Source organism: Babylonia areolata, chromosome 21, assembly GCF_041734735.1.
Source record: "Babylonia areolata isolate BAREFJ2019XMU chromosome 21, ASM4173473v1, whole genome shotgun sequence".
NCBI classification, from domain to species: Eukaryota; Metazoa; Mollusca; class Gastropoda; order Neogastropoda; family Buccinidae; genus Babylonia; species Babylonia areolata.
Genome location: NC_134896.1, coordinates 48,232,435 through 48,284,268, shown reverse-complemented (window position 1 = coordinate 48,284,268; position 51,834 = coordinate 48,232,435). Strand labels below are relative to the sequence as shown.

Genomic DNA, 51,834 nt, shown 5'->3' with positions numbered 1-51,834 from the left:
AACCTCCTTATCCCATTACTGTATTTCATTAAAACAATCTACAAGCAACCACAACCTATTTTCACTTTACAAGGTTAATGATCAATCTGTACATTGTTGTATATTTTCCTGGTCTGTGATATCCTCTGATAATTCCCAGCATCCCACCACTGGCAGTCACCAGCAGATCCACATGCTGGATAAAAATCTTTACAACAACCCAGCAGCATCATGCTGCTTCCAAACCGTGGCTCCAATCCTCACACCAGGCACGTCTGATGACGTTGGGTATCAATAACTCCAAACTGGCAGTCTTCGCAAGGTCCACACAAACCCACCACTGCAGTTCCGTCTCCCCACAAGTTAGCCCCCCATCCCCCACCCCTACACAACCTCAGGCACTCTCCTGGGAGGTGTGCCCCCCATTAGTTCACAGACAGGCACCGTCTTCCTACTCTACAGACCAGGCACAGGAAGTCACCAATGGACCCTGGACTGCTGGGAGCAGTTTCCAGAAGAGTGGGTGTCTTGCCACAGGCTGACTCTCAGCCAGACCAACAACCCCCGCACTCTAACAGCTTCAACAGTGTTGCCTTGTCCCACTCCACCAGTCTCTTGGTTCAGTGTGCACTCCAAAGGCTTGTATGAGCCAGCGTTGAGGCAGCCTTCAAGACATCAATGGCGAGGTTCATCTTCACAATCTCTTCATGCTAACTGTTCTCCACCTCCTGTGGCCATCCATCCGCCCCTCCTTCCCCATGCCACTGGCCCAAGTTGGTTTGAAAACAATTCATCCTGATTGTCCAGTGTTCAGTGAGCCAGTGCCTCGTTAGAACTGAACTCCCATCGTCACTACCACCCCGGCCCGCCTCATAACTGCACCTCAAACTGTTTGACCTGCTTGCCGAGAATGTGTTGGGTTTGTTGACGGCCTTAGCGGCCCAGGCCACGTCAAAGGGATCCACGCCTTGAGACCCCCCAGGGCCCCCTGCCGTGGCCGTGGAAGCGGACGTCTGGGGCCAGGCAGAGTTGGCGGCTCCGTTCTGCTGCTGGAAGCTGGCCCCGCCCTGTCTGGCCATGGACAGCAGTGTGGGTTTCTGTCCCCCCACCTGCTGCTGCTGCTGCTGCCCCCAGCTCCTGGCGCCCACGGACAGCTCCCCCGTGTCTATGGAATGGCTGCGGTTGTGCTGCATGGCTTGTATCCTCTGCTGGTGCTGGGGTGCCGTGAACCCTGCGGCAGGGGTTCCGTTGTGAGCGTCACCACCCACGAAGGGGTTGCTGGGGCTGGGCTGAGTGGAGTGGTGGTGGGCGTGGTGGTGGGGATGGTGGGAGGCAGGCGGGACGGAAGCCATGGTGGGGTCTGGAACGCGGCTGTCGGTGCTGGGGTTTGCCCAGGGGTTGGTGCCCGCCATCTGTGGACTGTTGTGGGAGGTGGGCATGATGGCTGAAAACACACACACACACAACATTTTATCTCTGGTTAACATATAGTTCTAGTCAGATACTACTGTCACCAAACAACTGAGCCAAAAATCACCAACAGACTGATTCTACAAAATGCTTTAAAAATATCCTGTCAATGCATTTCAATATAAAATAATTATAATGGGTAATAAAAGTGTGCATGTGTTCATTCAAAGTGTTTTTTCTTATATATGTCTTTTCAAAACTAGTATCTGACAGTTCCTATGTTGTATGCACACATTTAAAGCATTTGCTGAAGATACTAATCTGAACATAAGGAGCCAAGAGGGCTTCATGTTAGCTATAAGAAGCAGAAGCCTGTAACATGTCCACAGGACTGTCACAACCATCATCACTCTAACAAGGCTGTGAGAAGACGTATTATTAACACAGAACTGCCACAAGGCCTGACTAAGCGCGTTGGGTTACGCCGCTGATCAGGCATCTGCTTGGCAGATGTGGTGTAGCGTATATGGATTTGTCCGAACGCAGTGACGCCTCCTTGAGCTACTGAAACTGAAACTGAAAACTGCCACAAGTATCACCTCTCTAAAAGGCTTAAGAAGACGTGTCAAAATGTACATCACCACTGTACAAGGTTGTAAGGAGAAGACATGTATCATTGCCACAGGACTATCACAATAAGCATTACCTCTCTACAAGGCTCAAAAAAGATGTGTCAAAACAAGCACCACCACTCTACAAGGCTGTCAGATGAAGACGTGTCATTACCACAGACTGTCAAAACAAGCATCACCACTCTACAAGGCTGTCAGATGAAGACGTGTCATTACCACAGACTGTCAAAACAAGCATCACCACTCTACAAGGCTGTCAGATGAAGACGTGTCATTACCACAGACTGTCACAACAAACATCAACACTCTACAAGGCTGTAAGATGAAGACGCGTCATTGCCACAGAACTGTCACAACAAACATCACCACTCTACAAGGCTGTAAGAAAAAGACATGTATCCACAGGACTGTCAAAACAAGCATCACCACTCTACAGGGCTATAAGAAGAAGATATATATAATTACTGCAGAACTGTCACAATAAGTATCACCACTGTACAAGGCTGTAAGAAAAAGACCTGTAACATTTCCAAAGGACTGTCACAAGCATCACCACTCTACAAGGCTGTAAGAAGACATATTATTACCACAGGACTGCCACAATTATCAACTCTCTAAAAGGCTTAAGAAGACGTGTCAAAACATGCATCACCACTGTACAAGGTTGTGAGAAGACATGTATCATTTCCACAGGACTGTCACAGTAAGCATTACCTCTCTACAAGGCTAAAAAAAAGATGTGTCAAAACAAGCAGCACCACTCTACAAGGCTGAAGAAGAAGACGCATTACCACAGGACCGTCACAACAAACATCACCACTCTACAAGGCTGTAAGAAGAAGACATGTAAAATTACCACAGGACTGTCACAACAAACATCACCACTCTACAAGGCTGTAAGAAGAAGACATGTAAAATTACCACAGGACCGTCACAACAAACATCACCACTCTACAAGGCTGTAAGAAGAAGACACATTACCACAGGACCGTCACAACAAACATCATCACTCTACAAGGCTGTAAGAAGAAGACAGGTAACATTACCACAGGACCATCACAACAAACATCACCACTCTACAAGGCTGTAAGAAGAAGACAGGTAACATTACCACAGGACCGTCACAACAAACATCACCACTCTACAAGGCTGTAAGAAGACAGGTAACATTACCACAGGACCGTCACAACAAACATCACCACTCTACAAGGCTGTAAGAAGAAGACAGGTAACATTACCACAGGACCGTCACAACAAACATCACCACTCTACAAGGCTGTAAGAAGAAGACACATTACCACAGGACCGTCACAACAAACATCACCACTCTACAAGGCTGTAAGAAGAAGACAGGTAACATTACCACAGGACCGTCACAACAAACATCACCACTCTACAAGGCTGTAAGAAGAAGACAGGTAACATTACCACAGGACCGTCACAACAAACATCATCACTCTACAAGGCTGTAAGAAGAAGACAGGTAACATTACCACAGGACCGTCACAACAAACATCACCACTCTACAAGGCTGTAAGAAGAAGACAGGTAACATTACCACAGGACCGTCACAACAAACATCATCACTCTACAAGGCTGTAAGAAGAAGACAGGTAACATTACCACAGGACCGTCACAACAAACATCATCACTCTACAAGGCTGTAAGAAGAAGACAGGTAACATTACCACAGGACCGTCACAACAAACATCACCACTCTACAATGCTGTAAGAAGAAGACAGGTAACATTACCATAGGACCGTCACAACAAACATCACCACTCTACAAGGCTGTAAGAAGACAGGTAACATTACCACAGGACTGTCACAACAAACATCACCACTCTACAAGGCTGTAAGAAGACAGGTAACATTACCACAGGACTGTCACAACAAACATCACCACTCTACAAGGCTGTAAGAAGACAGGTAACATTACCACAGGACCGTAACAACAAACATCACCACTCTACAAGGCTGTAAGAAGAAGACAGGTAACATTACCACAGGACCGTCACAACAAACATCACCACTCTACAAGGCTGTAAGAAGACAGGTAACATTACCACAGGACCGTAACAACAAACATCACCACTCTACAAGGCTGTAAGAAGAAGACAGGTAACATTACCACAGGACCGTCACAACAAACATCACCACTCTACAAGGCTGTAAGAAGAAGACAGGTAACATTACCACAGGACCGTCACAACAAACATCACCACTCTACAAGGCTGTAAGAAGACAGGTAACATTACCACAGGACCGTCACAACAAACATCACCACTCTACAAGGCTGTAAGAAGAAGACAGGTAACATTACCACAGGACTGTCACAACAAACATCACCACTCTACAAGGCTGTAAGAAGAAGACAGGTAACATTACCACAGGACCGTCACAACAAACATCACCACTCTACAAGGCTGTAAGAAGAAGACAGGTAACATTACCACAGGACCGTAACAACAAACATCACCACTCTACAAGGCTGTAAGAAGAAGACATATTACCACAGGACCGTCACAACAAACATCACCACTCTACAAGGCTGTAAGAAGAAGACAGGTAACATTACCACAGGACTGTCACAACAAACATCACCACTCTACAAGGCTGTAAGAAGAAGACAGGTAACATTACCACAGGACCGTCACAACAAACATCACCATTCTACAAGGCTGTAAGAAGAAGACACACTACCACAGGACCGTCACAACAAACATCATCACTCTACAAGGCTGTAAGAAGAAGACAGGTAACATTACCACAGGACCGTCACAACAAACATCATCACTCTACAAGGCTGTAAGAAGAAGACAGGTAACATTACCACAGGACCGTCACAACAAACATCATCACTCTACAAGGCTGTAAGAAGAAGACAGGTAACATTACCACAGGACCGTCACAACAAACATCACCACTCTACAAGGCTGTAAGAAGAAGACACATTACCACAGGACCGTCACAACAAACATGATCACTCTACAAGGCTGTAAGAAGAAGACAGGTAACATTACCATAGGACCGTCACAACAAACATCAACATTCTACAAGGCTGTACGAAGAAGACACATTACCACAGGACCATCACAACAAACATCACCACTCTACAAGGCTGTAAGAAGAAGACAGGTAACATTACCACAGGACCGTCACAACAAACATCACCACTCTACAAGGCTGTAAGAAGAAGACAGGTAACATTACCACAGGACCGTCACAACAAACATCACCACTCTACAAGACTGTAAGAAGACAGGTAACATTACCACAGGACTGTCACAACAAACATCACCACTCTACAAGGCTGTAAGAAGGAGGTATGTATCCACGCCACCGTCAAAACAAGCATCACCACTTTAAAAGACCGCAAGAAGACTCACTCTGGGAGGCCGGGGAGGTGTGCTGGCGGGTGAGCACATGCTGCTGACTGATGGCGGCAGGCAGAGGCATGGACGCCTGGTGCATCAAGTGGGCACCCGTGGAGGAGCTGCTCACCTGGCCCTGGGTGGCCCCGCCCCGCCCAAACTGGGACGAGAAGGGGTCCTCCGAGGACATGGCGCTCAGCCCCTGGGTCAGCTGCTGGCACATCATGGTGATGGAGTCCTCGTGCTCCGGGGACACCTCCTGGATCGTCTCCCCTACTGCTGTCCAACCACAACACCAACACCAACATTCAGCAGTTATACTGGACCTTTATGGACAGGAAAATATCTGACTGCATTTAATCTGGCCAAGTGCAACCATTAAAGACAAAAACACAGCATTTAAAACATACACACATGTCGTGTGTGTGTGTGTGTGTGTGTGTGTGTGTGTGTGTGTGTGTGTGTGTGAGTGAGTGAGTGTGTGTGCGCGTGTGTGTATGTGTGCGTGTGAGTGAGTGAGTGAGAGAGAGAGAGAGAGTGTGTGTGTGTGTGTGTGTGTGTGTGTGTGTGTGTGTGTGTGTGTGTGTGTGTGTTCTATGAAATGCATTTTGTTTTAATCTAAGCCTTATTTACTTCATAGGTTTTATAATCTGATTCATCTCTAAAGTCATCTTCATATGAACACACTGGATGTTTTCCATTATCAGATAGCGGTTGATGTTTTTTTTTAAGGCATGTTTATAGTCAACTGGATGATGTAAGGCGCTTTGAGCAGCATTGGTGCTGGATATCGCGCCACAGAAAAACTATGTATTATTGTTATTATTATTTATGTAGAAAAATTATCAAAAGCCTGCACCAGCATTTTCACAAACAAATACATTTTACCCTTATGAACTTAACACAGTCACTCTCTATTTTTTTTTAAAGGATAAATGGCAACTTGTTCACAAGCAGAGGATAAAGACAAATACCCCCCCCCCCCCCTCCACCACATCTGGACAGCCCCTGTCTGATGACGCCCGCTCACCACCATTCCCGTTCTGCGACGGAGACTCCAGCACAGCATTCTGACGCTGAAGGGTTGAGGGCAGGTCATTCAGGCGTAACGAAAGAGTCCGCTTAAACGGCGACGAAACTTCCTGCAGTTTCTCAAACCCACGAAAGGACCCCTGGCGTTGCAGGGCGGTGGCTGAAGCGTGTGGTCGCTGGACCGCGAAAGGGTTTTCAATCTTCCTCACAGGGACTGGTTCAACTGCAACACCAACATAAGGGAAGGTGAAGTGTTACTGTATGTAATAAAACGGCACACGCACAAAAAGTTGAATGTAATAAATTATAAAGTAATATTGATGTCAGAGAAACTTTGTGAGGTCATTGTTGTTGTTTTTTAATGCTCAGAAACTCTGTGAGGTCATAGGTTTTTGGGTTTTTTTAACACAGAGAAACTAAACTATTTCATGGCTTTCTATTTGATTCCCTGTTTTTTTTATTTGCTGCTACACCTTATCTTCAGGGAAAAAAAACCCCAAAACATGACTGCAACATCTGCAAATGTTGACAAAATCCTTATCCACAAATACGCCCCTCCCCACCACCTCCTTGCACTCCCCTCCCCGCTTCTTTCTCTCTCCACTACCTCCCCACACACTTGCCACCCCCCCACCCACTCTGACCCCTCACCCCCTCTCCTTTCCCACTGACCAGCAACAATGGCGCTCTGTGGGTCCACGATGCGCTCCGTCAGGGTGGTCTGTCGGAAGGAGCCCGTGCGGGTGAAGCTGGTGCGATCCTGGCTGTAGGTCACCGTGACCCCGGTCTCCTTGTCCCGCTTCTGCTTCTTCTCCAGGCAGATGGCGAAGGCACAGCCCACTGCGTGGCTCAGTCGCTCACCCTGCACGGCCCCAGAGTGGCGCCGCCGACCGACCATTTCCCCGGGCAGGAGTTCCACATGCACACACGCAAGACATGGGCACCGTCTCCCCATATACACAACAGTCAACCAGGGTTGAGGGACGATAATAGTAGACCAGGGTTGAGGGATGATATACATATATACATACATCATATATATATATATATATATATATATATATATATATATATCTAAAAGCATGTTCTGTCAAAACAAGGTTGAAATATAAGGTTCAGAGATGTTTGACAGAATGATGCAGAGACAATTATAGTTGTGTCTTTATAAAATACAATTAAACAATAAGGTTCTGAAACATTTGTTCACGGAATGATGCAGGCACATCAATAGTTGTGGGTTTACAAAACAAGATAGAAAAGTGAGGTTTGGAAACATTTGTTCACAGAATGATAGAGGCATGTTAAGACATGTGTCTTTATTGTACCTGCTTCTGGTTGTGAAGTTGTGTTTAATAAGTGTCAGGGGGAAAAGCTAAAAGAGCCATGAGAGTGGGAGAAAGAGAACTGAGGAGTGGAGAGGATTGGAATGCAGAGAAAATAAGTCTGTGTGAAAGTGACTGTGCAATTCATTATTCCTATCACATTATCACAATATTCATATGTGGGTATGTTAACTGCTATTACTAATCAACCATCACCACTCATAAGTTGTCATAATCTGTACTCATATTTCAAAACAATTCAGCTGAAAATGACATGAAATTATTTGTAGCATTCTGCAATATCATGTTCAACTGAAAAAACAACAACCAACCAACCAAAACCAAAACCAACTTAATTAATGTCCACATAATCTGAATGTGCACATGTTCATGATTGTGTGTGTGTGTGTGTGTGTGTGTGTGTGTTGGGAATAAAGTAAAAGTGAGTGTTTGCACATGCATACATACCTACATGCATATATCTGAATGCATGCACATGCTAATTCATTTCCACGATATCTACATCTTGCACTGTACAAATATCACTTTGTGCAAAACCTGTTTTCAGTGGGTGTGAACTTTTCTTGTCACTGGTAATTGGCAAAAACAAAAAGAACTTTGTGAATATAGCTCAGACAGATAAAATAAAATGGTAAACCAACCAACAGGGTGTTACAAAAAAAAAAAAAAGAAAAAAAGGGAAGGCAGGAAAAATACAGGTCTGAAATGGGATGTGAGCTGAAATAAGCAAGGACAGGTCAAGGTGGAAGTGAGGAAGAAAAATAATATGTGCGATGTGACACAGCTCCTATGACGGCATGTCCCATCACACACCAGTTTTCTTCAGGCTTAATTTGCATCACACCATCAGTCACACAATATCATTGATATTTCGCAATACACAATGACAGACAAAAACGTCCAGACTTGCTACATGCATAAAGCAGGGCTGAGCACTGGTTCCGAAATAGTACCAAAATCAAAAACACTGGAACACCAAATTGTTCTTACAGAAAAAAAAAAAAAAATCTAAAATCTACAAACACCCAAATGCAAACTCAAAATACCACATCATTTAAAGACACACATAAAATAGTATCTATAAATACATTAATACAAATCCATTACATAGCGCTATGGGTAACACAGAAATACAGTGAGTTATAACTGACATAAACACACAAAATGGTACAAGATGATTCTGTGCAACTGCCAACATCAAGATAATGCACATCTAAATCTATAAATACATGATACAAATTCATTACAAAGCACTAAGGGGAGGGTAACATAAATACAGTATGTTACAACTGTCATAAACTAACCACACAAAATTGTACAAGATGATTTTGTGTGCAACTGCCAACATCAAGATAACTAAATTTTTGTCAGTCAGACTTGCCTACTCTATAATCTATGCAACAAAGCTTCAGCACTTCCACTAGTCAACAAAAAGTTTAAGAGAGAGGGGGGAAAAAAAAGTGTACTCCAAATACAACAAAAAAAATGGAACTTTTTGTTAAAATATAACCTGGATGTCATGCTTTCACTCCTGTTTGTGTCCTTTTCCACTGATCACTGTCACACCCCATTAAAAAGTACAGGGCCAATAGGTTTAAATACAACAACACACATCCACGTGCATGAGGCGTGTGTGTGTCGGTGTGTGTGTGTGTGTGTGTGTGTGTGTGTGTGTGTGTGTGTGTGATTTTTCATTCAATGTAGCCTATTGTCTTACTTATCAGACAAAACAAAATATGCAAAAATTGTACAGGCACGCAGGTCAGCAAAGTCCTCAGTATCAGCAGACTAATGGGCACCATCAATGGACAAACAAGGTGGCGGGTGGCACCGCAGGAGATGTCCGGTCAGTCAGGTGCTACAACTCCCAACAAACACCAGTGATTATAGCTCATTTGACTCCAGACCAGGTCCTCGTCAGGTGGGGTCTTCCCACAACAACGACGACGACAGCTCCCTGTGGACTGCTGGTGATGTGAATGGATGGAAAGTCCAGACAGGACTGTGAGAACTAACTGGCTGCCCAAATGCTGGGGGGTGGGATGGGGGGTTGGGGGAACAGATTCACTGACTGCGTAATATACATGCACGACTGTCACTTGCGTCCAACTATGACCAAAAGAGCAGCAGAGAAGGCAACTGCTGTCCCGACTGACTGGGCAAGAATTTGATTTGTTGTATTTGTATTTCTTTTTATCACAACAGATTTCTCTGTGTGAAATTCAGGCTGCTCTCCCAAGGGAGAGCGCGTTGCTATACTACAGCGCCACCCATTTTTTTTTGTATTTTTTCCTACGTGCATTTTTTGGGGGTTTTTTTTTGTGTTTTTTGTTTTTCCTACTGAAGTGGATTTTTCTACACAATTTTGCCAGGAACAACACTTTTGTTGCCGAGAGTTCTTTTACGTGCGCTAAGTGCATGCTGCACACGGGACCTCGGTTTATCGTCTCATCTGAATGACTAGCGTCCAGACCACCACTCTAGTCGAGGGGGAGAAAATCTCGGCGGCTGAGCCGTGATTTGAACCAGCGCGCTCAGATTCTCTTGCTTCCTAGGTGGACACGTTACCTCTAGGCCATCACTCCACATTTATAAAGAGTAAAGAGTGTCTTGCCCGAGTCACATCCTCTTCAGCCCAGATTAGTGGCGTAAAAAAAAAAAAAATAAAAAAATAAAAAAAAATTACGAAAGCCACCCACTCTAAGACAGGAGTGAATGTGGGAATTTCAGCCCACATAACTTAAAAAAACAACAACAACATCATCCTACGGCTGAACATTAACAAAGACATACCCACTCTAACTACCATGACTGTACCCCTTTCCCTCACACTCACCCACCTCTCCTCCGTCTCGTGTACATGAAACAATTTCCCCGTTTCATTGTGGCCAACTTCCAGCAAAAGGTCAGAGGAGCAGCAGCAGCCCCCAACCATAAAACTACCCAGACATTGAAACGACTGGATCATACAAAGGAAGGTGGCCTTTTCTTTTGTTGTGTGGGTCCCCCCCACTTCACCCCCCCCCCCCTGTTCCCCCCCCCCCCTCCGCCCCCCTTACGAGTCCATAATCTGAGAGGTGATGTAATCTTCAAAGAGACCATCAGCTTTCATCCTGTTCCCTGTAATTGGTCCACACAGCCAGAATATAACCTGGGCTTCACTCTGACATTATCATCAAACTTCATGTTGTACTGGGAGTGGACGTGGGTGGATGGGCATGTGGGTGTAGTATGGATGTGCCACAGAATGTCAGGAGACAGCCACAGCAAGTGAATGGAACACATTCACTGTGAGAAAGACCGAGACAGACAGTGAGAAAGAGAGAAGAGATAGAGTTTGTGGGTGTTTTCGTCACACATTATTTGCATCAATGCATGTATCATTGTATGACATGTGAAATCATGTGTGTAATCATACGTATGTGTTGATGATCATGCATATCTGAGAATTTTATGTCTGATTCAGCAGGAAATGCTGGGAGGGAGGGAGGGGGCAGGTGGAGGGGGTGATGTAGACATATGACCGGCTTGGGGATACTGTAAACTGAAAATATGAGATATGATGGACTGGGGATATTATGTAAGCTGGTGCATTTGTAGCAAAGTAAAGCCAGCAGACCTAAAAATAAAAATAATAAAAAAATATTTTTTAAAAAGCCACTAAGTTGCAGTACGCACCATCCAAAACCGGACTTCTTGCTGGCTGGCTGGGCAATATTTCATCATGTCTAAATTCCCCAACATGACCCCTGGGCTGAAGGGCATCAGACGAAACAGCCCCAGTAAATTCACTGTAAAAATATTCCTTAACTCAAACCTACAGCATCCCTGCAAGTACAATCAATAGAGACCAGCTTCCTATGTGTGTCTGTTTCCAATATCGGAAGTTTTTGCGAAAACATTGCTAGTGAGCAGGAAGAGGGATTGTGCATGTGAGGATAGGGGTGTAGGTAGGTGATGGGATGATGATGGTGAACAGCATGTCGAAGTGCGTGTTCATGTACCAAGCACATTTAAAGAGTTGGTGGCTTTAAGAGTTCTAATTCCTGTTTTTCATACCACTCAATAATAGACTGACTGAATTTAGGCCCTGAACATGTGAGAACAATACATTAAAAAAAGATAACAAGTTCTTCTAGCTGCTATCCACTGTTATTAAAAATAAAGTTGTCTGATAACAAGACAAAGCTTTATTGAATTTAAAGAAAACAGTATCTCTCAGACATAGTAATGACAGCAAACTTAAAATCCGAAATGTATGGACAATATGTTTGTTTGGCAAAAAAAAAGAACTAGGAACAATACCATTAACTCTTCAGCAACCCATCTTAACTGCATGATGACATTCAGCAGAACTTCCTGTTTTAAACCCATGTCCACTTTGTGTCTGAAATACTGACCAGAAATAATAAATAAAATGTCTGAAAAATTAATTCCATGAGGGAGATGAAACTTTCTGTTGCATTCAATGACTATGTGATAATGTTTCCTCTTTAAAACCACAAGGATAGCAACACTGATGGTTTGTTGTCCCCCCCACCCCCAACCCCCCTTTACTTGGGTTAAAAAATGCATGGGTTTGGGGATCTATGATTTTATGAAACTAGTACTCTCTGTCCAAGTGTGGTAGCTTTTCTTACTTATGTGGCCTTGATCATTAAATTTCAGTATCACAATTAATTCTGTCCTATATGTAGTTAGTGTAGAAATTCTGGTAAAATTCATTCTGATGTGTGTGTGTGTGTGTGTGTGTGTGTGTGTGTGTGTGTGTGTGTGTTTTCACTTCAGCATGGGAAAAAAGTCAATTTCAGGCAACACCATAAAGCTGCATGCACGCTCCCATAGGTTTCAAGACTGCACATGCAAATGTTGGAAAAAAGAAAAGAAAAAAAAACCCCGATGATTGTGCGGTCAGTTAAACCAAAACTGAAAGCCAAACCCAAGTATATCCATGATTGCCTTAAGTTACAGGGTAGGAATCAAGAAACTTGTTTTTGGTTTCTGAACACACACCGACAGCAGGTAAGTCCTTTCACAGTATACCAAAACACCGAGACACTAAGCTGTAATGTGACAGGGCAGTCTGAATCCATCTGACATCCCCCTAAAATGTACCCCCCCTCTCCCTTCTCCATTTTACACACCTATTACATCTTCCAGCCACCTTTTCATTTCAACAAATTTATTTTTAAAACAAGTGCGTGCGTGCGTGCGTGCGTGTGTGTGTGTGTGTGTGTGTGGTCACATTTTGGTGTGTGTATGTAACATAGATATAATGTTTTATGTTATCAAAAGCGTTTTTGTAAAGCACCTAGAGCAGATTTCTGGATAGTGTGCTATATAAGTATCCATTATTATTATTATTATTATTAAGTGCAAGTGAGGGACCCACAGTTCACAAAAAATATAAGAAATACTTCAACATGCCCATGTAATTTCTGTCATTAATAAACATTCATAACTTCCATGAAACATGTATTGCATTCCACTGACACAAATACAGGGTGAGTGGTGACGGTAAGCTTCAAGAAATATTTCATCACTACTGTACATTGTGAGGTAACATTCTGTTTTGCTTGGCCGATTAAAATGAATAAATATAACACAATTAATAAATAACTGAATAAAAAAAATTTAAAAAAAGACAACATAGGAGAAAGTGAGGCACAGACAAGAGAGTGAGACGGGTGGCGTGTGGGAGGAAAATTATAAATAATTTAAAAAAGGGACTGCAGCAAAAGCAGAAGGGGGTGGGGCGGGAAAACACACACACACACACACAAAAACGGTTTCTTTTCATGTGACTGACATAATGAAAACAATCTGAGTGAAATAAGATGGCACAGGGTCTGTCTGGGTATACAGGTGATCAGTGGAAAATAACACTACACCAGTGACGCCATGAACAGTGCACGCCATTGACAACAGCGATATTAAAGGGGCATTCAACTGAAAAATTGCCGCTCATTACTGCCTCTTCATTACATGTCTTCTAACACTGCACCCAATTCTCTTTCCTTTGTTCCTTTGTTGTTTTTCAATACTTTTCCAATATTAAAAAAAAAAAGAAGAAAAAAGAAAGAAAGAAAGAAAAGAAAAGAAAAAAAGAAACAGAATCTGTCCCAGCCTTCCGTCACTGTTTCCCATCCTTCTTTCTCCTCGATCTTTTTCTCTGTCTCTAAAATTTCTGTTTCAAACACTCTGACCTTCACAAACACAGTTTTGCTTATGTCTTCACTTCCAGTGTTTTATAAATGATTTTACACATCAGATCTTTGTGATTTTTCACCTAATACATCATATCAATGTCCTTTTTTTTGTGGAATGTCTTAATATTACTAACCACACTCTTTTTTTTTTCACCAAGTGTGTAAATACTGTTTCACACTTCTAAATCCTGCTGATGCGCTTATTTGAAAAAATTGTTTACAGGAATTTCATAAGCCTGACTGCAATATAGGCTGACAATAACTGTCTGTCCCAAAATGTGCTGTTTGTTTCAAACAAAAATACAGGGTTTTTTGTTGATGTTTTTTTAAAGCGGTTCAAAAATGTGAAGTATGCAGCCAAAATCAAAGCATGTTTAAAAAAGAATTAAAAGAAACAAAGGAAGGCAAGAATAACTGTCTTGGTTGACATCAGATGACAGATTAAAATAATAATAATAATATAATAATAATAATAATAATATAATTATTTCAAAAGTCCTTTCTTTACACCAATCGAATCAAAAGCCACATAAAAAATAACAGAACAAAAAACCCCAAAAATATTCCAACCATTATCATACTAGCCTTTAAAAGAAATCACAAGTAAAGATGAAAATATCCATTAAATCTCAGGGAAAAAAAGGACTGAATTTCATCAATTCATGACTTAGAGCATGAGAAGGGGCAAGAAGTAATCTCCTTTACACTTCAGTCTGCTCCAGTCACTCTTATCAGCTATCAAAACTCCGCCCCAAGGTCATTTCAGCCAACTCAAAGTTAGATAAAGTGAGAAAGATACTGTGAAAAGACACAGTTTGATTGGGAATAAAAACAAAGTTAACAAAGGCAGACAAGACAGCATGTAAAATAACTCCAGAGTGTCTTAACTTCTCTATTCCAAAGCAGATTTATTTGTGGTCATTCTGTCCTTCCGAGGTCACGTCAGGCTTACTATCCTGGTTGAGGCTGTTCTCCTTTCATTCTGCATTTGTGGACTGCCCCTCCTGCCTTCATTCATGTTATCAAGAAGCGGGCTTTTACATGTACAGCTGTTTGTATCCCACCATATAGGCAGCCATGCTCTGTTTTCAGGGTTGTGCATGCTGGCTCCAGTATTGGTGTCTCTATAACCTGTAAAACACTGATGTAGATGTGCGCTTGATATTTTTCGTATGAGCTTAGGTCAGGGTGACAGCAACCATCCTTTATTTGGACTACTTCATTTTGGAATTGCAATGTTTTTGATTAACAAAACTGATTACACCATTGATAAGCACCAAAAAAAAATGTTAACTGTACTCCAACCTCATGCTGTGTTTCACCATGGGGTTAATCTTCAGAATTCTGTCAAACCAGTTCTCTTCCTGGTTACACTAAAGGCTCTGAGACAGAAGTGACAGCAACTGAGAATGACTGGAACAGACAGTGCAGGAGACATGTTGGTTTTTGTTCCTGATAAGGGGACAGTAAGATCAGACTGTGCCTCACCTTTTCCTACCCTGCTATTAGAACCTCTTCTCCATCAACAATAATCAAAACATTAATCCTAAAAAAATAAAATAAACAATCAGGTGTTAATCATGTGATATTGTGACAGAAAGCAATACAGACAATGCCCCTTTAACAGGTAGCAAAAATAATATACAGACAGATATACCAAAAATATCCTCAAAATGAAATTACATACCGCATTCTCCTTGTTCGTCGTTTTAGTATTTGATGCACAAAGCAAATAAGTACATTACTGATCAAATATATATATACAGCACAATGCTTAGTACCACAGGCAACATAATTTCCAGGAGGTACTGTCATACACAAACAATCCTTCATAAAGGAAACCATATGATTTTTCACTAGAATCTAAAGGGCAGAGCCAATTTTTACTTCCAGCAAAGAAGATACAAAATGACCTTCAGCCTACTTATTAATCACAGTTGCTTAGAGCCCAGCTGACCACAGGGGACCTGTAGCCCAATCAAAGAAGTGGAAACAGAGCTAAAACCTTCTTGCCAAATTAATATCATTTCCAGTGGCCTCTTGCCCCCCCCGCACTGAAGGCGATCCACAGGCAGCATTATTAGTGCTCAGATGGTGCCAGCGGCAGAGTATCATCAGGCTCAGGCCTCCCCATCCCACCTTTCTCCCCATATTGACCTTCTATTTTCCTCCGGACAACCCGAGTATGTGTTCACTGACTCTCTCTCCACAATTACCTTCTCCTGCCCTCAGGACACGCTGTATACATTTTCAGTGAATCTCTCTCTCTCTCCTGACTCTGCACTTCTCTTTTTCTCATATATAACATCCTTATATACATCTATATATTATATATAATCACAATGTGAATAATCAGTTAAATTATGAACAACAACTGCACCAAGATCACAAATGGACAACTTATCAGCCAGAATCTCACTGACGAATAAAGTGTTGTGCTACATGACAATTCATTCCAGATAGGAACCCCCCTCCAACCCACACACACACCCTTTTTTTTCTCTCAGTGGTGTAGACCATCATTGCTGCTGTTCAAGCGATCAATAGGATCTTGATCCTGATCCAAATGACCCCCTCCCCCAAAAGCTCTCTCCCTGCCTTCACTCCATCCAGCCAGTACAGGCAATCAATGAAGATCAATGCAGTGGACACTGCTAAGCTACTACTGGAGCCTGTGCCGGTCTTGGCTTCAGTGGTTCACAGACATAACTCCTCAATCTAATCTCCTTCCTTTTTTCTGTCTGCTCTACAGTCTCCAGTACCATTACCCATCACAGCTAAACTACCGCCAGCAGTGTTCTTCTTCAGTTCAAATGTTTCAGTGAGGAACTTTCAATGCATACGTCCAGTTTTCTAAAATATACATATATATATGATAGTCAGTCGTGTCCGACTATGACCATCAGAACAGCAGAGGAGGCAACTGCTGTTCTGACTATTTGGGCTAGAATTTGATTATAGTGGAGATTGTCTTGCCCAAGTACATCCCCACTCTCTCAGGCCATGAGGGTTTTAGGACAGTCGGCGTTGGGATGGTTCCCAAAGGCCAACTAGCCCACAAGGCTGCAGCACTAAGAGCCAGTGCAATTTTGCCTCCTAGTTTGAGAGTCATATTCCTTCACAAAAGACTAAGCTGTAAATAGTTTCCCACTGACTGGAAAAACCATTGATAATACAGCTCTCACTTTGCTGTTGGCCCTAATATACACTGTCTACATAAAGAAGTTCTGTGCTGTGATGTATTTACTAAAGTTGAAACAAAAGCCAACTGTTAATGGACACATCTCTCTCTTTCCTCATCCACCACTACTCAGATGTCCTCTCTTCTTCATGACCTGATTACTTCAAATCTTGCCAACGAGACCGGGTAGAGTACTATCTTTTACCTTTCCAAAGAATGTATACAGGACACCAAGACACAGCCTACAGCTTGTATGGAAACTGAATTCTAAAATCATTCTGGAGTATCTAACCTAATTCATTTACAGTTTAAACAAACTCCAACTGTAACTTTTTTTAAAAACCAAACTTAAAACAAAAAATTGCAAAAATTAAGTGTACCTCTACCAAGTGCAGACACATCAATCATATACATAAAAGAATGAGACTGGTTGCCAGGGCTGTGACAGATTTAGTCACTGTACTGGCCAAAAGACAAAAATTCTAACACTGTAGCAGAAAGCCTGCAGGCACATGTACACACATCCTCTCTTTTCATGTCCCTGTGATCTGTCTAAAATCTAAGAATGAAAATTATTTCAACAACTATATAACCCAGTTTCTGAAACCAGCAAAAACATCAACTTCAGCACATCCTTCATTAATTTCAGCACAGAATGTTGCATTCAGATGTGAGAAAGTGTCAGTAAAAAGACCAAGTGGGGTCTGTGTAACCATTCTTCTATTATTCTATTCTCTTGTGTCTGTGTAAACATTCTTCTATCATTCTATTGTGTATTCTCTTGTCCTTTCAAAGTGTGCCAACTGGGCAGAGTTCTCCCTGCAGCAGTGAATATGCACAAGCTTCAAGTAAACCACAGTGAACACTGAATCAGTGTGTCCTGAAGGCACAATTCACCTACGATGGTCCACGACATGAAATGCTGACTAAGAATGCTGAGCTGATGATGGTGTGTGTACAATGACGAAACAACAGGCCACACAACCACCTATCTGACAGGCTACACCACAGGCATCCTGGCATAACTTTGGCATTCAAAAAATATCTTTATAAAAAGGAGCAAATAACTTAAATAAGACAGTTCTCCTTACTTCTGAGTGCAGTCATGACATGTTGTGACATCGATACAGTACATGTACAGACGAAAACAAAAAAGCTCTATCACACACACTGCGTGACACAACAAATATACTCGACATCTGGATTGAAACTGTATACAATATGTTCCATACTCACATCCCTAGAAAGAGAGAAAGAGGGAGAGATGGAGGCAGGAGACCAAACCATATCTACAGACAAAAAAGGACTCAATAAAAACAACAAAACAAAACAAACAAAAAAACAAAAGAAAGAAAGCAGGCCTCACAAGAAAAAACTTTTAAAAGGCAAATCAGCAGAGTACTTTCCCAGCACAGACACATGGGATGACCAGGTTAGCCCTTGTAAGGAAGTGTGCAATTTGGTGTAATGACATTCCTCCGGGCTAAAAAATCTCCACTGATTAGGAAAGAGGGGGGTGGGGAGTGGGGGGGAGAAGGTAGCCTCATGAGGACCCTTCCGCTCTACCGAAACACAGTTTCACAAAGTCAAATGACCTGTGCACTGGGAGAGAGGGAGTGAGAGGGAGGGGGTGGGGGGAGTGAGAGAGAGACAGAGTGAGTGAGTGAGAGAGAGAGAGAGAGACACAGAGAGAGAGAGGGAAACTGCCCATCTGACATTTCTGCTCCTCGCTTACGACAGAGACAGCCACCGCCAAGAGGAAGATGCTGTCTCCGCTACAGAACCAGGATGCCTGTCACTCCCCAGTTATAAAACTTTCATGATCTTGCATGCCTGGCACTACCCAGAATTCCTGGCGACTGCCGGTGTTTGTCATGGCTAACTTCCGGATGGTAAGAGAGGACAAGCTACTCTGCACTTCTGTCATTGTACAATGTTTTTTATCCTGGCAACAATATTAGTCAACAGCATCAAAATAGGTGGGGGTGTGGGGGTTGGAGTGAGGTGAGATGGGGGCTTGGAAAAAAACTAACAAAAACAACTGCTGGTCCTGCACATATGCATAAGCAATTTACATCCTGAAGCCAAAAAATGATATCACTCATTACCTACAGGATAATAATTCTTACAGTATTTAAGACAAAAAAAGGCTGTGTTTTACTGAATCAAAGAAGTAAACTGACAAATAAAATCAGCACTGGAAGCCAAAAGCCAAATCAATATCACTCATTACCAAAATCATTTTCGTATTTTCAGTATCTAAGACACCAGATGCTGCGCTTTTCTGATGCAAACAAACCTGACCAATGTGTATAACATTCCTGTTTAATAAATATCTCACATCCATTTTCTGGCTGTTCTATTCTATTTAAATTAAGCCTGGCAATAACGTTGTTCACACAATGCCAAGTCTGCCACCTGATGCTGACAAGCAATGTAATGACACCCCTGCTCTGCTGTCACTTCCTACAGTATTCCCCATCAAAGCGGAATTTAAGTCTTCATCAAAGTACTGAGTTCTATAGAAACTATATCTGAATACATACAAATCTTTAGAGTCACACCCCATATCCGCACAGTCAAATGAAAATCTTCAGCTATCAAATTACTCAGACATTATCTTTTTAGTCATCCCTCAAGATATGACCTTAGAATCCAGGAGACAGATCCTTCGAGACTGAAAGCGTAAAAAATGGGGTGGTGTGCGTCAGGAAAAACATCAATACCAGAATAGCAAAAAATAACTTGAGAACACGCTAGGACTATATGGCCATGACCCAAGAGAAAAGTTGACTGAACTGAGACTTCTCGTTTTTTTGTTTGTAGTTGCTGTTCTCTGAGCCAATCTCGCCATTTTATATTTGTAATCTTCTCTGACTCACCAATTTGTAATCTTCTTTTCACAGCTAGTAAACACAAGAACATGTCCTGATAAACAAAAACAATGAAAAAAAATAAATAAATAAAAAAAAGGTGTGGGTTTTGTTTGTTTGTTTGTTTTTGTTTTGTTTTGTTTTTTTTGCTTTTTGGGGGTGGGTTTTTCTTTCTTTCTTTTCTGGATTAAAGAAATACATAGTTTTAAAACAGAATGCCATCTACAATCATCCACCACCAGAACAAATCCACATAAAAACAAGATGAGCTCCTTACTCCATGGTTCTTTGTGTTTGTTTATTTGTTGTGTGAAAAGCTACAATGAAGTGTTCAGCATCTCTCACTCTCAACTGTGTGAACTTGTTCGTTAGGAGCAAACCTTGCTCTACGATTCTTTTCAAATGCAGTAACAGAGAAAAAAAAAAAAAAAAGAAAGAAAGAAAGAAAAAGAATACACTCAAACTGGTCAGTATGCCACATTTTAGCTTGACTGGGAAGATTTCCCAACTTCATTGCAGCAGATGACAGACATACACAAAAAAAGCAAATCTTATGCTCATCCCTAAATAGGGAATATGTATAAAAAAAAAATCAAAATCAAAATCAAAATCCTAAGATTGCCCAGTGAATAACAGCCAAAGAGAGCTCACAAAGCACAGAACTGGTCCCTGCCTTCACCTTTCACACAGAAGGAACAAGAATATTTTGCAACCTTTCACAAGAGCCCCCCTTTTCTGTACATCTATCCACACAAACATATGCCTGAAGAAGGCCTGTGTGAAGCGGATTAAAAGACCTCAGGACTGAACACAGAAACTTACACAAAATGAAATCCCTTTTCAGCGAATATCCCATCCTCTATATTGATGAAAAAGGCATGTAAAGCACAAGTGAAAAGTATACACACTGGACATTTGATTTAACAAGCTGCAACAAACACAAACAATGAATACTGATGATTGTAAACTGTCAGACATTATTAACTCCAGTGCAATCACTATACATCAACACCAAACATACACACACACACACACACACACACACATGTGCCCGTGCACATGCACACACACACTCACTCCTTCTCTCTTATTGCATAACATCATGCCCTATGGCCAGATTAAAAACAATGATCTGCACTGCATAACATCAGGTTCAATGACCAGACTGAAAATAATGACCTGTACCTCCCAACTGTCACTTAAACAGAACTTTTTAAATCTCGTCAAATTCATTATAGAAAATCTGAAAATTCTGTATTCCCAACAAATGAAAGATCTAAGTATTTTCAATCAACTGCCAAAGTTATTAAGAGACAATCACTGTGGAAAAGAAGTCCTCATCTCCTCAAACTACTACCACCCCTGAAAAACCAAGCAAGCAAAGCAAAGACAAGCAAATGTGACTGACATGACAGTGAAAGCAAACATGCGCAGTTTCAAAAAGCAAGCAAACAAGCATATATGCAATTTGTGACTGAAACTGGAGAAATCTAAATCAGCTTCCTTAACTCCACTGAAACTAACAACTGTTTTCATCTTCATCACACACACACACACACACACACACACAAGCACTATCGCCAATGCATCCAGGCAAACACACAACAAACAACACTGAAGAGAAATAAAAGAGATACTGACACTTACGGATTCTTTGACGGCCATAAAGCCGTGACACATCCATCGGCGTGTGGTCCCGTCACGGCAGATGTAGGCAAAGCCCTTCTCATGGTTGCGGTCAGGAGCACAGAAAGAGACCTTTTCAATCGTCTGGTCAACAATCATGCTCTGCAACAAAGAAATGCACTTGTTGCCAGTACATGGCAATAGTAATGTAACACTAACACACTGTAACAGTACTTCTGAGTTTTTTTCCATCTCCAATGTCATCGAAACTACTAACTGGCTGAGACCCTGCTTCTCCCTCTTTCAGAGAAATGTTTGTTCAACACTACTATGAAATATTAGAAAAATTAACATTCAACATTAAGTCTGTAAATGTTATCAGCAAATTTTCTCTCTTTCACACAACCTTTGGTGTTTCTATTCAGACACCATTTAAAAAAAAAACACAAATAACACCCTGATAGTACTAATTCCATCCAGGTATCAGATCATAAGTCAACTAAACGGGATAATTTAGGTTGCAATGAAACAACCCACAAAAGAAAACCCCATCCTGCTGAAGGCTTCATGCAGACGGCGTTTCTCATCCAGAAGCTGCCTGATTTCATCACAGTTTTCATCAAACCAGTTTTTGTGCTTTCTGGTCATGGGTCCCAGGGTCAGTCAGACTCCACATTCTGGTTGTCCAGAGAGGCAGATTCCAGACGATCTTCCAGCAGTTCCACAAAGGTCTGTTTGATGGTGATGTTTTTCAGCTTAGCGATGTTGAGCCGTTTTGGAGCCTTCTGGCCTCTTGGGTTGGATTCGAATATTCAGCTTCGAGACTACAAGGCGATGGTCTGTCCAACACTCGGCGCCGCACATGGTCTTTGTTACACATACATCTTGCCTATCCCTTTTCCTGACGATGACATAATCGATGAGATGCCAATGCTTTGAGCGAGGGTGCATCCATGACGTCCTGTTACGGGTAGGGAGGCAGAAAACTGTGTTGGTTATCAGCAGTTCGTGCTCTGCACAGGTCTGAAGCAAAAGCAATCCATTTGGGTTGCAGTGGCCCACGCCGTGCTTTCCAATCACTCCATCCCAGGAGATGTAGTCAGAGCCAACTCTAGCACTGAAGTCCCCAAGAATGATGAGCTTGTCTGCTTTCGGGACAGCAGCAATGACAGAGTGAAGGTCCTCGTAGAACTTCGCCTTCACTTCATCCGGGTTGGTCATGGTTGGGGCATAGGCACTGACAATGGTGAGGTGCTTCTGGCCAGATGCCAGTGGGAGTTTCATGGTCATACGCCTATCACTGACTCCCTTTGGGATTCCAGCTAGCTTGCTGAGAAGTGCTGTTTTTACTGCAAAACCAATGCCAGCCTCACGTCGCTCTTCGCTTCCTTGTCCACTCCAGAAGGTGTAACCAGATCCCCGTTCATTGAGCTCGACTTCGCCTGCAAGCCAAGGCTGCGATGTCGATGTTGTATCTGGCGAGTTCAGATGCAACTAGTGCCGTTCTCCTTTGGGGTCTGTCCGCATTATCTCTGTCCAGGAGAGTCCTTATGTTCCAAGCACTAATGGTGAGAGGAACGATCCTTGTTTTTTTCTTTTCTTTCTCTTTGTTTCGACCGCTGATGCAGGGTCAGGTCAGGTCATTAGATCTGCTACTGGTAACCTGTAATCCAGTACAACCTGTCCAGGGTCGGGGTGCCCACGACTAAACCGGCACTCCCACTGCTCCCTTGTGGGACTGGTGAGGCGGGTGGCTAGACACCCTTATGGAATTAAAAACGAGATCCATAAAAGGGCGTCGGCTCAGGACAGCCACCAACGGCCATCTAGCTCCACCATGCTGTGTGCATGCCACACACAGTTGGCCCCCGGGGTGTGTCTACCCATGCATGTGAAGTCTGGATCCGGCAGAATCTGCAGAAGAAACCTATCGGTTCAACGGCGAGGAAGGTGGTTACAGCAACGCACTGTGGAGTGCAGAGAGCAAGATGAGACACGGAAAGGATATCTTGGTCATCCACTGCATCCGTGCTCATCCTCCAGTCGTCTCAACTTAGTCTTGCCACTGGAAATTGGTGAACCCGGACGAGAGAGTGAGGTCGACGTTGCGCAACTCCTCTTCACTTTAAACAAACTCATCACGCAAGTCATCTGTCATCCTTAATGACCTTTCATCCTTCATCACCCCCAAGTCCTGTGGCAACAGGCGAGCAACGAAACGACAGGTGTGGGTATACTGGCAGTCGCAGCTGCAGACCTGCACGCAGGTGGCTCAGGCCATAGGGTCGTTCATCGACAGGAGCAGCGATGGAGCTCGGCAGCCATCTGAGCGTCTGAGCAGCTCTCTTTAGGAATGCACTGCTCACCTCCCTGGCATGAGGAAGGGGCTAGAAAAGGTGCCCTAAAAATTGCCTGCTCCATATATCAACACAATACAATCACCATGAATAACAATTAATGAACTGTGTAAACAACTCTAAGATGCAAAATGCAAAGTATAATTAATATGTGCTCTTTTTATGTGACCCTATTCCCCTAAACATTTCTCAGAATGCTCATAATAAAAAGTTACATTAAAACCACATTAAACAGTCTATCAAACAGTCTCAGAATATTATGAAAAAGCAATATGAAACTATCCTTTATGTCTACATGATCACTGAATGAAGTACTATGAAGCTGGATTGCTACTGTATCTTCAAAGTTATCTCTTTTTTTTTAATGACATGTGCCATCTTTATTTTGAAATTGAAAGGATAACCTCATTTCGAAGACATCCATTTACATAAGTTATAACACTACTTAGGATGAAAAAAAACCCCAAACACTGGGGGATAATTTCTTAGCATAATAATGCAGACATTCCAGAACAAAATGAAATTCACTTGTCGTTTTTTTCAGTACTGTATGTCATACAAATGACTGCTCTTTCAGATTTAACAGATCATACTGAACTCTCAGGCATAAGAGCAGAAAAAAAATGACTGTGGGACTGTCTCCCACACAGAGCCCGATTAATGCTCATATCTGGGTAAAAAGCTAGAATAAACTGTAAACTGTGGACATATATTTCTGAATTAAAAAAAAAAAAAAAAGAAGTCACAAAACCAGTATAACAGGTTGTGGAGAATGCATATAAAGATTCCATTCATATTTCAGCTAAACCAAGTCAGAGAAAAACTCACAACATTTAAGGGACAATGGAAGCGAAACTACCATGGGGGACAGAGAGCAGATCATGAAAACAATCCCACCCTGGTAACAACGTTCTGATTGTATTTTATTTTTTAATGCAAACATTATAACAATATCTACACAAAGGGCCTCACAAAAAGCTATACTGTTCATTGATCTGTCATGGATAATTTGTGTGTGTGTGTGTGTGTGTGCTGCAAAAAAAAACAAAAAAGCAAACGACAATGTATCCCTTATCGCATGCCTGACAGAAATTAGCCACACCAAGCTCTCAGAGCATAATCTCTCCCTCAGGACTGGCTCTGGGAAACAGTGTAGCAGCTTCTCCCATTATCGATCCACTGCTCAACAACACCCTGACAAAAGAACTTTTCTTACAAACTTCAAATCCCTGTGCAAACTATTTCTTCCCACTCCTCCCACTCTCAAACCCTCATACTCCCACTTTACGTCTTCTTTCGTTCATTTGCCCCCCTGCTCCTTTCTTGAAGACAGGGTTAATTTGCATAAGCCTACCATTTTCGCACTTTTCTTTCTTTCTCTCTTTTATGTCAGTGTGAAGCTGAGAATGCATAAATTTACAAGTATGTGTAAGGGCACTGGGCCACCTGTACGTTCGGTGAGAAAGAATGAGAGAGATCCAAGGACAGCAAGGAATGGAAGGGGATCAGGGAAAGAAAAAAAATAACAAGAACAGAAAGACGCAAGTTGTGGGTGTGTGTTGGTGTCAGGGGTGGTTGGAGGGGGACCAAGTCTTGCATTCTTTCAAAGCTCAGTAGATCTTTTTTTTCTTTCATAAAATCATGCAATGTTCAGTGAGATTTTACAACAGTGCAAACATCTGGTCAAATTATATTCAAGCTGAACATGTGTTCTTGTTTGACATGCATGTGTCACATTGTGTGCAGCATACAAACAAGCACATGCTCTGAAGAGCTTGAATTTGTTAAAAAAAAATAAATAAATAAATAAATAAAAGCCTTCTCAAGGTCAGGAATGTAGAAGAAAAAGGCAAAAATTGTGAACAGTTTGGGAAAGTATGGCATTCACAGCACATCACCAGAATTTCAGATCTTCAGAAACAATCATTACAAACAGGAGAAGAAAAAAGAGAAACCACACTAACTTGACAAAAACAATGTTCTGCAATGTTTCAAAACCAAATAAAATAACTTACCCAACAATCTCAACTTTGACAACTGTGATAAACAGGCTAACTTATTTTTGGAAAAAAACAACAACAAAAAAAAACCCAAATAAATTTCAGAAAACAATACAAAAATATACACACAAAAAATAAATAAAATTATAAACAGATAAAAAGGGAGGAGGTGGCAAATACATAACAGCACTGTTCAAACTGCTGTATTCAAGACACATGCGCATGTGTGCGTGCGTGCATGTGCAGATGAGTTGTTTATATTTGTTTATTGTTGTTGTTGTTATTTTTCAATAATTGTGTGTATGCATATGTGTGTGCATGCTTGTGCGCACGTGTGTATGTGTGAATGTGCATGCTCGCACGCATATGTGTGTGTGCGAGCATGCATGTTCTCGTGCGTTTGTGTGTGTGTGAATGTATTAGTTCGTATGTGTGAGTGTGTGCATGCATCTGTCTGCTTGCACATGTGAGTATGTACATGTGCCTGCTTGCCTGCATGTATGCATACTACACCAAAAATAACAAACTGCCTCATCTTACTATTCTCTCTCTCCCTAAATGAGAGGCGACTGAGCAATGATTTTTATTATTACCATCCGACGACAGACAGAACTAACATTCTCTCCTGAAGGTTATTCACACTCACCATCCTTACCACAAAACAGCTGCAAGCGAAAACACAAGCAGATGTCTGCTGACATTTAGCACTTTTGCAATCAATGATTCCTGTAACATTCTCGATAGTGCTCTCTCTCTCTCCCTCTTGCCTTTAACAGTAGTCGTCTCTCTCAGTGTCTCTTTGATGGTAAGTATTGAGGATGCATACAGGTAAGTTCTGTTTCAATAATGAAAGCTGTCAGTCTATGTGATCTATAGCTCGGAAAAATTTCCCTCTGTTCAATGTCACATGACTTTTTGCATAAACATTAAAAAAAAATTATACAAGGTGGAATTCATTGACTGAAAAAGAAGAGGGGAAAAAAACCTACCCAGTGTGAAGTAAAGAAAAATCTTAAAACACTTTTTATTAATCAATCAACCCTTCTTTCTTTCATTTTCCACTCACACAAACAAATGATCAAACAGGCTGTAAAAAAAAAATTAAAAAAAAAAATAAAAAAAAAAATGTTACGAAACAAAAAAAACAGACCCAAATGTCAGTCATTCATATTTTCTCACACCAAAAGCTGAAGGGGGAAAGAAGACAAGAAGAAAAGGAAAAGAAAAACAAAAACAGAGACAATTACCTTGCTAATTTCATCAACGACTCGTAAAGCATCCCCTGATACATACAGCACTGCTCGTTGGTACTTGCCTTTCCCCTGAAATTAAAGAAAAAAAAATTTGTTCGGTTAGAAACAATAAAAATCACAACAGAAAAAAAAAAAGACCCCCTCCCCCCCACACCTCCCCCCAAAAAACCCACACATAAACAACCCCTTTCCAACATCAACCTCCCACCCTCCAATTCCTCCCCCCCAAAAAACACAAACACACAAATATATACATATATGTGCACCCACAGGTTCTGCGTAACAGATAAGGGGAAGACTCAAGTGTCAGGAGCAACGGAGGGGGTAGGGGGTGGGGGGTGGGGGCGGGGGGGGAAGAGCAGAGTCTCCAGGTCAAACATCAAGATCACAGTCACAGAAGAAACCAACACATCCTCCATAAGAAAAAATCTGAGTTAAAAGCAGAGTTGACTTATTGATTACAATGTGTTTCCAACAAAGTCAGCTGCGTGGGCCATTCCACAGTGATGTTCATTATTCTAAGTCAGTTCAAGCAGCAGTGTAGAAAACAATATCCCTTTATCAAAAGGAATCGAACTGTTCTCAATTTTACCACCAATTTTACCAAACAACAACCAAAAAGTCTTATGTTGTCCAAGTACAGTAAACTTTATGATGATATATGACATCAAAAGAATTAAGACAGCCAAAAGTGAGACTGATAGCGCCAACAAAAATCACTTAGGCAACCCACAGTCTTAATAATAGAACGCTAGTTACATGATCACCCACGCACATATAATATACTGCAAAGAGAGTCACCACACATTCATCTATCCATACGCATGCACACGCGCACACACACACGACTGCACCCATTCACTCTTTCATCTCCTTGAGACATCTGTGTTACATGCCTATATAACCAAAGACCAGGCAGTGGGGGGTTGGGGAGGAGGGGGTCTGGGTGGTGGGGAGGGGATCAATATCCATGTCTATACCCATGTCAACCAGTTCAACAGTTTATCACACAGCTGTTGCAAGAGGTATGCAACCCCAGGTGATTCCCTGGTCAGAGTCGGTGTTACCAGTTTCAGCAAAGCGTTCATACACCCATATTCACTGTTCCCAAAATGGTAAAGTTTCTTTCTTCCAAGCAGAATTCTGACATTATAATTATTCATAGGCCCATGTCCAGTGTCTCCAACATGGTAACCATCTTCCTAGAAGTAGAACTAGAAGACAAATCCTGACAGAACTCTTTGAATTAATCCTTGACAGTACTACCATATCTGTTTTTATGTTTCATATTCTATACTAACCCCCCCACCCCCACCCCCACTGCACGCCACCCCCTGCATCCCCCTTCCTTCTTCCTTTTTTACCAACGTGGATTTAGCTCATGACATGTCAAACTGTCTGGGGCATACAGGACCACACTGCTAACCGTAAGACCATATGAATACATCAACATTATTTGCAGACCTGTCGACTCCCCTGTTTACATACATATATATATTTCACAAAAGATCCTGTCATCAATGTTTGAATTCTGATGGTTATGGAAGATTAAAAATACCCAGCAAGCACAGTGTTCTAAAAAATGCAATATGGCTGCCTAAAACAGCAGGTGAACAACTGGTATGTAAATAATAGCCCACATGCAGTTTCAGAAAAAAAGAGAGAGAGAAAAAAAAATCATTCAATAGAATGGAAATTTTGTCTTGTTTGTATGCAATAAAATATCCAGGTTATTCAGTAAACAAGGCAATGAAATGCAGCTATCCTTTTACTTAAATACACACACACACAAATAATTTAATTCAAGATATGAGTTGCCAAGGGCATTTTACTTTCCCACCTTTCTCTCATCTGCTTGTGTTTACTATCATGACCACAGCTGCAGAGCAATATCACTTCTGCCATACCATGTACCACTATGTCTTAGTCATTCAATTAACCCCTTGACTGCTGAATCTTCGTGAAATGAGGTCAGTGTAGCATGAATCTGCAGTGCAAGAACATCTTGTGTGTACTTTTAAATTCAAGTGGTGTCAATGAATTTTGCTCAACAAAATTAATGCAATCCAAAGAGGGAGAACCTCAAGAAGTCCAAATATTTAATGGTGACCAATATCCTGACCTTTAACCCAAATCTTAGCTTAGGCAACAGCCTTTCGGTGACAAGCGTACTCTTCAGCAACGAAGGGTCAACAACAAAAGAACTGCATAGTTCTCTCATCCTTTACATTTTCTTCTCCCCTCAATCCCTTTCTTGAGATTTGTAACATCTGTTACCCCTTTTTCTTTCAACGAGGACAGTGAGGGCGAAGCAGGCTTTTTAAAAATTCATATTCTATCTACCTCTCTTTTTGATGAGAACATATTTGTAACATGACTGGATACACACATGCACTCAAGCAAAGCTTGAAAAAACGAAAAGAAAAAAAGGAAACTGAAACTAGTGTGTGAGTGCATGACTCAAGAGTATGTTGGCATATGGTCATCAATGTATGCATGTGTGTGTGTGTGTGTGTGTAGAAAATTGGAGGGGGAGGGAATGGTGTATGGATGGGGATGAAGGAGGTCTGTATTTAGTGCTTTGTGTGTGTGTGTGTGCGCGTGCACGATTACATGAATGTGCATGCTCAAATGCATGTCGTGCATGTGCATGCACAGGTACATACATGCGTGTATGCATGGCCGCACAAGTCAGTGGGTGCAGCCATGTTTTTTCTCAGATGCAAAGCTCTTCGTGTGTAACCAAACCCTCTGATGAAATTTGTCACGCACATCCTTGGGGCTCCTGCATGGCTGTGCCTGCCCTGAGGCAACTATTGATTCAACATCATGAAACCTTGTCATTAATACACACACACACCCACCCTCCCTGATAGCGCCTCAGATTCTCCCTAATATGTCTCCCCTAAGGGATGCACACACAAAAAAAAAAAAAAAAAAAAAAAAAAGAAGAAAGGGGGCAAGAGCTCCCTGGCTGTGCAGGACCTCACAAAATTACGCTCCTGGGCTAGGCTTAAGGTCTCAGAGAACTGTCATTATTTCATCGTCTGGAATCAGTCCTCTGCCTCCCCTTCTGTGCCTGTCAAGAACAAAACACCACCACCACCATAGTAAAACACACTTGCCTTACACACTGTGTATGAAATGACAAGGTTGTCAAGACAAAAGCTTCCATGATGGCTGTCACATTCACACTCATCGCCAAATTCACCTTCTGAACTTACACAGTCAGTCAACTACCAATTTACTCTGCATGCATGCGTGCGTGTGTGTGTGTGTGTGTGTGTGTGTGTGTGTGTGCGTGTGTGAGTGTGTACGTGCATTCTTTCTTTCTTGTTATTAGCTTCAATCATCTGCCTTTTATGTATGTCATTTTTTTTTTATATCATATTTTAATGCATTTACTTATTTCTATTACTATTTTTTTTTTACTTGATTTCAATCTAAAGTTTTATACAAATATAGGGTAAGCTCTCAAGGGCTCAAAAGCACGTCAGGTTTATGCGCCTGCTCTTTTTCTCTTCTTTTTTTAAAATTTTCTTTCTTCATGTCAGATGTGGCTTTGTGCTTTCAGCCATCTCCAGATTCACTTTCATACAAGTAGGTTAAGTATTCAATACATTCTTAATAGTTAATAATGGGTTTTTCTATTACAAGTGAAACTGTATACCTCCAGAGTAGAAAGGTAGTTGGGGTTTGGGAGAGGGGCGGGAGGGGGGGGGGGGTGAGGGGCGGGGGAGAGAGAGAGAAGGAAAGAAACAGTTCAAAACCGTATGTGACACAGTAACATGGGTCCTGTGTATATCACACACACACACACACACACTGAAGACAGACACCATGGAATGCCACCAAAATTACTCTTAATTAAGTTCCCTGTGGACACAGCTGGTGACTGCATACATTATAGTAAATCTGGGGGAGAGTGACTGTGTAATTTAAAGCCAGGGGGATTTGGGGGGTAAGGGGAGGGGGGGGGCAAGCTAGAAATGCCTAAACAGGCTAAACAATTGTGGAGGAGCTGGGGGGAGGGAGGGGGGAATGAGTGAGGATGAGAAATAAACTGTTTCTGAAAAGGCTAAACATCACTGAACTGAAGGGGAGAAAGGAGTTGGTTCACAACCAGCTTCCAAACTTGCAAGATTGGTGAATGGGGGTGGGTGTGGGGTGTGTGGAGGGGGCGCAGGGGGCTGAGGAGGGGAAGGGGGTGGTGGAAAACTGTTCTGGTAGTGAACTTCAGCTGACCAATGGACAAAAGCCATTTTCAGGGCTGAAGGGGAATGGAAAACGATAAACTTACAATTTTACCGGGAGGTTGCTGGTAATCATGCAAGCACTGAAGTGATTGTTCAAACTAAAAAAAAAAAAAAAAAAAAAAAAAAAAAAAAAAAAGAAAAAAAAAAAACAATCTAATGAAAAAAAGTTATGTAGTTACATAATAATTTGTAACATTCTGCTAAGGTCACTTCAGAGATCTAGAACAGTTGGACTGCTAGGCGTTGGAAGCAGCATCCAGAAAGAACAAACCAGTCTGTCTTCATTTACCAACTGTACATACCAATTTCCACAGAATACAAAACCCAGAAGAAAGGACTTCCACTCATTTACAAATTCATTCTCATCCTCAGAACATGCACACGCACGCGCGTGCACACATACATGTGCAAACATGCATGCATGCATGTGTGACCGAAACCTGACTGAATGACACAGGAAACGAATGAGACCCCAATGGTAGCTTTCAGCTCGTTCTATTCCTGTAGGCTGCCTAATGTGCAAATGACTGTGTTTGTAAAGCACTTAGAACTTGGTCTCTGACTAAGGATAGGCGCTATAAATTATAAATATCCATGTCATCATCATTATCATCATATCTATTGAGTAAAATTGTAAATGTGTCTAGCAAAATAGCTGGTGTCAAACAAGAGCATTTGAATGAATTGTACAAATGACAGGTGAAACAAAAATCAACACAGATCATATGCGATGACAGCCATATACTATCAAAATATTGTGAACTTTTACCTTCAGAGAAACGCTACCAATTTCCCAGACTGAAAACCCTTAGAACCCGCAACAGTTTTATACCCCAGTCAATTCAGTTCTTAAATTGATCAATCTTAATGCACAACTATTGTTATAATAAGTCTGTGTATGTGAATGTGTGTGTGTGTGTGTGTGTGTGTGTGTGTGTGTGTGTGTGTGTGTGTGTACATATGTGTGTACTTTATATTTTGAATTATATTTTAAATACTGCTAAATAGCTTGGTTTTAACCTTGCATACATGTCTATGTTTTAGTTTTGTATCATAATTAATTATGCAAGTGTGTGACTGTGATTATTTTATGTGATGCTTGTATCAGCTTAGCAGTTAAGCATATTTCCTTTTATGCATGTATACATTTACATTGATACTGAATGTCTGTGATCAATGGATCATTGTGAGGTCCCACATTTAACCTGAGCATTTTATTCCTTTCATGTGTTCATACCGTGCACTGGTTGTGCAGCATACACCTCGCATGAGTTTCTCTTCTTGAGATAATCAAGTATTCTGTATCTGTATTTACAAATTCATCCTCGATCTTCAAATGATGCAAAAACTCTCTCTCCCTCTTTCTCTCACACTGACCCCCCACACCCCACATAACAGAGACAATAACACTGACCCACCATATCAGTAAGTGCAGATAACTGGTTTTCAATGGTCAACCAAGATCTTGGAAATGGATCTCATTTTGACACAACAGCTCAGCAGCTTATCTGTGACCAAGATCTGGCTGTCAATAGCTATCTAAGCATTCATAAACAAAACCTTTGTTGGACTCGGTTAAAAATGTTCCCAACATCAACAGAACAATTAAGGTAACATTTCACTGCAATTCCTCCTGATTCAAAGGTCTTCCCATAGCCTTTTATGGCATAAGGGCAGTGAGTTCATATCCAACGTGTCACAGGCTTGACACTGGAAGGTGGGGTGCAACTCTCTCCTGCTTTTTTTCTTTTTTTCTATTTTTTTCTAAACCTTCCCCATCTGAAGTCAGGTACCCGTTCACACCTGAGTGGAGTAAGGAAATACCTTTGCCAAAGACATAATGCTATGCTAAAATAGGGTCTTTAACACTGCATCAGAAGATCAATGCCTATCTGATTCTGCCACAATGTCTCCAGATTAACAAGGATAAGAATCAAAGCTTTCCTAAAACGGACAGATCTTTATCACTTTTGATAGTGCTTTATTATCTTTTTAGCTTGTGCATTGGTCTATTCCTTTATATACTTAATAAGCACAAATTTCAGCTTCAAATCCATCATTTTCTCGCACACAGAAGAGTTGGCTGGAAGAGGAACAGATGGACAAGGTTGGGGGAAGGGATGAATGCAGGACAAACTCACTCTTAGTATCTGCCTGATGCAATTTTTTTTTTTACTTACTTTTTTTCTACGCCACACAGTCTTATCTTCTTTTAGTGTGATATGAAAGTTTGTCTATTTTAATGTCAAAACTTTTCCTTTCTGATCTATACTCTGATGTAGACAGGAAAAGTGATGATCTGGGACCAAATCTATATATCTCTGTCTCAAGTGCTTCCCAGCCCCATCCCTAAGTCAACTACACACCCCGACCTCTACCTCTTTTTTTATTATCATCATAATCTATTTATCATAATGGCAAGTTATCAAAGTTGCGCTGTACTAACAAACCTCCCTCTCTCACTCTTTCACACACAGCAGAACAAGATATTTCTTGCTTTGTATTTCACCAGAACCCCCACTCTCTCTCCCTTTGACACACACACACACACACACACACACAAATACATGCGCCTCACACCACACACACACACACACAACCTACACACACAGACGCACACACACACACACAGTTGTGCTGAAATGTTTAATTCCAACATCGCATGCAAAGAATCCATTTTTAGCACCATCATTGTTCAGAGGAACATGATTTTTTCCCGTCCTCACCCCCTCCTTCCCAGACATAGTATTGATCTGCAAGACTTGCTCGCTTGTGTCTCAAAATGTCTCAGCCTTTCTGGCTTGAGCAAACTGCGCTCTGCAATGGGTCTTACGAGGTGCTTTAGCCTTGTACAACACAGTGGTATGTGTGTGAGTGTGTATGTGCATGCGTCTGCAGTGTGTGTGTGTGTGTGTGTGTGTGTGTGTGTGTGTGTGTGTGTGTTCTTTCCTCAATAACACAACTCTTGGTGTCTTTTCAGAGAGAGCAGAGTGGAACAGAAGAGAAGGGAGAAGGGAGGGTTGGTCAAAGGAGATGGCACATGAAAAATCTGATACAAAATATTCAGTTTTCCTCTGCAGAGTCACATTCTATCTTAAAATAACATAACATTCAAACTATGTTTCTGCCTCCATCTTTTATGTATAATAATTTTTTTTTTTTTTAAAGAACAAAAAAAAAAAAAAAAAGTCTCCATATCTTCAGAATATTGCCCCATTCTCCATCCACCACCTTTTTTTTTCTTTTCTTTCTTCCCTTTTTTGAATTTGTTTTAAATTCTTTGAAACAAAGAAAATTACTGTTGTACGGTTTTAAATTCAACCACATCAAAATCATATTCTATTTAAAAGTGAAACAGTTTGATTCTTCTTCCTTTTTTTTTCTTTTTTTTTTTTTTTTTAATAACATTTATTGTTCTTTGACAGTGTGTGAGAAAAAACAAGGGGCAGTCAAGATCAGTGTGATCTATGCACTCGCCTTTTCAAGGCTGCATATGCAGACCTCACGAAAAGTTAAGTACCACTTCACTGAAAGCAGGTACATTGTTTTGTTGTTGTTTTTATTAAACTATCAAAAAGATAGTTTTAGAGATTATTCAAATTATGCAGGCTGCCTCTGGTCCACCACTGGCCTTTCACAAAATGGCTGTTTCAGGCACACTACAAACGGCTTCAAAATTTCATTTGAAATATGGATGTTTTAGCCAACAATTTACGGTTATTCAGTGATTTATAGATTACGATGATTGTGAATTTTCATTGTAAAAAATATACAAGAAAGCGCATCTGCTTATGAGTGGTGCTCATTAGTTTGGTAGCCAACACCGCTGTTTGCTGAAAATTCAGTATCATTTCACCATGTCCCTAGAAAAAAAACAACAACAAAAAAACAACAAAAACCACACACACACACACAAAGCAAGTTCCCTGTGGTCAATAACAGTTTGTGAATCCTGTAAATATTAGCACAATGAAGTAAGCAGTGCACTGAAAGTGAAAAACTATGTATGTTCATGTCCTGTGGTGAGAAATGACAAATGAATGACTTGCGTCTCCATCTTGCCTCCTTCCTGCCCCAACCCCCCTCCTCTCTCACCCAGCTTCAAATTTTAAAAAATCTTTAAAAGGTTTCTTCTTCTTCCCACATTCACTCGTATGTACACAAGTGGGCTTTTATATGTATGACTGATTTTACCCCACCAGCCATACTCGGTTTTTGGTGTGTGTGTGTGTGTGTGTGTGCATGCTGGGTATGTTCTTGTTTCCGTAACCAACCAAATGCTGACATGGATCACAGGATCTTTAATGTGCGTATTTGACCTTCTGCTTTCATATGGTGATATACACATGAAGGGGGTTCAGACACAAGCAGGTCTGCACATATGTTGACCTGGGAGATCGGAAAAATCTCCCCCTTTACCCACCAGGTGCCACTGCCGAGATTTGAACCAGGGACCCTCAGATACTGGAAGTCCAACCCTTTAGCCACTCGACTATTATGCCCGTCTAAAAAGATATAAATCTGATAATGAAAGTGGATTTTACAACTATTATTCCTGCTCTTCACCCAGTCTAAAGAAAGACATTAATTCTCAGCAGGAATGTCTAGCACAAACTCTCCCGCAACCAGCCAGTGATCTCATTCAGCCAACACAAATCATGTATTTTTTGTTTGTTTTTTATGGAGGGGGGTGGAGAGGGTTGGGTGGGGAGAAGGAGGGGAGCAGCAACTCTGCCTTAGCCTTTTAGCTTCAGAACTTTATGGTCAGTTCATCATGTGTGGTCAAAAGTAGTAGTTTACACTCATGTTGACAGCAGAGCCTGCGTGAGAGCTAAAGGCAGGCTTTTAATTTTTTATCAAACAAAACTGTTCAGTCTATTTTATCCATGACAACCAGCTGAAGGCAATGAGCCTCACTCAAATTCAAATATCAGACCAAAAACATGAACTGTAACTCTTTTTCCTCCTCCTTTTCACACTTTGGATTTGTGCTGGCTGAAAAAAAAAAAACAAAACACCGAGACAGGCTCAATGGGTGGGTGATACATCATGCCATCGAACTTGCAAGAGAATGTTTCCCTGCTCTCCCATCTATCAGTGACAACCTCAGAAAGCATTTCCCTAGGTCCTGTTCTCCGGCTTCACAGACTGAGCAAGTCCTGCTCTTGACCTCATGTTTCCAAACAACATCCACACTGAGCCTGGACAAGTGGAGTTTCCATGGAGTGTGAAACCAACAACAGTGTCATGACAACACACACCTGCTGGGTCATGGATACCTGTTTTAGGTCATGCACATGGCTCATTTATGAACCTGGATTCATGCATGCATTCAATTTGCTGTGTTACACACACAAGAGCACACAATGCCATTAGCCATCGTCAAGATGCAAATACAGACAGTGCCATCAATGTTATTCGGAATGCGTATTTCACACATATTGGAGATAAAATCTACCTCTAATGACTTTTGTGATTAACTGATATAAGAATGATACATTTATTTAAATGATACATTATTCCAAGGCATGAACATTATCACAACAATTGCGTATAAATATCTATCAATATCACTGATCACCCGATACCGATCAAATATCAATTATGTGGAAGATCAATGTAAAAGAACACAGGGGTTTAACTTATAAACTGCTGCTGACATCTTTTGATTCACAGAAATTGTAAAGAAAACAAGAGGTTTTTATTCCTTTTAGCTTAAAATCGTGTGAGAACCAATGGCAGAAAAAAAAGGATGAAACTTCAGAACCACTCAACCTTCACCACTGCTTGGACTGTTGCTGACCAAAGCTTTTCACAGGCAGCTGCAGACTTTTCACAGGGCTCTGCATATTTCACCAGACCTCTGAGACTAAAGGACCTGTTTGAAGAGTCTCTCTTTGATGTGAGTTAAAGTTTGTTTGTACTGAAACACTACCTTTAATTCTTTCTTCCTCTTTTAAAACAGATTTTATCAGAATTTTTATTTTAAATTTTACTTCTAAATTATTATAAATAAAATAATAATAATAAAAAAAAATTGGGGTGTGTGGTAGGGGGTGGGAAATTGTTTCTCGGAACAAAAGCAAAAAGAAAAATAGTTCCAATCAAATAAGCTCCCTCTATACATAGTTCTCTCCAATCTTCTTACAGCTCAACTGCACTCCAAAAATACAGCACTCAGTCCCTTCCCAAGACCAGTACAAATCATGCCCTTTCCTCAGGCCTGAAGAGCTACATCTGCAGACAGATACACTGATAGCTGTCCCCAGTTTACACACACAGTCTGCGTCATCAAGTTAAAATAATCCCAGGTTTAAAAATATCTTCTTCCCATCCGCATCGAGTGTGGAAAATCTGCTGCTACCGGCTGTGAAGAGCATGTCATTTCTGTGTTCAGCTGATCCATTATCAAAGCCTGACACGCCCAGCCCTTGGAACCAGCGTGCTGGATCCTATCTTGTCAGGATAAAAATACACCCCACTGTTTTTTTTTTTCTTGGTGTAATAAGACCAGAAGCAAAGTCAACAACATTATTGTGTTCCACCATGACAAGGAATGTGAATGTTACTGCTGGACAACCAGACCCAATGCAATGTGATTCTTTTTTTTTTTTTTTTTTTTTTTGACCAAGAAAGAAAAGAAGAAAAAGGACAACCCGACCCAATGTAATTTTTTTTTTTTTTTTTTTTTGACCAAGAAAGAAAAAAAGAAAAAGAAAAAGAACATTAAAAAAAACAAAAACAGGAAAAGATTTTGCAGCAGAGTTAACTACTATAAAAATGTTTCTTTTTAAAGGACAATTAACCTGTTCATATGAATATTTACCTTATTCATACCAAAATACAATACAATGAAATCAATAGCTAACCAACACCTCCCCCCTCCCCGCCTCACTTACAGTTTACAGAGTTAGTGCTTTTATTTATTGCAAATACTTTCCGATTCTTGTGGAAATGAAATGCACTTGTAGGTCCCTTACAAAACACTCATTCTAAACTCCTCAACCCTGACCGCATTTTCTGCCTGTCTCTCTCAAACTCAAATCCAGTAATGAGTAACACACAACTTTATTTTACTTATCTTTAGTGCTTTCTATCAAGCCAGGGCATAATCAGTGCTGCTCAGCATGAAGCCTAATCTGGGAGCATGGAACAGTTTTTCTTCCCGTTTTACAGAAGACTAATCTGCACAGATCCCTGTAGTTGTCCCGTGTGTTGGGTATACATCTTTGTAACACTGGCAAGCTCACCACATTCAGAACTTGAGTTCACGAAACTGGTGATCTGTCAGCTTTGCATAGCCTCAAACGCTGGACTTTTCATTCTGTGTATTACACAATCCACAGTGGTAACTTTTAGAACATTAATCTGCTGTTAAGAGCGCAGCTTAATGTTACATAGCATAATGTATGTGCTCACGACTTATGCATACTCATACTCCGGCTTGACCTGAAGAGCCATTCCTGTGTGCACAGATAGCTGTATGCAGCCATGTCTTCCTTGAGTCCGAGGGACAACCATTATAAATCAGTTTTTTGAGGCAGTGGTAGTGTGGGGGTTTTTTGGTTTATATTTTGGGGGGGGTGGGGGTCGGGTGGGGGGGATGCTTCCCCATCACCTGTACTGTTTCAGTGGCTTTACCCCATGTTGCTTATCCCAAGTCCCCGATACCCAGCCACACCCAATACTCAATTCGGTACAATCATACCACCATACGTCAAGGAACCCGGAGTATACACCCAAACCAGTTTCTGTTTGAATACACAAGCTGGAGATCCATTCAGTTTCTAGCGTTCTTCCCCTCCTTCCTTTCTTCCTTTCATTTTTATCTCTGTCTTCTCACACACACACACACACAAAAAGAAAAGCAAAAAAAGCAAAAAAAAGACAAACACAGAATGAAAATAAAATTGTAAAGCTGTACGATCACTGAAGTTTCCCTCTAACAAAAAGAACAATAATAAAAAATATCATCCGCTAGCCAGTAAATTCAGTGTAATGCTTCTGCAGTACATTCACCCTGACCATGCAGACTGTGTGTTTTCAATTCCATTCCACGCAGAAGCTTGGTGATTGTTTACAAACAACACATTCCCCAGTTTCTGGTGTTTACAAGATTTACCTTGTCACTGGTTCAACATGATATTAAGGCAGACTTGACACCAGATGAGGGGTACACATGTTGTTTGTTTGTTTTTTATTTGCAGAAATGCTGACTGCTATCACAGTTTGTTGCTAAGCAACCTGGCAGGGTGGCCTCAGACTCTTTATCGGGATTATCTCACTAGATTCAGGCCACAAATATACTACTTTCTGGCCAGGAGTCAGATGTATACAGACTCAGCCTTCCAGTGACGACGTTCACTGAAGAGGCACGGCAGAGGGAGACAGATGATGCAACAGCCATGATCATAGTTTTTATTTCTCTCCATTTGTTTCAGTTCTTCCCTCTTTCTCCGCCCCTCTCACCTTCACTTCCCCCTGCCCACTCTCCTCAACACTGTCATCTTTTCTGTCCCTGTCAGTCGATATTCACTTTTTCATCTTTTGTCTTTCTTAACCGGGTTTTGCATGTCCCATAAATATTCAACTCTTTCACCTTCCTGTTGTGTCTGGATTTCTGCGTGTCTGTTTTAGATTTACTTGTTTCCCTACCATCCCAGCATCATGCATGCATGTGTGCCACTGTGAAAATGTGTGTGTGTGTGTGTGTGTGTGTGTGTGTGTGTGTGTGTGAAGCATAAATATGTGTACTACTAACAGTGAAAGAGAGACTGAGTTGGTGAGTGAGTGAGTGAGAGAGAGAGAGAGAGAGAGAGAGAGAGAGAGAGAGAGAGAGAGAGAGAGAGAATGTGTGTGTGTGAGCGTGTGCATGTGTGTGAGAGAGAGACAGACAGACAGAGACACAGAGAGAGAGAAATGCCACCATTTTTCCTGATATGTTGTTTGAGAAGATTATATTTTATCAACAGTCCAGGATATTGTAGCAAAGTGAAGCACCATTTCAAACATAATGCCATGAACAAATCTGTGCTCTCTATAAAAACCAAACGAATGAAAAAGAAAAAAGAAAACAAAAAACAAACAAGCATGTGGACTGAAACAGTTTATGAAACTAAAGCCATGTCCTCTGAAAAGTGTAATGATGCACACTTTACTGTGACCTTTACTCGAAATACTAACGGCATACAGGTGTAACAGTTTGAAGTACACATCCTATCAAAGTGCTTGAACTGTACACATCCAATCAAATGCTTGAACGATGTGATATACACACCACACCACTGGTTTTACCAGTCACACACACAGTCCAAAGTCACTGTTCTAATCAAACCGGACCAGTCACCATCCTGTGTGCATGCTGCTTTGGGGAGTAGGAGTCTTATCACCCTGCAGTGACTGGGCTCTACGTTATCTAGCATGCCAATGGCTGTTGAGTAATTATGATAGCCCACCACCACACTGCATGTTTGAGAGACCAGATCCTCACATGACTCAGGGCAAGTAAACGAGATGATAAGGAGAGAGTGTTTGGATATAAACACCTTTACAGCAAGACTGTATACATCACAGAGCTCTCCCAGTGAGGAACAGACTGACTGAACATTCACCAACAATATGTTCTCAGCTTTGCCCCTGCAATTTAAAAAATTAAAAGATTCACTTTAAACACATGACTGCAAATAAGAAATGTACAGGTATTCATGTTTTTTGTACGGATCAAAAAGGATATTAAAAAAAAAAAAAAAAAAAAAAAAAAAAAAGTGGAGAGGGAGACCTTGTTGGAGGGGAATCCAACCACTGCACAAGGAAACAAAATGATGCAAGTAATTTAAAACAAAGATGTAACAGAGACTTACGGCTTTGAGCGCTTTGACGGCGTCCTCACAGACTTGCATGCCCCGAGAATCAAACACCTCGGTACATCCCAAGTACTGAAACCCACAAACAATAATTATGTCACTATTGTTCTAATGTGATTTCTGTTCTGTTTTGGTTGTCTGAACTGTGTATGTATACCCACAATTAATCCTTCGTTTCTATTACTTCATGAGCTCCAGGCAAATCAGTACCTTTTTTGCGCTTTGTATAGATCTATTAGTATTACTATTAGAACTGTTTTGTCATCACATTTGCACACACTTTCAAATGCACACATATGCATGCATGAACATGTTTCCCCACCCACATACTCTCTCCTACTCCCCATTTCGTGTGTGAGTGTGCTGCATTGAATGAATACATGTATGTGGAGACAATAAATCCATAAGAAGCACAAACACATGTACACTCTCTCTCTCTCTATCTCACACACACACACACACACACACACACACACACACACACACCTCACACAGGACAACCTGGAGAGCATCACAACATTCTTATCTCATACATGGTTTGAAAGAAAATAATCAATCGAACAACTTTACAAAGACGCACAACTGTTCCTGCTTACCCTGACTTGGAAGCTGCAGGTACCTTCTCGAACCTTCTTCTCATCTTCTTGCCACTGGTGAGGCTTTGAACACTCCGGAAGATGGTCCTTCTTCTTCCGGAAGCTCAGCCGACGCTTCAGGCTTTGCATGATATTCCGGTAGCGGTGAAATCTTTTACTTCTGAAAACAAGACATTCAACAATGGAAACTTTAGCCAGAATGCATCAAAGGTATCTTAAAAACAAGAGGAGGAGGGTGTGGGATCTGCCACTGTGCCCCAATCAAATACATGTACACACACGTAAAACTGCTCACAAACAGCAAATTACAAACCGACTGAGAAGAAAAAGGTGGTGAGGTAAATTATTCTCAAAATTACTTGACAGGAGATATTTTTTTCTTAAAGATAGCACTCAGCATGCGATACCTATTTCTCTGCATCTGAACTACCAACAAAATGTCAGTGGAGTCTGAAAAGATCAGTCCCCTGTCCCTTCAAGCTCTTCTCCCCCTCTAAAAAGGACAGGCCAGAACAAAGAATATCCACACACACACACACAATAAAAATTTTTTTTAAATTTTGAAAGACCAAGCAAAAGAAAAAGGAAAAATGAATATTGGCACAGGCACAAAAAAGAGTATTCATGACCTTTATCTTTGTTTTGTTTTCCTCAACTCCTCCCCTCCCTCCTCCACCCCAATCACCCTTTCCCCACCCCCAAGAAATAGTTAAAAACTGCAAACATCCTCTCTCAGTCTCACTCCAAGGCCTGTTTTATGCATTTCATTTGTCTGGGTGTTTTTTTCCTGTTTATATAGAACTGTCTATTCCTTGTTAATTCTTTTACCATTAGATCAGTATTATCACTGGACTAACACTTGGCTGTTACCTAGCTGACGAACAACAGTGCTATCAAGATAAGCCTCTTTGGCATTCTCTCCAAGCAGTCAGACACCCAAAGGGGGCATACCACAAGGCAGATGGGCTCATTCATGGTCCCTATGCAGTACTGCTATGTGGAACTGTGCCATGCGGAACTGCACACGCAAGTGTCTATGGATTCGAGTCCATATAAACCGACCATGATTTTTACTCCCCCCTCCACAAGACCTGGTGGTCTGTGTGCTGTCATTTAGATGAAATGATAAAACTGAGGTTCCATGTGCTGCATGCTCGTAGCACACGTAAATGAACCCACAGCAACAAAAAGGGTTATCCCTGGCCAAGTTCTGCAGAAAAATACACTTGCAGACAGCAAAACAAACATCATTTGGTTGGCGCTGCACCGTGACAACACGCCCTCCCTGGGGAGAGAGCAGCCCAAATTTCACACAGAGAAATCTACTGTGACAAAACATAATACAACACAACACAAATGCTGGCACTGCTGCTGCTTCTAGTTTCTCTAATGACAGTGATCATCATACAGCAACAGGTCTGTCAAACCTCCCTTTCCTAAGAACAGCAGAGAATTCGGGTCATGTTTGTTGTTTGTTTTACCTTACAAATGCTGATCAGTCTGATTGGAAAGAAATAGTTTTACTGAAAGCTTTAAGTCTCAGGAAACTGTCCAAACAGGGGAAAAAGAGAAGAAATCCAAACCAAAGGTCAACAAGCATGAAAGTAAGTTGAGTAACACACACACTTGCTCTTTCCATTATCGGCTGAAATTTATGTCTGCCCTTTACCAAATAAAAGTACAACAACAAAAAACATCACTTTTCACTTTAAATGAAAATTTATGTAACAAGTATAAGAAGAATCGCCTCACCATTATTGTTGAAAATGTGTGCATGCACATAATTAGTTGTGCGCTTGCATACTGTCTGTAGGCCAGTGAGCCAATCTACATCATGCATGATTATCAGTTTTTATCCTCTTCATTCCAATGTATTTGCATGCGGGCATGACAGGAAAATACAGAGAGGTGGTGAGGTGGATCAGAGGGATAAGGAAGGGAGAGGAAGAGGCAAAACTGGCGCCACATCCTGGATTTCCCAAAGTTTCTAATGCGCAATGCAGGCAGGCATTGTATGCAGAATGATAACACATCCGAACAAAAACAGCCAAGAGGAGCAAGAGCAAAATAAAACAAAAGAAAAACAAACAGGTTTCCTGTTGTGTCAGTGCCAGATGCTGTTCCACTCCCAGAACTTGTAGATCAATGTATTCAGGCCTTGACATTTCTGTTCTCAAAAATAAGCTTTTCTTGGTTTGTTCAATTTTTCAACTCGGTCTGGGAAGAATTTTCTATTTAGAGTTCTCCCCCCCTGACAAAAGACAGTGAACCAAAAAGTGGACCATTTTATCAAGAAATAAAAATTCTGGCTTCAATATGGTTTTTGGTCTAACGAAACTCAAATCAATTAACAGACAAGTTTTACTTTGTAAAGAAAAAAACCCCACCTTTCTAAAAAAATTTTTTCATACTAATGGCATACCATTCAAATATTCTGCAAAACAGAAAGTGGGAAACACACACACTTAACACTCTACAAAAGGTGTCCAATTTCCACACAGAAAAAAAAGTGAAAAAGAACTAAAAGTAAAACGTGAAAACATAAGTAGTTTAAGCAGACTCCCCCCACCCACCCCCAAACTTATGGGGAGAATTTTTAGAGAAAAAATAAGACAGAAATGGGAGATATATGGTGGAATATGACTAAAAAATAATAATTGAAAAACTGAGTGAGAGAGAGAAATCAACAAGAAAATAATCAGTACAACACTTCCTGGAGGAAAGATTTATATCATGCATTATAAATGTGGCATCCTTACTTGAAATAATGAAAATCAATGAAAAAAACAACAACAACAACAAGAAACCAATCAAGATTAGTGTACTACTGCCTTATATGTATCTCCATCCATCCCAGTTCAGCATTCACAAGGAGAAGTGTTTTTTTTTGTTTTTTGTTTTTTTAAAAGATGATGTCAGAACAAAAAAATGTCACCATGTAACATTACACCTTATTAATCATTCCCATTGCAGTACACATCAACCACAGTTCACCAAATGGCCCTGGCAACCAGACAAGAACCTCAAAACAACTGTGACCATTTTCCACATCAGAAGCAGACAACTAGACTACGTTATACAAATACTGAAACAGTGACAGTATGTCCAATCAATCAATATTTACTGACTGGTAAAACATTTTTGTGACAATACCTCCAGTCTGACGGAAGCTACTTTTGTTCTGATTTCAAAAGAACTCTGTGTGTATGTGTAGGGGGGTGGGCAGGTGTGTGTGTGTGTGTGTGTGTGTGTGTGTGTGTGTGTGTGTGTGTGTTTCTATGGCATCTTGACAACTTCCCTTCCACCTGTTGTCACACTGTGCTACTGAAACGAAGTAATGATATGTATGCATGTAATTTTGAGTCAACTTGCCTCAGATTACAGTTTCACACAATGGACATTCAGATCCAATCCGAACAAACTGGTCTGTCCTGACTGCAGTCACATAAGCTGCAAACCACAGTACGATCCAAGCACACAGAACCTTGACGAAATCGGTATACTACAGGCAAAAGTCTCAATCAATAAGCTGGTTCCCACTATATTTTTCTAACAATATTAACAGTTAAGGCAAGTCGCAATCTGGAAATCAGACCATTACACACAAATGTTCCAGTCAATAACTTCCACAACACTCCCATACAGTTGAGAAAAGATGCAATGTGTACCCAACCTCGCGTTCTGGCCCACGGTGAATATCTAATCACTCTTCACAAGGCCAGCATGAGGATCCATACTCATCAACCACCCTTCATCTTCCCAATGATCAGCAGCTTCTTCCTTCATCAGCAATTATCATCTCATCTCAGCCCAATACAAAAAAAGTGCCACAGGCAGGGTATCACCAGAGGGCCAGCTATTGAGAAATTGAACCAGCTCCCTTGAGAGACTGGAGCTCAAAATGCCAGCACTGTTGGGCGGACTAATCATCCAAGGAGAGAAGGAAAATGAGAGAGGCAGGAAAATGAGACTGGGCGATTTTCTTCCTTCACAATGTACCTTGACCAGCTACACACAATCAAAGTCCTTGTATTGTTCTTTCCCTAGAAAAGCATTGTCACTCAAAATGAACGGAGGAAATTGTGTTCCTCGAGACCTGAAAGTTGTGCATACTTATAACACAGGACACTGTTGCATTGTTAGGACAACAACTACACTTGCAAGCAGAAAAAAAAATGCACACACACACACTAAAAAAAAAAAAGGTAGTGACCTAACTTTATAGCAATGCATTCTCCCTGGGGAGAACAGCCCGGAAAGATCTTTTGTGCAAAAGAGTATATTATATCTTAATACAGTACAACAACTGAGCACAGTTTCAGTTTCAAGGAAGTGTCAAAGCGCAAGAACTGGTCCTATATACACTACACAACATCTGTTGTTTTGGACCAGAAGCCTGACGTACACATAAAGCCAGTGTGCTGGTCACGCCTGGAGAGCCTACTCTAGACTTGACCAGAGACACAATGGGATCTTCAAATGGCTCAAGTCATTTTTATAACTAGACTGGCACAAAATCAAAGTAGACCAGACCACGATTTGCCCAGTACTATATATATATATATATTTGAAGAAACATATTTTATATACAGATTCTACATAATTATCAGGAACTGTGCATCCAATTACCAGTAGAGAAAAAGCATACACATGCTTGTATGTATCACATACATGTATGCACACAAACCTACCCCCATCTCCTCCCCAAACATTCACTTCCCTGTTAAGGTCTTTTTTTTTTTTAAACACACACACACACACACACACACAAGACACACACACACATGCAGCCTACCATGGAGAGAAAAATGTTGACGAAAACCACTTCCTGTTCCTTCATTTTACTTGACAACTCCAGAGGAAAAAAAGTGTGTGTGTGTAAGTGCAAGTGTGTGTGTGTGTGTGTGTGTGTGTGTGTGTGTGAGAGAGAGAGAGTACAAATGTGTGTGTGTGTGTGTGTGTGTGTGTGTGTGTGTGTGTGAGAGAGAGAGAGAGTACAAATGTGTGTGTGTGTGTGTGTGTGTATACATGTGTGAGTTACTGAGTGTGAGTGTGAGAGACAGAATACAACAATGTGTGTGTGTGTGTGTGTGTGTGTGTGTGTGTGTGTGTGTGTGTGAGAGAGAGAGAGTACAAATGTGTGTGTGTGTGTGTGTGTGTGTATACATGTGTGAGTTACTGAGTGTGAGTGTGAGAGACAGAATACAACAATGTGTGTGTGTGTGTGTGTGTGTGTGTGTGTGTGTGTGTGTGTGTGTGTGTGTACAGTATGTGTGTACCTTTGTGCGTATGTGTGTGTGGGTGTGACTGTAAGAGACAAACAGTGAAAAGAGAGAAAATAAACGTGCTCCAGAATGTTTTTAGAATTACTCACACAAAATTAGTATCTACCTCCCCTTCCACCCCACCCCATCCCACCCCTTCAAAACACCACCTTCTTCCACCAACATACTCAAGTCACAGCCCTATCTGCACCAGCAATGATGGGGAGGGAGGAGAGCAATGAGGATAAGGATGAGGTGTGTGGGTGGGGAGGGGGTGGAGGGACTGGCCTGGGTGTTGGCAATGATACCACTTATTTTGCTGGCAGGAAGGGGTCTCAAATTTTTGAAAGGTGAAGTATAGAAAATAAATAAATGAAACATAAGAAAAAGAACATGAAAAATAATCTCTCTGCTTCCCTTCCTGCCTGATTTCTCACACACACACACACACACCCCCTACCCCACCCCCTAGCCCCCTTCCCAACCCACCCCTGCTCAGTGATTAACAGCATCTGGTTCAGCACCCCACACCCTGCACCACCCCCACCCCACCCCACCCTCTCCTCACCACCCTCACACCTGACCTCCTGCGCTGTCTCTTCCTGTTTCTATGTCATGTTACTTTAACTCATTTCTTATGTGCTGATTCTTTTTTTCAAACTGTAGAAGAAACTTTAAATCAGCTTCACACACACACACACACAAACACATACACACACAGAGCAGTTTGCTTATGTTTGTTCTCAGTGTTGACCATCCTCCCCAACATTCTCTCCCAACACCATCTTTAGAAAGTGGGAGAGAAAAGAGTGGAGGAATAACAATGGAACGTTAGCTACAGGGCTAAGTGAGGTGATAGGTGTGCGTGTCCAACAGAATAGGATGTTGGGAAGGTGAAGCAGGCGGTGTGTGTGTGTGTGTGTGTGTGTGTGTGTGTGTTGTACCCAAATCTCCTACCTTCTCTTACAATTACTTACAGTTACAATTACACACACTGTATGTGACGTATGCAACAAAAAGAAGAACACTGGAATTAACTACACTGTTTACAATCAACATATGACTTCTATTGTCTTAAAAGTACTAAACAATTTATTCCAATTTTCAAACATGTCTGATTTTTATCACAAACAAGCCCCTTCCCCAACACTCAAAATCAGAAGCATGTAAAAACTATAAACAAAACAAAACCACCACACACAAAAATAATCATAATCATGATAAAATGAAATAAATCAAATCAAAAAATAAAATAAAAGTTGGTATCACTATCAGGCACCTGTGACTACAGGATGTGTTTAAAAATGGGGCCTACCCCATCCCCTTCTCTACACCACTTTCTTTCCCCACAAAAAGTGATAACTTTATTCTGGGAGCGGAGGTCATGTGTCTGAGGCTCATTTGTTCCAGCTCTGTAACAGGCTGAAAGATACTGCTGTCAGACATCAGAACCATGATGCTTCCTCACTAAACACCAGTGGGGCAATGGGCAATGACAGAAACGCATGACCTCTTTTTTTTTTTTTGTTAGTTGTGGTAATAGCTGAGGCACAGAATAAACATTATTTTTCTTCTGTTTGGCAAGGTGGGTGGGGGCTAGATGGGCGGTTGGGGAGTACTCAAACAAACAACTACAGCTTTCTTTCTGTCTGTGTTGCATGTGTTGTATGTCAATGATGATTAGTATCGAGGATGTGTGTACAGCTTTCTGTCTCGGTTTTGTGTGTTGTACATCACTGAGACTAAGACAGTGTGTGCATCAATGCATGTATACACACTGTACAGGGTGCGTGCATGTGTGAGTGCATGCTTGCATGTGTGTGTGCATTATGAAACTGTCAACAAGTAATCAAGCCCAACATTATGACAACACACACACACACACACACACTCACACAAAGAAATGCTGGTAAATTAATCAAAACGCCAACACCAAGCAAGCGCAATTATTGTCAGTAAATGCTAAGGCCAGTAAGGGCTTACCAAAAAATGTGAGTGTGTGATCAACATACATCTCAGTTTAACATTGCTCATGAAAAAAATGTTTTGAAAGAACACACTCAGAACACAAATACTAAAATTTGTGACAGGTAATGAGGTATATATATATACTTGTAGAATTCAACAACTACTACTTCTTAAGCACACAACAGGGTTGTTTTCTGTGCAATAAACAGCTGCAGCTGATGACAATATTTTCAGCACAATTACATTTCATGACAATCTATTTTCACCACAATTACATTTCATGACAATCTGTAATTCTGGTTAATCATCACAAAAATTGAGAAAATTTTTTGCTTCCACCCACAGAATTCTTGTTTATTTTATTTTCAAACAATGTTTGTTTCATTCAATGATTATATTGTAAATCATGAAAACAAATTATGTAATAATACTCTACAACATGTGAAAATCTATTATCATAAACTTCAAAAAGCCTCCAATGGACACACACACACACTTCACACCAGCAAAAGCACATTCTAACCCAAGATACGCATGATGTGTTAATTCAACACTTGACTTCCTTGCCCATCTCTGTTCAAGAGCAAGCATCCTGTATGGTGAATGCAAAAGTGTCATTGGGATTCATTCTTACACTGTCACAGTTACAAATGAGAGATGGTAAATAATGGAAATGTATATTTTTCCCCAGGAAAGCTGTTTTCACCGAAAATGGCGTGACAGGCCAACAACACTGATGATTGTATTCATGTTAGACAAAACAAATCAAGAATTACTCATTTTGACTCATTATCACCTCCCGCAACCCCTCCCCCCCCCCCCCCCCCCCCCCCCCCCCCAAAAATGAAGAAGAGACAGTGCCATGATAGTGGGGAAATGGTTATGAAGAAGAAAAGAAAATTTTAAGTCTACAGACAATGAGAATAAATTCAAGACAATGAATTCAGGAACCTGAAACTTACCCTTTTCTCTCCATCCTTCCAATTGGAGTGTGATCTTTTTTTTTTTTAGCGGAGAGCAAGTTGTCAATGGCTTGGGAATGTCCTAGCTTTTTTTTGTCTCCTCCAAGCACGCACTAGCTAAGCTTAATTCTACAGATTTTCCCTACAATCCTCTTTTGCTATTAACTGGTCGCCACCTCTTCTACAGTGTCAGTCGACAGCTCTTCTCCAGTATCACACAGATCACACTGTGTCAGATGATGGACAGAAGAGAAAAACAACCCCCCCCCCAAAAAAAAAACACAAAAAAATGCACTTGGAAAGGAACACCAGCTTGGACACAAAAAACAGCAGCAAGTCACTGAACACACCGTTGTCACACAATGTCCTCACTTGCTCTTTGCTTTGCTAAAAGCATAAAAATGGAAGCACACCCCTTTTAAATAGCAGGTATGTTAATACCGTCACTGCTGGAAAGAATTCCCATTCCCTCACTCCCTCACTCTTCAGTTTCTCTCCATCCCCACTCCTTCAGAATGACGTGTTTAGAATCCAATATGCCAATGACCCTCTCAAATCAAAACACATTCCTCATACACAGAAATCAGCTTCAATCAATAAAAATGTGTCACTGCGCACAGCATGCAGACAAATCCCCCTTTTTTTCCCCTCAAGTGCTTTACTTCTCCACTCCTACCTGGCGAGAATGGAAACTCTGCACAAACTATTTTGTGCTGTTTTGTAACGCTTGAGACTATGTAATCTTACCACAATGACATCCACACACCAACGCACACCTACCACGTCATGCACCTGTAAAAAGAAACACGAACTATGCCCAAACTACTCCTTGCACTGGTCAACACAGTATCTTAACATCCCCTCAACACCACCACAGTTCTTTCCCCAACCGTAAAGAGGCACACGGTTCCAAAACGGCGAAAACACTGCCAGGTGAAGAGAAAGGGAAGAAGAAGAAGAAAAAAAAAAAAAGAAATCGGACGACAGCAATGTCGCGAGGAGAGGAGACAGCTCTTTGCCAGCAACTGTGTGTCCTTGTTCTGGTTAGGTTAGCTTTGGGGAGGGGCAGGGACAGGGGAACAGTGGGAGGAGGAACGAGTGGAGAGGTGCGAGGCACTTGTGGGTGTGGAAAGGAAAAAGAGAACGGAGGGAGGGAAGGGGGGGGGGGGAGGGGAGCTTAAAGGTAAAGGAGAGCGAGGAGGGAAAGAGGAAGAATGTGCTGGGTTTGTAAGGGGATAGAAGAAAAGGGAGGACTAGGAGGTGGGCTGTTGTACAGCGCGAGCCGCAACAGCGGTGTGGCGCGACGCAAGATGGGAAAGGTGGTGTCCCGCGATATACCCTTTTCCCCCTCTTCTCTCCCAGTCTTACCTTGTGATGGATGGCACGAGTCCAAAAGAATGGGGACAGACACACAGCACGTTACAAATAATGGACAGAAGCGACTTGAGCTCCCTCCCTCCCTCCCTCCCGCTTCCTCCCAGCCTCTCTCTTCCCCCCCCCCTTCTCCATCATCACACTTCTCTTCTGTCTGATTGGGTCCATAAGCCAAACTTTTTTTGTGTGTTTTTTTTCTTTCTTTCTTTCTTTTTTTTTTTTTTTTATCACTTCCACGTTTCTTCTGCCCACGACAGCTGTCTACAAAAATACTAACTTTCC

The 51,834-nt window shown here is 41.4% G+C and overlaps 1 protein-coding gene across 1 annotated transcript; it reads right to left on the bottom strand.

The window, feature by feature from the left end:
- Positions 1 to 714: 714 nt before the first annotated feature.
- Positions 715 to 51,615, bottom strand: LOC143296078 (protein numb-like). The gene is given in 10 exon segments (XM_076607834.1): positions 715 to 887; positions 890 to 1,423; positions 5,411 to 5,674; positions 6,426 to 6,650; positions 7,100 to 7,289; positions 21,675 to 21,821; positions 27,264 to 27,338; positions 41,386 to 41,460; positions 41,985 to 42,144; positions 50,179 to 51,615. Coding segments are annotated over 10 exon segments (1,722 nt in total). The 5' UTR covers positions 50,193 to 51,615; the 3' UTR covers positions 715 to 849.
- Between the last annotated feature and the right edge of the window lie 219 nt (positions 51,616 to 51,834).